Source organism: Sarcophilus harrisii, chromosome 4 (assembly GCF_902635505.1).
Source record: "Sarcophilus harrisii chromosome 4, mSarHar1.11, whole genome shotgun sequence".
Classification (NCBI taxonomy): Eukaryota; Metazoa; Chordata; class Mammalia; order Dasyuromorphia; family Dasyuridae; genus Sarcophilus; species Sarcophilus harrisii.
In genome coordinates this window covers 329447887-329519975 of record NC_045429.1, presented here as the reverse complement: position 1 = coordinate 329519975, position 72089 = coordinate 329447887, and the positions used below count along the sequence as shown (strand labels likewise).

Sequence of the window (72089 nt, the reverse complement as noted above, 5' to 3'; positions counted from 1 at the left end):
GAATTCTATCCCCTTTCAGAGGACCAAGATTTTAAAGTGAGATGAATCAAGTGGGTCCCAAAGGCTGGGAAATGTATGGGGCTTGGGATGAGCCGTGGGGGAGGGGAGGAGGGAAGAGGTTTAGGAGGACGGAGATCCTTACAAACTGCAGAATATAGATTGAATTAGAATGTTAGAGGAGGTTGGGGGTGGGGTGGGGAGTGAGATGCCACTTGAATTCTCCTCGGGCTTCTGAGGCTCCTGATGGACACTATTTACTATATAGGCTTCCCAGAATATCATAACAAGTGACAATGTCCTCCTCTCCCCCCCAAATCCCTGCACCCCACCATATACACATATACACGTGCACACACAACTTGTTCATTTCAAATAATTTCCATCCTTCCCTGGTCTTCCCCAAAGTTTTTTTTTGATACAAAATATAGCTTTCTGAAAACAGTACTAGAGAGAGAGTCCAGAGGTGTTTATCTAGCACCTTCAAACCATCCTTGGCAAAGCACATTTATTACCCAGGTCTCTGACTTTCTAATCTGTAAAATGGGGATGTTAGTATTTGTACCAACTTCTACACAAGATTGTTGTGGGGGAGATGCTTTATAAATCTTAAAATTCTAAAGAAATATGAATTGTTATTGTTTCCTTGGGGGCATCAGAGGCATGACTTACCAAGCACAAAGGATCTCCCTATTAGAAGACAAACTGAAATACCCTACTGAGGCATGGGATACTATGTGGCTGTGAATTATGGAACATCAGAATCCCCAAAAGACCAAAGTATTTGTGGGTGGTGAAGTGATGAGTGAAGAGTCTCAGTATGCTATATAAACTATGACATATCATATATACAAGTAAATTAATGAATGGGAGGAAAAACCATTTATTAAGCCCTTACTATGTGCCCATCACTGTTCCAAAGATTACGGATACTAATAGAAGAAACAAGACAGTTCCTGCTCTCAAGGAATTCATAGTCTAACTGGAGGGAGAGAACACACACAAAAAAAAGAAATTTCATTTCTTGTCACAGAACAGATGGCAAAATCCAAGAGTCCTGAAGTTAAACAGATAGCATAGATAACAGTGTTGGGGGGTTATAAGGAATACAAAGATGCTAAGGTCTCGAGGATTTCAGAAGGCAGCAATAGGGAATGTGGTAAATCTTGGCTGTCCTACCTCTTACCAAAAGGCATGGAATTTTGACTCCCATCTCATCCAAACCCTGTTAGCAGGCCAGCAGAGCAAAAGGAGCGTGGAAAGGTGGGGAAGGTACCCTCCCCCCAAGGCTAGTAGTGACTCTACCTGACCCTGGATGGGTGGGGAAAGGTGGTAGGGGAGAAAAGCAAAGGAAGAAAGAAACATACACTCCTTCCCTAGAGGCTATTTCTAGATAATTCAGATGGGTTCTGACTGTATGGCATGATAGATACCATTCAGGAAATGTGTATAGGAAAAGAAGGGTGACTCAGTCCTGTAAAGAGAACAAGAGATAACAGAGAGTAAGTGTCTTGTTAAAGGACTCAAAGAAGAGATCTATGAGGCACTGTGCAGGTTGCTTCCCATTTATGGGAGGACACAAACAAGAATCACACAGAATAAATAAATACTAAATGGCCATCTACACAGTGGGAGGAGAAGGTCACAGATTCCCTGAATCACTGATGTAGACTTTTTTCGAATTCATATTTTTTGAAATAAATTTTTATTGGTTGCTTTTGCTCTTATTTTGATTTCTTTCTGCACCCCTTATCCCTCCCTATTCCCAGAGAACTATCCCTTACAACAAATAATTTATAATTTACAACTAATACAATTTTTGCCCCCTACAAACCCAATTCTTTTATAAATCTATATGCTCCATTTAAAAAATCTAGCAGTAGTCATTACTTTTTAATGTATTCCATGCTTCAACTATACATTAAAATATTTCAAGATATTTATGAGGAAAAATATCACTTTCCATCAAAAGGGACATATAGTAATTTAAAAAACATATAATAAATACATATTTATTATGTAGTTATATATGTGTGATAGTTCTTGCTTTTTAAAAACATTTTAGTTGTAAATTATAAATTTGTGCTACATTACATGGTCTTTCATGTATGTTACTCAGTGATATACACAGCCAGACTGATTGATTGATAAATAGATAGAAAATGTTATGTCACAGTTCCCTTTTAATGTCCTGACCCAGTTTCTCCAATTGTCCTATTTAGTTACTCTGCCTCAGGTTATAACCTTACCCTCTTAATGTTTGATGAGATAAAGGTTTTATATCTTTAGGCTATAATCATTCCTTCTTAATGTTTGACAGGATAAAGATCTATCCATTTTAGATATCATTAGAATATCAGTAACTTCTCCAGTACCCCCCTTCATTGTGTCATCCTAGGTGCCTCCCCCTATTAGGTTACCCCCATTCAGGTACCTCTCCCATTATGTCATTGTTTTTATTATCCTATAAAAGAGTCTTGCTGTCTGATACTCAGGGCTGGATTCTTTGAGACGATAGTCTCATTCAGCCATCTTGCACTGGGCCGTACGCATATCCACAAGAGGTCTCCAAGGTGAACAGCCTCTGGCATGTTGGAACATGGAGAAGGGTTCCATGTGCATGTGAACAGCAGTTGAACATGGGTCAGTCGGTCCTGAGAGATAGACGAGCGCCATTCTGAAGGGACAGGCAATGGCCTCTATGGCTCTTAGCCAATGGAAAGGGAATCGGGTTCAGATCCCCGAATCCGGATTGGTGGAGACAGGCGCAGCCAGGCGTCCAGTGCGGTAACAGGACCAATCCCGGAGAAGCCGGCAGGAGCCCCAGGGAGAGTTCTCCTTTCTTTGTGAAGGGCAGAGCCGCCCTGGATTGGGTTTGCCCCGAGAGAGGAGCCTGTGCCTTGGAAGGCGTCGCAGTTCCAGGGGCATCCAGTGAGCTCTCACTGGCCCTTAAAAATCCAGGGGAGAGAGTGTCGATCTCGCTGGGGCCTCCAAAATGTAATGCCAGAGAAACTGAGCAAGACAGAGATTAGAGAGCAATTTAATAGTTTATTAAATGGAGAGATTTTCTGGGACCAAATGATCCATGTTTGGTCCCAGGGCTGAACGAGCCTATTGTTCAGGAAAGGGGTGCAATCCTGGAAGGAGGGAGTGGCACTTGGTTCAAAGACACATGGGGAGGAAGAGGAAAAGCAAGAGCAGAAAGAACATGATGGTCTAGCTAAATGGGAACCTGGGCAGAATGGAGTGAAAGAAGGAGAGAGGGGGAAAGAAGAAAGGAGACAGACATGTGGGGGTGGGACCCTGACAAAGACAATGAGCAAAACCAGTACCTAAGCTGGACAGACAGTACCCACTGGCAATGGGGGGAAGGGACAAAGGTCTCCTCTCTTGCCTCTGGAGGTCTCAAGCCAAGGTCCCATCCTCTAAAAGGTACAATCTTTCCACTGGTCCATTCTTCTGTTTTCATGAGGAGGGTTTTGTTGTTGTTGTTTTGGTTTGGTTTGGTTTGGTTTTTGAGGAGGTGGGGGGTCATTTTTTGGATTTTGGGAGAGAAGGAAGAGGGGAAAGACCTTGGAGTTCCTAGCCAAGATACAAGAGCAGAGAGGGAGTCATACTGTGCAGTAAAGTTAAAATAGGTGTTTTGAGGAATGTAAATTTATTTCAAAATTCTTTACATAAATTAAAATTTGCATAATATGAATTTACTTAAAGTGAGAACTGTTTTATACATGTATGTATACATACATGCATATATACATATATTTACATTCGTACATGTATATATTGTCTTGAGTAAGCATTAGTAATTGATTTTCATGTACTTTATGTATTTTGTATTTATTTTAAATGGTACTTCTCTAATATCTTCTCTGTATAGAAGAACATATATATACTTCTATATTGTTATATAGCAATATTATTGATTTTTGTAAGTTTATTTTGTATCCTTTTACTTGTTTAGGACTTTAAATTCTCATTTGTTTTATTGTATTGATACATTTTCTGTCACTATGTAAAGTAAGAGGGTGAAAGGAGAGTCTTCTACTGCTTTTAGGAAACAATTAAATTGAGATACTTTTATCAAACTATTAATTTTAAAAAACAAGTTACAGTATTCATTAAGCACCTACTATGTTCCAGGCACCGTGCTAAGTGTTGGAGATAAAAAGTAGTTCCTGTCCCAAAGCTAATGAGAGAGACAACATGAAAACAACTATGTACAAACAATCTATATAAAAAATTAATATGTGGGAAATAATCAACAGAGGGAAAGGACGAGAATTAAGAGATAAGGAAAAGCTTCCTGTAAAAGGTAGAAGCCAAGGGAAGCAAGGAGGTGGTGATGAGAAGAAAGTAAATTCTAGGCATGGGAGATCCTTAGGGTTGAAGTGCCTTGTTCAAGGAACAACAGGGAGATAAGGATCACTAGAACAAAGAATATATAAGGGAGTACAGGGTGTTAGTTGGTTGTTTTCCTCCTCCTCAAAGAGAACCAAAACAACAGCACTATGTTAGAGTTAAAGTACAGTGTGTCAGACTGTCGTTGATCAGACTAATACAAACTTGGAATGCTCTACCACAAATCAGGCAACAATAGTCCATATGAACATTTAAAATAGAGATGTTTCTAGATTTGCCATTTCCTTTGAACTACTGCAATTTTATTTTGCTCATCAAGCATGGCACATTTTTTGGTACAGACATACCATATTGAACAATTCTGTGCTAGTGTCCTATGTCTCATAATCAATTCCAGAATTCTTCAGAGAGACCTTGAGAGTGTCTTTGTATCACTGTTAGTGTGAGCACTTGACTTGTATGAGTTATCTGTTAAATAGTCTTTTAGTCAAACATAATTTTGGAATTTGGACAACATGGCCAACCCATTGGAATTTTACTCTTTGTGGTAGAATTTGAATGCCTGGCAGTTCAGCAGGAGAAAGCACCTCAGTGTTTGATCCCTTATCTTGCCAGGTGATCTGCAGAATTTTCTTAAAACAATTCAAATGGAAAATTCTGTTTCCTGGCATGGAACTGGTATATTACCCAAGTTTCACAGGCATAGATCAATAAGGTCAGATTCTGTAGACCTTTAGTTTTTTTTGTTGTTGTTGTTTTTTTTAGGGTTTTTTTTTTTTTTTTGGTAATAGCCTTTTACTTTTCAAAACACATGCAAAGATAGTCTTCAACATTCACCCCTGCAAACTTTGTGTTCCATATTTTTCTCTCTCCCTCTTCACCTTCCACCTCCCCTAGACAGCAAGTAATTCAATATAGGTTAAACATGTGCAATTCTTCTAAACATATTTCCATATTTATCATGGTACACAAGAATAATCAGATCAAGAGAAAGGCAAATTAAGATAACTCTGAGATACCACTACACACCTTTCAGATTGGATAAGATGATAGGAAAAGATAATGACAAATGTTGGAAGGGATGTCAGAAAACTGGAACATCAAACATTGTTGGTGAAATTGTGAACAGATCCAGCCATTGTGGAGAACAATTTGGAGCTATGCTCAAAAAGTTATCAAACTGCAAATACCCAAAGACACCATCAAGCAGAAAGCAGTGGTGGGATAACCCAAAAGGGATTCAACCCAAAGATGGGTTAGGCCATAAAAAGATTTGTGGGGGAAATTTAATCTTTGGGGGTTTGACATCAAAACTTGGCTTTTTATTGGATAAAATAATGTGGGATTACTCAAGACCTCCACAGCAGGTAAGACTATAAGGCTGAGCTGACCCCCATCAGTGCCTTTCCTTGCTTACCTCAGGAGTATTATAATTTTATCAATACTTCAAGCTTTCTCTGCCAACCTTACCTAGTTAACCAGGAGCTCATCGCTCCCATTCTGGAAGCTAAGCACATTGGGCATATTGATGCTCATGACATTAAAATAGCAGCCCATCACTACTAAACCCAGAAGGAAAAGGAAGGCTTTCCCTCTACTCTAAGGATATAGAGGAACAAGCTGGCACCCCAGGATTTCAGGTTCCACACCCCACAAACTAATCCATTTAGGAATCTGTAATGGGAGAGTTCTAAGTTCCTGGGACTCCTCTCCAAGTGCATTTGAAGCTTTCTTTATGTGGGGTGGAAAATTTTGTCCCTGTTAAGGATCTTTGAGACATTAGCTCATCAGGTTAGGGAAGGTATTGGGAAGGCAGGGTGATATGGCTGATATAGTATCAGAGGTTGTTATTGAGGCACCTAATGATGTAAAGCACCAAAAGTTGGGGTTTGGTCATGTGAAAAATTCATAATGGCCATTCTCCTTGGCAAAAGGCATTGAAGAAGTTGCAGGCAAAATAAGAGATACAACAGACATCAGGAATGTTAAATATGAAATAGAGTGGAAGAGCATTATAAAGACAAATTCCTCAGTGGAATTCACAATTTCCCAGTAGAACATCTCATAAGGTTTAAGCATATTCAAAGCTTGCAGGCAAATCCTGAAAGGGACTTAGCATCCTAAAAGAGAGAGCTATAAAGGAGAGAAGTAGGGTAGTAGAGTTAGAAGAGATACCATGTAGCCTAGGAGGAGGGGGTAAGAGGGAAAGAAACCAGGAGGCAGAATGCCAGTGGCAGACTGACCCAAAGGAGGGTAGTAGAGAAATTATGAACCATAAGTAGTTTTATAAGGAAAACTTAGCCTAAAGGACTTGACATAACTTGGATTTCTGACTGGTTTATCTTCAGAGGATGGAACCTCAAAGCTAAACTGATCTCGATTTTCAGAGCCTTCTTACTGCCTACCCCAGGGAACTATTTAATTTTTAGCAATACTTCAGTTTCTCTCTGCTAACCACATTCACAATTCAGGACCTTAACAGAGAGGATTATCTATCTGGTCAGTGGCAAGGGACTCTACTTACTCAGAAGCAACTCCAAACACCCAGATCCTATTTTTTTGTTCCTGTTGTTTGTCCTTAATTACTAAAAAAGACCGTGACATCAGGAGGTGAAGCCATAACTTGCAAGTGAATTGGATTTTAGTGAGGGAGGGCCATCCAAGGTCACTTGTCTCATTTTCCCCTCCAGAGCATCTGGGTCAAATAACCAAATATAAATTAGGATGAGTGGAGATGGCCCTGGATACAGTGGGAGACCTTGGCCTTTTTAAGTTAAGGTCTTCCACAGGTCTCAGTCTGACTAAGGCCATACTCATTCAGTATTTAAGGCTAGTTAGAAATTGAGGCAAAGAATGGCTCCTTTCACCTAGTCAAAAAATATCTAAATAAATAAATCTGGGAGGGAAAGACCCTTAGGGTTTCTGGCCAAAACAGAAATGACTGTTATTTGTATTCACTCTGAGTCTATCTGGACCCACATAATGATTACTTGGAGCTTGGCCTGGGACCTATTATTGGCCAATCAACCAGAATCAAAGTGGTTTTGGTTTGAGGCCTGGTCCTTAAGAAAGAAATCTATCTAATTAAATTCCAAGATATCTTGGGAGGGCTCAGTGATCTAAAAGGAAAAAAACAAAACAAGTTTTTAAGAAGTTCTGTAGGTAAGGATATGATGCTATATGATTACCCATAATGCCATTATGATGGACACTCCCAGTATTTGTGATCCTATGAGCTATGTTCTTGAGGGCACCATATTTTATATCAGATCAAGAGGATGTTCAGATTAGGGAAAAGAGAAGGGGTTGATGGAAATGGGATGGTGCCATTCTCTTTATTTTATTTTATTTTTATTTACAAGACATATGCCTGGATAATTTTTCAGCACTGACCCTTGCAAAACTTCTGTTCCAACTTTTCCCCTCCTTCACCCCACCCCCTCCCCAGATGGCAGGTTGACCAATACATGTTAAATATGTCAAAGTATATGTTAAATACAATATTTGTATACATATTTATACAGTTATCTTGCTGCACAAGAAAAATCAGATTTAGAAATAAGGTAAAAATCACCTGAGAAGGAAAACAAAAATACAAGCAGACAAAAACAGAGGGAGTGGAAATGCTCTTTTGTGGTTCACACTCATTTCCCAGTGTTCTTTCACTGGGTTTTGCTGGTTTTCTTCATTATTGAACAACTAGAGGTGATTTGGTTCAGGATGGTGCCATTCTCACAAGCTTAACAGTCTCAGAACATTTTAGAGACTCACCAAGCAAGGAAAGGAGTCCTGACAACCAAAAAATGTTACCTATCCAGCCCATCTCTCTTCAGAGTGGCAATTCTGTGGTTGATCTTTAGGACAATTCCCCCCAATGTGCCCATAGATATCTTAAACTCAATATGTTCAAAACAGATTTTATACTACTACTACTACTACTACTACTACTACTACTACTACTACTACTACTACTACTACTACTACACACACACACACACACACACACACACACACACACCTCCTCATTTCCCTCCATTCTCCTCTTTTTCCTTCTCTTTTTTATTTCTATAAAGGATATACCACTATCCTGCTAAATACTCAAGCTGGTGACCTCAAAAGTCACCCTCACTTGCTCATTCTTCCTCACCTCTCCTATCTGCTTGTTCCCAAAGCCTGTTCATTCTTCCTCTACATCTCTTGCATTCATCCCTTTCTCTTCACTCATGTAGTCACCACCTGTGTTCAGAGTCCCATTACCTCTCACCTGCCCTATTATGACAGCCTTCTAATTAGTCTATTTAACTTGAGGCAGCCTGATGGTACAATAAATAGAGCCTGGCCCTGGAGTCAAAAGGACCTGAATTCTGTCCTGGCCTCAGACACTTATCTACTGTATGACCCTGAACAAGTTGTTTAACTTCACTTTCCCCACTGTAAAATAGGAATAATAAGAGCACCTATCTCCCACGGTTGTTGTGAGGACTAAATGAGATAATAATTATTCTGTTTCTGGCACATAGTAGGAGTTATATATATATGTTAGATATTTGGTATTTTCCAATCCATCCTCTTCACAGTTGCAATTACCAAATTGATAGTGCTAAAGATATGTCTGACTATATAATCAAGAAGCTTTACTGGCTCCCTATTAACTTGGGGGAAGTGGGGGAAGGAAGAAATCCAAACGCCTCTGTTTGGCATTGAAAGACTTTAACAATTTGGTCCTAGCCCACCTTTCTAGACTAGCCAAATACTACTCTATTTTACATGCTCTATGTTCCAGCCAACTGGCCTGCTACCTTTTCCCTTCCATGATTTTCCATCTCCTGCTTCCAAATATTTATACCTGCTGCCCTTCGGTGACTGGAATGGTCTCTACTTGTTGAAAGGAAAATTCTTCCTTTGAGCTTTTATCCTGGTTAATGAAGCAAAACTCAGAACAAAGAGGATTGAAGTTTATTATAGTTTATTATAAGTACATCGAGATAGTTATATAGATTGAAGAGCTGATCATTGAATTAGCAAAGGCTTCAAGATGGAGCCAACTTTTACTGGAAACTTTCATAATGAGTTAAAGACAATTTAGATAGATCAACCTGGTGAAAGATCTTGGGCCCTTGTATCTCAGTTTCTCCCCAAAGTAGCAAAGTACAGGACAATTTTCAGGGAAGGATAACAACATAACAGAAAGGGAGGGGTACATTACAAGGAGCAGTTAATGGAAAAAAACTGCAGATTCAGCCTAGCCTTTCCCAATCTAGCCTCCTCCAACACTGACAAGCAACCATGAGTCACTGAGTCAACATAACTTTCAATAAACTCTCCTGCAAGTTATTTATATTTATTCTACATAATTTGTTTATATGTATCTATGCACACAATGTCCCCCCCCTCTCCCTTATAGACTGTAAGTTCTTCAAAGGTCAGAATAGTTTTATTTTTTCTTTTGATTCCCATTGCCTTGCACAATGCCTGACATATGATAATTCAACAAGAACCCCCTTTGTTGCAGGGGGTTGCAACAAAGGCCCCCTTAGATAATCTTGTCAATGTCTCTCTCTGCTTGCTTCAAAGAGTAACATGGTCTCCAAATCATATAGAATAACTGTGGGAATTCATCTGGAGCCCACTGCAACTAAGACCCACATAAATTCAACAAAGGCCTTCACCTGTCAGTGCCCCTGCTTATGGCCTTCCAAGATGAAGAGGAATCTGAATCACAGAGATCATTTAGACTAAAGATTTTTAACTTAAAGTCTGTGATTTTTTTTTTTTAAATAACTGTTCTTTTTGGCAGCGGGAAAGCAGATTCGATAGATAAGAATTACCTGGACACCAACTGATTTCTCGAAGAAAAAAGACTTTTGTATTTAAAGCAAGACAGGACCAATCTGCACCAGGGGTGCAGGTGGTCTAAGGGGGTACATTAGGATGGGTATTTTATAGGGAAAAGAATGGGGGGAAAATGTTTACTCTTTGCTCATTTGTTAGACCTCTCAAGTGAAATATTTTCTTTTTAACCATTGGCCAAATTTTGAGAAAAGCAAGAAATACTAACACATAACAGGACCCAAGCTTCCTGTCTGCTAGCACTCAAGCTTCTTGCACTTGAGTGTGCAAGTTAACCATGTCCTATTTATCACAAGCCAAGCCCCCTGCACCTGTCCTGGTGGGCAACCACAACTTGTTTTTCTTCCCTTGCTCCTAACTACAAACAGAGGCCCTGGTGGGCCCATTGAATTTTAGTCTTCTCTGATCCCATTTGGGGTTTTTTTGGACAAAGATACTGGTATAGTTTGAAATTTCCTTCTCCAACTTATCTTGCAGATGAGGAAATTGAGGCAACGGGAGTTAAATGATTTACTCAAGGTCACACAGCCAGTAAGTGTCTGAGATGGAATTTGAATTTCCTAATTCCAAGTCTAACACTTTTTCCACTGTCCCACGTCGCTGTATTTTTTTTTTTTAATACAGTGGTTCTATTTTAGCTGTTATTTATTTAAGCTATTGAAGCTTAAAACTGCAATTAGACTTTTGGGGCACTGTATTATGATAACTATTTCACAAAATTTTGATGAGTCTATATATTTTGCTTTGTGCATTTGAAGTAGGGATCACAGCTTTCATCAGACTTTCAGATGTGACCAGGATACAAAAAAGCTTAAGAACCCTTGACCTAGCCCAAAACCCTGCCTTCATTTTATAATGGAGGAAACTGTGATCTAGAGAAGGTAATTGATTTGTTTGAGGTCATGCAATTAATAAGTGTCTGAAGTAGGATTTGAACTCAGATCTTCCAGACTCTGACTCTCTATCTGTTATTTCCCAGTTTCCTTTTAAAACTAGTGACACAGTCAGGATTTACGTCCAGGTTTCTGACTCGTTTTATGTTTTTACTTTTTTTAATGTACAAACCAACAAACCTGTTTTGGATAGCTAGGTGGCACAGGGTATAGGATGCCAGACCTGAAGTCAGAAAAACTTATTTCCCTGATTTCAAAGCCAACAACAACAGATACTTACTAGTTAGTTATGTGACCCTGGGCAAGTCATTTAATCCCATTTGTCTCAGTTTCCTCATTTGTCAGGAAGGAAATAGTAAACTGCTCCAGTATCTTTATCAAGAAAACTCCAAATGGGTAGAATCAGGCAACTAGGAATCCTCCCTAATTCCTCCCTAACTCCTCCCTAACTCTCTAGACTCCAGCCTTACTTTCCCTTTTCCTCTTCACCTCTCACTTTTAATTAGTCCCCTTCACTCACAGCCAGAATGTAGATCACTGCTCAATCTGCTGTGCTTTTTTGCAAAATAAAGGGTTCCTGGCATCCACAATGACACCTTGGGGAGTTTTTAACATTCTGGGTCACTTTTTCAGCACTTTTAACATTCTGGAGCACTTCATCATAGTCACCTCCTTACATACAGTGATTCACGTTAGAGACACACACAGTACATACAAAATGCCAAACAAGAAAACGTTGGATAAAAAACCCACCATAATCATACATATAGGATCTTACAATCCCAGATAACATAAACAAAAAATAAAAAACAAAATAAATAATATAAAGTAAAAATTTTTAAATAATAAATTTTTTAAAAAATTTAAAAGATAGTTAAAATAGATAGAAAAATTATATATATATATATATATATATATATATATATATATATATATATATATATATATAATGGTATGCATTGTGAGTGGCTTTAGGAGATATACAATACCCCAAATAGAGAACCACACATACATTCTTCTCTATCCATTCTTCTATGATATCCTCAGACCTTGGAGGGATTGGGGGGGTTCTTAGGCGACTTTCAAATTTTCAGATAAAAAACAATGCAAGTTTTAGGAATGAAGGATACTGCCTATTACCATCAGCAAATAAGCTTCATTACATAGTAAAATGTTAGCCAAGGTCCCATGTGAGTTTATGTTCTGAGCTCAGAGTTACTGGAGTCAATAGTATTTTGGTCACTGCTTTTTCCATTCCAGAGTGTCTGGGAATGACATCATTTTGGGATTAGGCAGCTGCTGCCCATATTCTCTGTGGCCAGAGATCTCCATCATTCCATTTTGAGTAACTTCAGAGGTCATAGATCCAGATGTTTGGATCCACCTAGTAGCTGCACTGAGGTAATTCAATGCACTGGTTTGGGGAAGATGTGGAGAGGGGGAGGTGATTGGAGATTGATTTCTTTCCCTACCCTGATCTTTCTAGAACAAAGTTTCTTAAATTGTGGATCATAAGCCCCTATAAGATCATGTAACTGAATGTGGGGGTTGCAAAATTTATGACTTATTATCAGTGTTTGATTTGTATACGTATTTTATATATCTAATGTACCTGAGATCCTATAAAAATTTCTTGAGTAAAACGAGATTGTGAGTGGAAAAAGTTTAAGAAGCCCTGATCTAGAGTACTTTGCCTGCCATATAGTAAATGCTTAATAATGTTTGTTACCTGGTGCCTGCATCTAAACCCTGAGAACCAATGAGTTTTGGTGCATAGGAGATAGAAACAGTCTGTTCCTTCTCCTACCAACTCCTAAGAACATTCTCTTACCCCTTTGCTCTTACTTCTTTTGGCATCTCTGGCCCTAATTGGAGGGAAAAGTAATACAAAGAGCACCCTATCTCTTCATCCATTCCTTCCTTCAAAGGAAGGAAATGAGGAAAAAAAGGGGAGAATTAACTAGACCAGGTCTAACTTGCATTCAAATTATTTCTACTCAGCAATTGCATGATGGGAACACAGAAAGAGGGACATGCTAATATAGGTTAATGAGAGTGCTTTCATCAAAAAAAAAAAAAAAAGTAACCTCTTCACAAAGGTTACTTTTAGGGCAATATTATCTACAGTGCATGTGCTCAGGGGAAGGAAGGGTACCTTATCTAATAGGTCTTTATTGATTTGGGGATTGGGCAACACTTAGTCATGCTGACAAGATAACACATCTCAGGAATGTGGTCTCCCTTTGTATGGGATAAGGTTGACTATGGGAACAGGGTGGACTCAGTTAGAGTTCCCATCAACTAGGCATATATTTGAGCCATGAAATGGGAACAAGTAACTTAAGCCCCTCTAACCTTCAATTTCCTGATCAGTAAAGTAAAAGAGTTGGACAAAATGAACCCTTAAGGTTCCTTTCACCTCAATATATATGATCTCATCATTCTATCATAAAATTGTCAACCCTGACTGCTGTAACATCATTAAAATGAATACCTGATTGTAAGATTTTATAACTGTTTTTCTATGAAATTTCTTCTTCCCCTTTTCCCTTCCCCCATATTGTTTCAACCAATGTGGTACTTTTTTTAAAAAAATTAAATAAATTCCACAGGGGTGCATGCTCCAATGTCCCTGTGCTGTTTGTCTGTATGTCCTCCCTTCTCTTTCCAGTTTTCTGTCCCATGCTAGACTTTTTCTGACTCTGCTTCACTGCTGTCTATAGGGAGCTGGGCAGCTGAACTAAAAATGCCCATACCTCCTGGCCCTGAGATTACTGACCAAGAGCTATTCAACAAGAACTGAATCAATACTGTAAGAAGCTTAGTCAAAGCATGTGTGGATAAGCAAGAACATTTATTAAATTACCTGTTGTATACAGCACTCCATGCTTGGTGTTACGAAACTGTTAAGCTCTCATAGAGTTTATAATCTAGTAGTCAGGTCAGCACAAAGACAAATAACCATAATGTGTAATATTTTATCATAGACACACTAAAGCAGTGGTCTCTAAACATTTTTAATCATGTACCCTATTAGTAAAACAAAAAAATTTGAGCAACTGCCAGTATTTTTACTTTGTATAAATGATGTACTTATATGTAAAAATGCACATGCTATTGTATTGATAATTGTGTACATCATAAGATATACAAAATAGACAATTTTAAAAAATAACAGACAAAAAGAAATTATATTTAATCTTGAATCAATAGAGAAATACACTAGTATTTATTGAGTTTGGGAATGACATGATCAGACAGACACCATTTTAGGAAAATCACTTTCGCAGTTCTGTGGGAGATGGATTGGAGCAGGGAGAGCAATTAAAGAAACTAATGAAGTAGTTCTGGTGAAGGGTGATGAGAGACTGAGCTAAGGTTGTGGATATATGAGCAGAGAGAAAGGGATAAATGTGAGAAGGGTGATGAGAGACTGAGCTAAGGTTGTGGCTATATGAGCAGAGAGAAAGGGATAAATGTGAGAAATTTAAGGAGGTAAAAAAACAACATTTGACCATTGTTTGGATATGTGAAATGAGGAAGAATGAGAAATTCAAGATGTCACTGAAGTTCTAGTGACAGAACGAATGACAATGTCCTCAATAGAAATAGGGACTGAAGACAGATGGATTTGGTAAGGAAAGATAATACTATAAAATCTACTGCAACCATGGCATGTCTCCCTGTGGATTCACTTTGTTCCATCCAAAATAAATGAGGAAGTTGGAAATTTACTCTGTGGAAGGAGGGAGTTGAGTAGGGAAGTTTGGGAGCGGACATTGGACGGGAAACTAAGAATAAATATAGCTTTGTTGGAAACAAGTCAGATGATTGTTGAGATTTGACCCATCTTTTTCCCCTCCAATCATTGGGGTCAAATCTTTAAAGAGCAACACTTCCTCCATGAAGTTTTTCCTGATATTCTAGCCATAATGACCTTTCCCCCATCCAGAGATCTCAGTTAATCTCTTGTTTTGTTTGTCTAGTTTAATTGTCTTCAAAGTGACTCTGTGACTTGACCCCACGGGATGGTGAAGGTGATTGGAGGATGAAGAAGGAGGAAGGGAAGATATAGTCATAAAAAACCACGTGGAGTTAGAGGAAAGTGAATTCCATTTTTTGCTGGAGTGGAGTATATGAAAGGACTGACTAGAAAGTCAATGAAACTCAGGAAAAACCAAGCCAAGCATTGGGCTTAGAGGAAGAGGTAAGGAAGATATATGCCTAGAGACTGAGAGACCCTCCTGTGCCTTCATTGGTGTTTATTGGGAGTTCCTGTGAAGAAAGCTTGAGTTGTAGGTAAGAATCCTTGTGCCTATTGGGGGGCAATGATAGGATACCTTCCCTACCTTTCCCTAGAACCTTCATAAATACCAAGAGGTCTACAGATGTCTAGGTTCTCTCTGATGCTTAGTTTAGGGGTCTTCAAACTATAGCCCGCGGGCCAGATGTGGCAGTTGAGGACGTTTATCCCCCTCACCCAGGGCTATGAAGTTTCTTTATTTAAAGGCCCACAAAACAAAGTTTTTGTTTCTACTATAGTTAGGCCCTCCAACAGTCTGAGGGACAGTGAACTGGCCCCCTATTTAAAAAGTTTGAGGACCCCTGCATGCAATGATTGCAGGAGAAGGGAACCAAAGGAACGAGCTGGAAGAAGGAGGCCATTCACTGCACCCCAATCAATCAGCAAGGATTTATTAGGCACTTACCATGAGCCAGATCTGATGTTTGGTGCTAGGAATACAAGTACAAAGACAGAAATCATTCTTACTTGTGATGAGCTAACATTCTAATGGAAGGATCAGCTCTAGAAGGCCCTCTCTCCTTACTGATGGTGGGATAGGTAGGTCTGTCTGGGAGGCAGAGACAAGAGAGTGGTCATACCCCATATGGCAGGAGGAAGGCAGGAATTTCAGGTGAGCAGGTCCATTGGAAAGAACTTTTCACAACTGGGGCGCTTTGCCTTCCCCCACTCTTTTTTCTTTCTCCTGTGTCTCAAAGGGATCCTGGAAAACTACTCCTACAATTGTCACCATTCTGTGATGTCCTGACAGTCCTGACCAAGGTGAGAGAATGCCCCTCTGCCCTCACCCAACTCCTTTCCAGCCTAGGGATGAAAAGTCTCTCCCAGGTCTAAAATTCCAATAGAGTAGAAATAAAATCTTATTTGCATTATTTTTACATTGGTGAATTTGTGTGTGTGTGTGTGTGTGTGTGTGTGTATGTGTGTATGTGTGTGTGTATGTGTGTCTTCCTCCTAGAAAAGAACAGAACTATAGGGAAAGAGTACAGAGAGTATGTACAAACTCAGCCTCCTGAAATTTGTATGACCTTCAGCAAGACACTGCAACTCTCTGGGCTTTTGGTTAGTAAACAAACATTTATTAACCTTCTACTGTGCGCCAGTTGTTGTACCAAGCAGCAGGGATACCAAGTCCTTGATCTCTAGTAGCTCACAGTCTGATGGAGGAGAGCACATGAAAACAGCTACCTATAAACAAAATATATCCAAGATAAATGTAAGAGATTCAATAGGAGAAAGCAATTAACATTTTGCTTCCTTATAATTCTAGAGGGAGTGTGGGAAAAATTGAGACACTAATGTTCTGTTAATGGAGTTGTGAACTGAGCCAACCATTCTGGAAATAATTGGAATTATTTGGAAATAAAATTGCATATCTTTTAACCCAGCAGTACCACTTCTACGAGGTCATAAAAGAGGAAAAAGGACTTACAAAAATATTGATAGCAGTTCTTTTTGTGGTGTCAAAGAATTGGAAATTGAGGGGATGCCTATCCATTGGGGAATGGCTGAACCAGTTGTGGTATATGATTCTGATGGAATACTATTGGACTGTAAGAAATTATGAGCAGGATGGTTTCAGAAAAATCTGGAAACACTTAAATGAACTGAAAAAAAGTGAAATGTTTATAAAATAGCAGTAATCAAAACCATTCGGTTCTGGTTAAGAAATAGAGCAGTAGATCAGTGGAACAGGTTAGGTAAACAAGACATAATAGTCAGTGAACATAGAAATCTATTATTTGATAACCCAAAGACTCCAGCTTTGGAATGAGAACTTACTATTTGATGAGAACTGCTAGTAAATTAGAAAATAGTATAGCAGTCCAACATCTCATAACCCTTGCCAATATACAGTTAAAATGGGTTCATGATTTAGATATAAAGGGTATATTTACTATAAGCAAATTAGGAGAGCAATAGATAATTTACCTGTCAGATCTTTGGAAAAAGGAAGAATTTGTGATGAAATAAGAACTAGAAGACACTATAAGAAGCAAAATGGATAATTTTGATTACATTAAACTTAGAAACTTTTGCACAAACAAAACCAGTGTAGTCAAGATGAGAAAGGAAGCAGAAAGCTGGGAAACAATTTTTACAACCAGTGTTTCTGATTAAGGCCTCATTTCTCAAATATATAAAGAACTGAGTGAAATTTATAAGAATACAAGGCATTCCCCAATTGATAAATGGTCAAAAGATATAAACAATTTTCAGATGAAGAAATTAAAGCCAGATATGATTGTGTGAAAAAATACTCTAAATTATTGTTGATTAGACAAATATATCAATCAATCAACATTTATTATTTATTATTTTCCAATGATAATCACTAAGGATACAAATGAAAAATAAAACCAAATTAAAAGGTCCCTGCATTCAAGGAGCTTACATGTCAATTAATTAATTTTATTAATCTTTTTCAGCTCTGGACTTTTAGTCCTGTGTAATTATAGCAAAAGCAAAACCAAAATCCTCCTAAATCAGAGAATTGATGAACAAGTATAGATTTAATGTGGCAATTTAGCCACAAAAGTAACATAGTAATAGAGACATGGTTTCAGAAAGTGATGTGGTAGCTCTGATGGGGCTGCAGAAGCACTGTACCCCCCAAAATTTATTGAAGTTTCAAGATTCTCCCCATACAGTCCACCAAATATTGGGTAGTGGGGGTTGAACCCCAAAAGAATATTGGGATTTAGGGCTGGTGTCATGTGGTATGTCAAAAGAATTTGTAGGTTTAAACCACCTCCAAATCAAGAGGTAATGGTTTTATTGTTATACTGTAGACTTATGGGCTAAATTCCAAGAGGAATTTTTAACAATTTACAAGGAGAAATATGCAAGCTAAGTTCCCTAGAGGAACCTACCATTAACAAGCAAGAAATCCTTTTGCAGAGGTCTTATTTGGCCCACTGGTCAGATCACACTGGAAGCTTGGTGTTCAGTTCTAGGCACCACATTTTAGAAATATAAATAACAAGTTGGGGAGTGCCTAGAGGACAATGGCCAGGAAAATATCAGAATTGACATTCTTGAAAGCATGCCATATGAGGATCATTTGAAAGAAATGGGCATGTTTAGCCTGGGGAAAAGAAGGCCATAAGTACATAGGTATGAATCTCTAAGTACTGCCTTTGGCACATACTGGCTATTTGACTGGACAAGTCACTTAATTTCTTGCTATTTTAACCTCTTGTCAGCTTGCTAAGACTATAAATTGTCGAAGATGCCAACTAGAAGTTTTTTTTTAATATAGTTTTTTATTTTCAAAATACATGCAAAGATAGTTTTCAACATTCATCCTTACAAAACTTTGTGTTTCAGATTTTTATGCAATTCTCCTATACACATTTCCACATTTATCATGCCGCACAAGAAAAATCAGATCAAAAAGGAAAAAAAAAAAAAAGTGAGAAAGAAAAGAAAAACAAGCAAACAACAACAACAAAAGTGAAAATACTATATTGTGATCCACATTCAGGTCCCATAGTCTTCTCTCTGGATGCAGATGGGATCTCTCCATCACAAGTCTATTGGAATTGGCCTGAATCACTTCATTGTTGAAAAAAGCCAAATCTATCAAAGTTGATGATCACATAATCCTGTTGTTGCTGTGTTCTATTCACTTCATTTAGCATCAGTTCATGTAAGACTCTCCAGGTCTTTCTGAAATCATCCTGCTGATTGTTTCTTATATTCAATAGTAATATTTTATAACATTCATTTAACACAACTTAGTTAGCCATTCTTCAACTGATGGGCATTCACTCAGTTTCCTTGTCACTACAAAAAGGGCTACTATCAACACTTTTGCACATGTCAACCAGAATTTTGTTATACCTTTTCATTGACAGAACATATGCATGGGTAATTTTTCAACATTGTCCCTTGCAATCACTTCTGTTCCAACTTTATCCTTCTTTCCCTATATCCCCTCCCGATGGCAAGCAGTCTTATACCTGTTAAACATGTTAAAATATATCTTAAATACAATATATATGGACATATTTATACAGTTCTTTTGTTGCACAAGAAAAATTGGATTTAGAAAGGTTAAAAATAACCTGGGAAGAAAAACAAAAATGCAACCAGTCCACACTCATTTCCCAGAGTTCTTTTGTTGGGTGTAACTGGTTCTGTTCATCATTGATCAATTGGAACTGATTTGGATCCTCTCATTGCCGAAGATAGCCACTTCCATCAGAATTGATCCTCATATAGTATTGTTGTTAAGCGTATAATGATCTCCTGGTTCTGCTCATTTCACTCAGCATCAGTTCACGTAAGTCTCTCCAAGCCTCTCTGTATTTATCTTGCTGGTCATTTCTTACAAAACAATAATATTCCATAACATTCATATACCACAATTTATTCAACCATTCTCCAATTGATGGGCATCCTTTCATTTTCCAGTTTCTGGCCACTACAAAGAGGGCTGCCACAAACATTTTGGCACATACAGCTCCCTTTCCCTTCTTTAGTATCTCTTTGGGATATAAGCCCAGTAGTAGCACTGCTGAGTCAAAGGTCAACCAGAATTTTTAAAGCAAATTTTCCCTGCTGGAAATTCCCTAGACCAATACAATCATAGATCCAGATTCTATTCTCAATCTAATCTACTTTATGTTTTCTCCAATAACTCCAGATCATAGAGAAAAAGAATTTAGGGTGGTCAGTAGAGGGAGAAATAACAGATATCTTTAAATTGCTAGTACTATATTGTGATGGGAAAAAAGCACAAGTCTGAGAGTCAGAAGACATTAAACATGTAGTAAGCAATTACTATGGACAGAACACTGAATTTGGGGGTAAATAGGTTCAAAAAAGTTAAGCTAATACACAATCCCTCCCTCATGGAGCTTACAGTAGTGGGGATAAGACAAAAACATAAATGCTATGTTCATTATAATCTATAGCATTTATTATATAATCTCTGGGTTTGCTTCTAGCTCTAAATCTATGAATAGGTGATATAATCAATAGATGAATTTATAGTTAGAAGATTGGAATTTGCAACCCAACAAGTACTTATTATCTGTGTCACTGTTAAGGAAATCCAAGTCAAGAGCCATTATAGTTTCCCATGCCAGCATGCATTACCTTAGGAATATGCCTAGTATTTGACCCCAACATAGAAAAAATACTCTGTGAAGGTAAAAACCAACTGGGCCAGATTGGGCTTGAATCAAGTTTCTTTTCCCACATGATCCTTTGCTGAAAGAAACTATTTAAACTGCAAACTCTGTCAAGAGAACAGGTCCCTCATTTCTAACAACAGAGGGGAGACAATACATTAGTCTTGTCCTAGATTTTAGTCCAGCCTTTAACAGTGACTGATTTAAACAAATTATTTGCTCTCTATGATTCTCCCTGTTAGCCTCTGTGTAAGGAGAAAGCTGGGTTGGATGTTTTCTAAGGTTCTTTCTGGTGCTAATATTTTGTAGTTTTATGGTGCAGTGTGTAAGGGTTTAAACGAAGCGACAAGGACCAGAGGGATCCATATTGTAGCGATTTAATTAGATAGATATGATCTTGAATGCCTCCAAGAAAGACTTCTATTTTTGCTTTTAGGGAGTAGGAAGATGGCCATAACTAGGTAATTACTCCTTTTTTTCTTCAATATTCATATTCGGGGAGTAGAATTTGGCTAGAATTATGTGTCATACACCAAATATTTGCAATCTAAAAATATGATTTCTTTTGTGATTCAAGATAAAAGTCATTTTAGGAAACAAATAACCCTTCCCTACACACACACACACATACCTCAAATCAGGAATGTAACAGTTTTATATAGGCCATTTTAGCTTCTCACCCACCAAAGGTTTATTACAAAAAGGCAGTAACAGATAAGTCAGCAAACCCAGTGATGTCATAAAACATAATTAAGGAAGTTATATGGAGTACTTTCGATAATGGAATGCATGAGACTCAAGATGCTTTATGACTCAGGAGCAAGATAAAATCTCAGCAGGATCAGGACAGAATGATCTTATCTGATAAATCCCCTCTTAATCTATGGAGGAACACATACTTGGAACCAAAGGACATTTTAAAGGATAAGCTTTCTTTGGGGCCTCTCTTTAGGCATTTAAATTCCTTGCTTTGCCCATTATCCTCACCATATCTTTAAAGTCTCTCCAACAATCCAAGAAATATTTTCCTATGCATAATGTGTCACAGTCTTGGTGATCTCACAGCCAATCAGGAGTAATATCTCCCTACACAAATGCAGCAACGGCAAAGGGGAAAGGGCCCTACAAAAAAGGGGGCACTATTGTCATTCCTTTGGTTCTTGGGGGCATTTTATCTTCCTAAAATTCTGTGAATATATCTTTGGAAATAGAACTTGGGTACATCCTCACACATTCACTTTAATTATAAGTTCATTAATAACTTTACCAACCTTATGGTGTTATAATAAAGCTTTCCCCCTTCACCTGGAGGTGGTTTGAGTCTGAATTTATTTCAGATGATTCCCCACCTTTGTGACTTGTACCTCATCAAAAGGAGGTGGATGGGACTGGATTGTCATTTAACTTTTAAATTCTGAGAGTCTTCCATTTTTGGCCTCTGTCAGTCTTGGCTCTGGGAGCAATTAATTTCAACATTAATACACATCTTTCCTCCCCCATTCCTTTCATGCTATGGAGACTAGGGTTGGGTGACTCAGAACATTCTGCCCCTACTATTTGGCCACCCAGGGCCCCTACATACAAGATCCTACCTGTACCTTTTAGCTCAAGTGAATTTTCCAGCTCAGTGAATTTCCCTGCTGAAAGGGAAGCTGTTGCATTGGGGGAAAAGCGGGGGAGGGGGGAGGGAAGGAGATGGGATGTTGCACAGAAGGAGAAGAGAAGGAAAGGAATATGTAGAGGAAAAACCTGGGGTAAAGGGAGGAAAAAAGAAATCTATTTCTTTGTCTTTCCTGAGGATTAGCTAATAGCTTAAGCCCCTAGACTTTTTGACCAACAAGAGCCTGATATTCTAGGCATTTAACCAAAAAAATAGTATTTATTTTTTGTTCATTTTTCCCCTTTAAAATCTTTTGTAATAATAGCTTTTTATTTTTCAAAATACATGAAAAGATAGTATTTAACATTTACTCTTGCAAAACCTTGTATTCCAATTTTTTCTCCCTGCCTCTACCCATCCATCCTCACCTAGAACACAGCAAGTAATCTAATGTAGGTTAAACATGTGTAATTCTTCTAAACATATTTCCATATTTATCATGCTGCACAAGAAAAATCATATCGAAAAGGGAAAAAACAAAAGTTAAAAAAAAAAAAAACAAAATGAAAATACTATGTTGTGTCCACATTCAGCCCCTATAGTCCTCTCTCTAGATGGCTATCTCAACACAAGTCTATTGAAATTGGCCTAAATCACCTCATTTCTTTTTTGGGGGGAGGGGGAAGGTGTTAATTTATTAATTTAATTATAGCTTTTTATATACACAACATATGCATGGGTAATTTTTCAACATTGACCCTTGCAAAAAACTTCTGTTTCAACTTTTCCCCTCCTTCCCTTCATCCCCTCCCCTAGATGGCAGATAGTCCCATATATGTTAAATATGTTAAAAGTATATGTTAAATACAATATATTTGTATTTATGTGTTTATGTATGTATTATGTATGTATTGTATACATATTTATACAGTTATCTTGTTGCACAAGAAAGATCAGATTTAGAAAGAAGGTAAAAATAACCTGAGAAGAGAAAACAAAAATGCAAGCAAACAATAAAAGAAAGAGTAGAAATGTTATGTTGTGGTCCATACTCATTTCCCAGTGTTCTATAGCTGGTTCTGTTCATTACAGATCAATTGGAACTGTAAATCACCTCATTTCAACTAGCATTTAATAAGTGCCCAGTTGGGAAGATGAACCTACTCTCAGAGAAAGCAATACTCTTAAATGAACACATATTTCCACTCCACCCTCAAAGACTCGTAAGACATCTCAAATATAGTAGGGAAAAGGAAAAATAATCCAATATTGTTGATTCCATACCCAGCTTCTTGTATCTGGATTGGTTGAGAAAGGGCACTAAATGGGATTGGCAGTGAGAAATGGGGACAAACACCCAGACAGATTAGATCTAAAGTATGTGGGCTTGGGGCACCTAGATAGAGCACTTGAATTCAAATCTAACTTAATCCTTATTAGCTGGGTGAACCTGGCAAGTGACTTAACCCCAACTGCCTCAGCAAAAAAAACCCAACCAAATAAATAAATAATAAAATACGGGGGCTCTAGTAAAATAGTTTGTTCTTATTTTCTGTCTGAATGAATTGCATAATCTCTCTGGGTTTCAATTCCAGTACTAGTAAAATGAGGAAATTGGATTAGATTATTGTTGCTGAGTCTTTTCAGTCATGTCTAACCCCATTTGGGGTTTTCTTGGCAGAGACACTTAGAGTGGTTTCTTATTCCCTTCTACAGATAATTTTACAGATGAGGAACTTGAGACAAATGTGTTAAGTGACTTGTCCAGGATCACATAGCTAGGATGCATCTGAGAGCAGATTTGAACTCAGAAAGATGAGTCTTCTTGTAAGTCCAGTGCTCTTTGTACCATGGCACCACCTAATGGCGTTGGATTAGATTATTTCTAAGGAAAAAGGGGCAGAAACTGTAGGACTGAAAGGGAAGAGGTGCAGGGGTAGGAGATGGAATCCTGAGATGGAAGTCACAGATAACAGGTCAGTGGGCTAGAAATTGGAGTGTATCAAAAAAACAAAAAAAACAAACAAACAAACAAAAAAAAAACAGTGGAATAAGTCTGGAAAGATAAGTTTGGAACTGCTGGAATACAAGAAATCATGAAAGTGGGGAGTCATCCAAGGGAGAATTCACAGGCTCAAACCATCTTTGAGAAAAGGGGCAAAAAGCTTTGTGATGATGCCATAAAGTGGGCAAAGTTTCCTGGTGGAACAAGACTATGGGGAGGGGGACTTTTATAGGAAAGAATAAAAGCAAAATATACTTGCCTCCGAAAGTTAACTGGTGATTGAGGAATATTTATACAATATTACTTGGGGATCAACATCTATAGCTTAGTCTCCTGATTGTTTATAGGAACTATGGGCATCAGTTCAAAATCTTGTCAATGCAAGAAATTACACAAGGATCCACTTAGGGACAAGATAATCCTGTCAGCATCACTCCTACTTAGACACTAAGCTTGCCTGGTAAGGCACGTGGCAGTTTTTTTTTTTTTTTTTTTTTTTTATATAACTTTGTTTTGTATTGGGTTTTAAAATTCTATTTTATTTTTTAATTTATGGAACAAAACAAGCATTTCCATAACAGTATAATAACAATAAAAATGATTTCACAAGAAACTACAAATATCTCATGTACATTCCTTTTACTATTCCTTTTAAATATATAATAAAATTATCATGCAAATTTATTTTTTTTCTTCACCACTTCCTCCCACCCCCAACCAGAGATGGCTATCATTAGATGTTGTTGTTTATTATTAATACTCAAAAAGGACCGAGACAGCAGGGAGATGGTGCCTTGACATGTAAATGAATTAAATTTCAGTGAGAGAGGGCAATGCAAAGTCATCAGCCTAACTTTCTCCTCTGGAGCCATCTGGGCTCCAGTGGCAAGATATATCACCATTAGACACAATGCAAATTTGAATATTTATGACAATTCAGAGAATTCATTATTCAGACAAATCCAAAACTAATTCTATATTTTGTCTCAATAGATTTTGTATATTTTTTCCGCCATTACTGATCTTTTTGAAAGCAGAGACCATTTCCCCCTGCCTTTCTTTGTATCTCTATCACTTAGCATTCAGTCAAACATTTATTAAATACCTGTTAGTGCCAAACACTGTGTTAAGTTTTGGGAATTAAAAAAAAAGAGGCAACAGACAATCTCTGACCTCATGGAGGAACCAATATCCAAAGCTTAGCATAAAATAGGTGTTTAATTAAAGTTAGTTCTTGGATTGTTTCATTTGATCCTCACAACAACCCTGGTTTCACTGTTATATATGTTTACCAATATTATCCAAATTACAGGGGTCCTCAAACTACGGTCCATGGACCAGATGTAGCAGCTGAGGACGATTATCCCCCTCACCCAGGACTATGAAGTTTCTTTATTTAAAGGCCCACAAAACAAAGTTTTTGTTTTTACTATAGTCTGGCCCTCCAACAGTCTGAGGGACAGTGAACTGGCCCCCTATTTAAAAAGTTTGAGGACCCCTGGCTTAGCACATAATCGGTGCTTAATTAAATTTAGTTCATGGATTATTTCATTTGGGAGACAATAACTCTGAGTGGTTGAGTTGTTTCAGTCTTAATCAACACTATTTTGGGATTTTCTTGGCAGAGTTCCTTGTCTGACTCATTTTACAAATGAGGAAATTAAGACAGGGTTAAGTGACTTGCCCAGAGTGAGACGCTGAGGTGTCTGCAGCCAGAGATGCAACGAGGTCCTCCTGACTCCAGAACCAAAGCTTTATCCATTGCGCCACCTAGCTGCCGCATCATCCCGTGAGGGAGGGCTGATTCTCAGCTAGCTCCACTTTACAGTGAAGGAAACTGAGGGAGGCATTTAAGTGAGAGCCGTGGGAGCACACGGCTAGGAAGGGTCTGAGGTCAGATTTGCACTTCGTTTCCCCTAACTCCAGCCCACGCACGTGTGCATCTAGCAGCCTGGGAGCTGTATGAGTGGAGAGGAGACAGGTGTGAAAGGTGTCAGGCCCCCACAGACTGAAGCTCCGGCCTGGTACCTGCCTGTAGTTATCTCCAGGCTGCCCCTGCCGCTGACTCCACAGTGGATGCACCTGCTTCCTGGAGTTCTCCTGGGTGGGGCCCAACCTAATCCTTTCTACCAGGAGCTCCAAATCAAAGTCCCGTTTTTCAAAAAGGGCTTACTGGGAGACAAAGGGAATAATAAAAAATCCAGCCAAATACAAAGGTGGAGTATTGAGGAGCTCAAAAATCTAGAAATATGATCCTGACGGAATCTGGGCCCAGCCACAGCCAGATCTGGCCACATTTACACACCCTGGTATGGAGTACCTAAGAAGCATCCGTTCCTTTCACAGGAAACGTCTTACTCCCTCTCCCCACTCCTCCAAATGACTATAGAGATTAACTCTATATGAGGATTGCTGCCCTCATCTCCTCGATCTGTTGGTATCACCAGCCCTTCCAACAGGGAAAGGGAAAGCTGCCATTCTTCCTGTAGTATCCAGAAGGCAACGACCACCCTGAGGCCTTAGTCAAACATGGAGAAAATCTGTAGGGGTATGTTTACAAGTCATCCCTCTCCCAATGCTGTGTCATGTAACAGGAAGAGCTGGATTCCAGAGTCAGAAGAATTGGGCTCAAATCCTAAATTTGTGCTGTGATTAATACCCACTGTAGAGGGCCAGAAGTCTGGAGAAGTATACTTGAAACAAGGTGTTAACTCAGTGGAATTGCTGAGGTAATGGTCTCTAGTTCACATATATCTAGTATGGTATAATGACATAATCACTCTAGTTTGATATAATGATACAATCACTCTACATTGGCTTATACTCAGTATGCTGTAATGATGTAATTGTAATAGGGTATTTAAGGGCTGAGAAAACTGGGGATAAAGTCAGACTCTGAAGGAGACTGGTTGAGACTGGTGGGCTGTCCGACTGCTGGAGGAGACTGGGTCAGACTATGACAGACACAGACCATGAAGGAGACAAAAAAGACTTTGGGCTCTATTCTTGTCCATTCTTGTGGTGTCTATCCTGCTGAGACCCAGGCCCTTCCGGAGGACCTCCAGAAAGCTAGCCCGGACATTACAACCCACCCACCAAGTGACACAACTAGGTGACACGGTGGATAGAATGCCAGATCTGAAGATAAGAAGACCTGAGTTCAAATCTGACCTCAGATGTTTAGTAGCTGTGTGACTCTGGGTAAGTAAGTCACCTAACCTCAATTGCCTCAGTTTCCTCATCTGTAAAATGAGCTGGAGAAGGAAATGGCAAACCACTTCAGTATCTCTGCCAAGAAAACTCTAAATGGGGTTTGACAAAGAGTCTAACAATTGAAAAATGACTAAACAACATCAAAAAGTGACAGAGTAGATTAAGAGCTGGGAGTGGAATCTGAACTTCTTGGAGTTCAAGTCCTGTTTCAGACACTAGTGATGAGGTTCTCAGTAGCTGGATGCAGTTGGCAGAGAAACTGGAGCATTAATGGATTTGTTCCATAGAGCAAGCAGTGAAAAGAGTGATATAAAATCTGTTTAGTCCTTTGGTAGTCCCTGTGGAGGTTATGGGCAGTCCAGCTATGTCCTATAAAAATCCCAGTCATATCCCTGAGGTTACATTTCCCCTATGAAATCTATCTATGGCCCATGCCATATTTGTTGAACCCCCTTTAGGTCAGTCTGCCACGACATTCTGCTTCATGTTGCTTTGCCCCTTGTGGTGTTTTTCTCCTTCTTACAGTTAACTAATTCTTTTAGGGTGCTCGATCCCTTTTAGGATTTAGCCTGCCAGCTAAGGGCATGCCCTAATCTCATGGGTGTTTCCTTTTTCCTGGCTAATTGTAAATTCCATTAGGGAACCTGTTCTGCCCTTTCCATCATTAATTGTTAAAACCCCTTTCTTGCAAATACTCTCTCACTCTATTTCATATTTACCATTTCTGGTGTCTATTGTGCTCCTTCATTTTGTCTGCAACCTCTTCTGTTAAATAAACCTATCTTTTGCCAAAGAGAATAGCCATTGAGACCAAACCTTAACATTTGATGCTATCCTTTGATGCCCAAGATTACAAACCATATCATTTGCTACATCAACCACATCACTAGCAATGTGACTCTAGATAAACATTTAACTTCAATTCCCCTCTCTGTAAAATAATGGGGAGTGAGAGAAGAGTTAGTGGGAAGGAAGAATGTTGAGAACTAAGATTACCTTCCAGCTCAAAATCCGTAACCCCAAGTCAATTCTTAGGCCTCCAATGACCTTCTTTCCGATTGTATAAATGCCAGACTTTTCTTATATATCTATATACATATGCAAAGGATATACAACCCTTAGAATTAGTCTATAAGCATTTAATAAGCATCTACAATAGGCTAGGCTAAATAGCTACAAAGAAAGGCAAAAATTGCTTATCTGTAAAATGCAAAGATTGAATTAGGCCAGATAAAGTCTGAGGTTCTTTCTTATACTAAATTAAGGGCTCTGAGTTCTAATAATAGATTCTCCTACCCAGGTGAGTGAATAATGGCCAAGCCCCTAAAAGTTACCTGGCTGACCAGGTTGTTGTTATTCATTTTTCATTTTCTTTTTTTTAATAATAGCTTTTTATTTCAAAATATATGCAAAGATAGTTTTCAACATTTACCCTTGCAAAACCTTGTGTTGCAAATTTTTCTTCCTCCCTTCCCTAATATCCTCCCTTAGACAGTAAATAATCTAATATATGTTAAACTTGTGCAATTCTTCTATATATTTCCACATTTATCATGCTGCACAAGAAAAATCAGATCGAAAAGGAAAAAAATGAGAAAAAAAAACAATAACAAAAAAGATGAAAATACTATGTTGTGATCCACATTCAGCCCTCACCCTCTTCTTTCTATATGTAGATGACTCTCTCCATCACAAGTCTATTGGAATGGACCTGGATCACTTCATTGTTGAAAAGAGCCAAATCCATCCCTATTGATCATCACATAATCTTGTTGTTGCTGTGTACAGTGTTCTCTTGGTTCTACTCACTTCCTTCAGCATCAGTTCATAGAAGTCTCTTCAGGTCTTTCTGAAATCACATCCTGCTGGTCATTTCTTAGAGAACAATAGTATTCTATAACATTCATATAAATTATTCAGCTATTCTCCAATTGATGGGCATCCACTCAGTTTCTAGGTTCTTGCCACTACAAAAAGGGCTGCCACAAACATTTTTGCACATGTGGGTCCTTTTACCTTTTTCATGATCTTTTTGGAATACAAGCCTAGTAGAAACACTGCTGGATGCGAGGATGTGCACAGTTGGATAGCCCTTTGGGTTTAGTCATCCTTCATTTTCAAAGAGGACCAATGACTTCCTGGGGTCATGTTTTGACCTGCACATAGGAATTAGATTTTAGTGAGGCAGAACTATTCAAACTCATCAGCCTCAATTTGAAATTATGTCCAAAGGGCTATCAAATTGTGCATACCCTTTGATCCAGCAGTGTCTCTACTAGGCCTGTATCCCAAAGAAATGATTAAAAAAAAAAAAAAAGGAAAAGGACCCACATGTGCAAAAATGTTTGTGGCAGCCCTCTTTGTAGTGGCAAGAAACTGTAAACTGAGTAGATGCCCATCAGTTGGAGAATGGCTGAAGAAATTGTGGTATATGAATGTTAAGGAATATTATTGTTCTGTAAGAAATGACCAGCAGGATAAATACAGAGAGGCTTGGAGAGACTTACATGAACTGATGTTGAGTAAAGTGAGCAGAACCAAGAACATTGTACACACTGTAACAACATGATTATGTGATGATCAACTGTGATGAACTTGGCTCTTCTCAAAAATGAGGTGATTCAAGGCAATTCCAAGATTTGGATAGAAAATGCCATCAGCATTCAAAGAGAGATGTATGGAGACTGAATGTGGATCAAGCATAGTATTTTCATCTTTGTTGTTGTTGTTTTTTGTTTGTTCACTTGTTTTTTATTACTTTCTTGTAATTTTTTTTCCTTTTTGATCCGTTTCTTGTTTTGCAGCATTATGAATATGGAAATAGGTTTAGTAGAATTGCACATTTTACCTATTATCGGATTATTTGCTATCTTGGGGGGAATGGGAAGAAGGGAGAGAGAAAAATTTGGAACACAAGGTTTTGCAAAGGTGAATATTGAAAACTATTTTTGCATGTTTTAGGGGAAAATAAAATAGTATATACAAAGTCATCAGTCTCACTCTCTTCCTGAGTCATTGACATCCAGTGGCAGAACCAAGGTCAGAACAACTGGAAATGTCCCGGGATACAGTGGGCGTCCTTGGAATTGTTGATATCTGACTAAGTTTAAAGCCTCCACACTGTCTGCTTCAGCCACCTTCATGGGAACAAATTACTCTCATCTGCTTATTCAACCAGGGAATTTTACCAGGTATTGACTACTAAATTAACAAAGGGGAAGTGCCTCAGAAGACAACGATTACAAAGAGAAAAGAGTAGCAAATTAAAAAAGAAACGGAGGAATAAGAACTAAGGATGTTTGGGAAATTTTCCGGGTAGGAGAAAGACAATCAGTGATACAAAGTCTGGAGTTCACACAAAGCTAGAAGGGAATAGCCAAGTGGATTAAAAAGATCAGAGGCTAGAATATTGTTTATGTATACAGCTCTACATTTTTTTGTTCTTCCTGATTTATTCTTCTGCTCAGAAATTATACTTCCCTGAAGTTTTCTGCCTTTTTTCCATGTTCCAGTTTTTGATTTGATGCACAATGTGTTTTATTAAATACTCTTTCCTGCAGTGATTTTCTTTCTAATTTTATAAATTCCAAACCTTCCTTATACACATACGAGGAATATGTTCCCTTAGAATTAGTCTATAAATATTTAGTAAGCATCCGCTATATGCCAAACTACACAGCTACAAAGAAAAGCAAAAAGCCCCTGCTCTCTAGGAGTTGGTATAAAGAAGACTGAGGCAGACTAAATTGGAAATCATCAATAAAGGGAAGCATTAAGGGGGATCAGGAAAGGGTTTGTTTGTTTTGGGGTGGGGGTTTATTTTGTTTTGCTTTTTTTTTTTTAATAGAAGGTGGGATTTTAGCTGGACTGAAAGAAGCCAGGAGGGCTTGATGAAAAGGGAAAGTGAAAAATGCAGAGTCAGAAGGTGATTGTCTTGTTTATGGATTAGCAAAGGGGCCAGAATCACTGGATCACAGATCAAGTTGAGGGAAGTAACATATAAGAAGTCTGGAAAGTTGGGATGAGTCAGGCCATGAAGGATTTTAAAAGTATAATAGGATTTAATAGTTAATTTTATTTATTTAATAGGGTTTTCTCCTCACTTTCATGCATCCATATTTATTTATTTCATTAGGATCTCTTTGTTCATTCCTTTTACCCCCATCTAAAAACTAGTTTTCCTTTATTAGAGATGATAGGGAGGTAGTGAAGATTTTTGCATGGGGAAGAGGAGGTGACATGTTCAGACATGCACTTTAAAAGGATTCATTGATAGCAGAATGGAAGATGGAATGGAGTAGGGAGAGATCAGGCAAAGCAGACTACTGCAATATTCTAGGCTTAAAGTAATAAGGGCTGCACTAAAGTGGTGTCAGTAACAGAGTAGAAAAGGGGAAGTATATGAAAGAATGCTAAGATAGAATTACCAGGAGGGCAGGGAGGTGGTACAATGGATAGAGCACCACGATTAGAATCAGGAAGACCTGAATTCATATATTTACTACCTGTGTGACAATGGGCAAGAGACTCAACCCTGCTTGCCTCAATTTTTTCCTCATCTGTAAGATGAGTCAGAGAAGGAAAATGGCAAACCACTCCAGTGTCTCTGCCAAAAAAAAAACCCCAAAAAGTGATCAACAGGAATCAGAAGCGACTATATAACAACAGAATTGACAGGACTTGTCAATAGATTGGATAAGGGAAGATGAGAGAGTTAGGAGTCAGGGATGACACTCAGATTATAAGCCTGGGTTACTGGAAGGATGGCGATACCCTTGAAGACAGGAGATTTAGAAGGTAGAGAAGGAGGGAAAAATAAAGAATTCAGTTTTGAATCTGCTGAGTTTAGGATGTTTACTGGATATCCAGTTGGAGATGTCCAATAAGCAGAGGCAGGACTCAGGAACTGGAGATCAGAACAGAGCCCAAGGCTTTAGGAGCAAAAGTGGGAATCAGCACCATAGAGAAAATGAGATTCTAAATCAAACTGGAGATTGTTGTAGGATGTCCAGAAATCTAACTCATATTATTGAAGACTTATTCTTTTTAGTTTAGGGTTTTCTCCTCACTTTCATGCATCCATATTTATTCATTTCACTAGGATCTCTTTGTTCATTCCTTTTACCCCTATTTAAAAAATTTGTTTTCTTTTAAAAGTTTCTTTCCTAGTGTTTCTCTTATTTGTTATTGCTTTTTTTTTTTTTTTTTTTTTTTTTAAATTAGGCACATTTGTTTGTTTTGAAGTGGTTCAGGGAAGTAAGGTTCATTCACTTGACAGAACCGATCAAGAAACACAAAATTCAGAAATGACAGGGCAACTCTCATGGAATTTCAAGTCTTTGAAGCAGCTGGGTGGGGCAGTGGATAGAGCCAGCCCTGACATCAGGAAGACCTGAGTTCAAATCTAATCTCAGACACTTAATACTTCCTGGTTGTGTGACCCCAGACAAGTCACTTAAGCCCAATTGCCTCAGCAAAAAAGAAAAAGAAAAGAAAAAGAAAAAAGAAAAATGGGATTCATGAGGGGTTCCTTAAGCAATTGCAAAATGGTTCCCATCCCTAAGTGGGAGAAAGGGAAGGGAACAAGAATTTATTGAGCAATGTATGCCCAGAATTTACCTTTAAAAATAGTATTTCATTTGATTCTGGAGGAACTGAGGCTTTGAGAAGTGAGTGACTGTCCCATTGTCAGAGTATCCAACCTGGGTTGTGAAGTCAGGCTTCTTGCCTCCAAGTCCCACACTCTATCTATTACCTAGATGACTCGAAAGAACGAGTCTAAACCAGAATGGTGCTATGAGTAAGGGTTCCTAGGACCTTGGAACAAAGCAGACCTCATTAGAGAAGATGGAGAATGATATCTTTTCCAAGCTGTTCTGAGTCTTTCTTATTGTTTTTATATTTTCTATATGGTGGAATAAAGTCTTTCCTATATTCATTATATGTGTGTAACCTTGAATGTTTATATGAGAACTGAGATTCCTCTTAGTCACATTAGTAGAGACCTAGACATGAGCTATATTGGAGCTTTCATCTGAATTTCCCAGTGGCAATCAGAACAAGTGGGTTATATCAGCCAGAGATAATTATTCAGGGGGTAGTCCCAAACTTGGGGTATTTGAGTATGTCTATTGATGAGGTCCTGAATGGTGGGTGTGTTGAGCAGAGAGAAACTGAAGAATTGATCCCTGAAGCAGGCAGGGAAAAAGCACCAATAGAAATTACTTTCGCTCCTTGGTCCCACACTCTAGGGAGGTTTCCAGTCAGAAATCCAAGTTATATTAAACCCCTGAAACCCACTCTCTCTGAGTCTTGTCAGTCTCACCTTGCCACGTCCTATTAGAAATCCTAATCATGTGCTTGAGGTTAAATTTTCCCTATAAATTCTATTTACAAACTATACTAACTTCCTTTGGGTCAATCTGCCACAGCGCTCTGATTCATGGAGTCTTCCTTCTTCCCCTTCTCCTATGCCTTGTGGTGTCTTTCCAGACCCTATTTTTCCTTCCTATACCTAGCTAACTTTCGGGGGTGCAAAGTCTCTTTCAGGATTTAGCCTGCCAGCTAAGGGCATGCCCCAAGCTCATGGGATGTTTCCTTCTCCTGATAAATAGCAAATTTCCACTAAGGAACTTGACTTTTCTAGCTTTAATTATTAAAACCCCTTTCTATGCTCTCCCACCTCTATTTCATATTTACCATTCTGGTGTCTGTTGTACCTTTATTTTGTCTGTAATTTAGTCCCCTAAATAAATCTGCCTTTTGCCAAAGAGAATGATCATTGGGAATTCTTCACCTGACCAAACCCTAACTTTTGGTGCAGACCATTATCTGACGTCTACAGTAGCCATATCACTGTTTCTCGGTCACTCTTTCATTATCTATCTGAGCTGAGATTTTCCCAAACTGCTGCTTTTGCAAAACCAAATCTTTCCTCTTCTGAACTAAAATTCTTTTCTGTTTATTTCTGTTCCCAAACACTTGGTTTCTCTTTGATCTCACTGCTCTCAAACCCTAAGGTCATTTAGTCTCTTTAGAAGTTACTGAAAGTTCCTCAAATCATTCATCCGCAGAGAATTTAGTCATTAACAAAGAAACACAGTCAACAATCCTCCCCCCTTCCTGCATCCCTGCAGAAGAACACAGAGGGAGGGGGAAGGGAGTCAAGTTCTACCTCCCACCAAGGGACCTCTTGGAGCAAAGTGCTCTCTCTGTCCCTATTACCCACAGCTATCTTGGTGTGGGTGTGGAAGGGGTACCTGGGAAGGACAGTTAGAGGTGGAGTGTGTCCTTAGAGATAGACGCATTGACCAAGCTACCACTGAGTCCCACCTACCACTACCAGCATATCCTCAGCCTTCCATAAAGCAAAACCCAAGATTAATCTAAGTCAGGAAGAAAAGCCTGGGAGGCAGACACCTGGGTCACCAGAGCAAACTTCCTTACTCTTCTTTGCAGTGCATACACTGCTGCTGAAATTAGACATCCTCCCTGGGAATTAGTTTTTCCCTTTTATAAAGAAAAGAGAGTCAACACTATGTCCTGCTCATCTTCCATACCGGGGGTTGTTGTTCATCCTTAATTTTTTTTTTCCTTTCTTTTGTCCCCATCCTTCATTTTCAAATGATATTATGAAATCATAATAATTGGGCTTAAGTGAGGCAGAGTTGTACAAAGTCATCAGCCTTATTCTTACAGAGGTATCAGTCCAGTGAAAGGACAAATGTAATGGCCCAGATGCATTGGATGACCTTGAAGTCTTCGAAGTCTGACCAAACTTCTAAGCACTTTATAATGCTTGCCTCATGATCGTTGGAACAAATTGTTCTCATCCATTTATTCAACGCAGAATATTACCAAGTGTATTAGGGAGAGAAAACTCAGTTTTCCCCCTTTTCCTTGTTCCTTAGGCCATGCACAATGCTCATAGTCAGAGGCGATCTCTCTCCAATTCTCCCACACTCTCCTACCCCACTGTCCACCTACTAAAGCCACAGATTGGTTCCAGTGCCAAAGATAGACTCAAAAAATATCCAGCAAGGGAACATTCCTGCAATTTGTCCCATGATCAGAATTAGGCTTATTTTAATAGATCCACCCACATCCACAGGGAAGGAGAAGAACCCCTAACCCAATCGGTTTTCAAGAACAATAATGAGAGGAGAGAAAAAACGGAGGTGGTCCAAGACCCAGAGAGTTTTAGATCTGCACAGGTACTGAGAGTTTGAGAGAATCAATCCAGATCAGATCAGAATTCCTTCAGACTTCTCCCAATTCCCATGTCAAATTAGACCTATTTACATAGATCTCCCACATCCACATGTGTTTAACGACTAAGAACGCCCTACCTAATTCGTCTTCAGAACAATAATAGTGATAGAATCAAAATGGTCAAGCCAGTTAGCATCTGTACGTACTGGGTTTGGAGAGAATCTAAGCATTCAATCAGGAGTTAAGTTCTCAAATTCAGCTAATAGACCCTACCATTCATATCTCCTATGACAACAAACCTGTGTTCTAACGATTAAAACAGCATTTATCTTTCTCTTCCCAATCTTGTGTATAGAATTTAACATTTGAATACTAGCTAGATGTATGTACCTCTGTCACAAATTAAGTCATTTATAGAGTTAAGAGTTTGGAAGATGACCTTTCAGGAATATGTCTTGATCAAAACCCTCTCATTTATAAATTTCCTAGCATTTTTTTGTCACATCTTTTTGTATATTCTACAATTGTAAGAAACAAGCTGGATTCAATTTGCAACTCAAAGTCACACAACTCAAAGTCTATTCTTCATCAGTTAAGCTCTAGTGAAGAGACCTTAGGAAATGTCTTGTCACCTCTCAGTTTGATTACAGATTCCCCTCAGTTTAATTGTTGTTTGTTTCTCAAATATGTATGAAACAAACTGGATTCATCCAACTCAGTGTCCAATCTCAAATCCGCTTCTTTCAGGCACCTCCCAAGAATCTGTGCCTGGGAAATCTCTAGTTGAATTACAGGTGCCCAGTGAAATGGTGGTGCTCTGAGACAACTGGGCATCCATTCTTCCTGTCTCCAGACCTCCACAAAACGTCTAATTTAGTAAATGAAATTAAAGCTGGAAAGTGATGCTCGAAGAATCAACTGAAATCTCACTTCTTGGAAAGTAGAGGCATCTACTAATTATAGAATTAAGCTGCCTTCGCTTCACTAATCTTCCCTCCCTTCCTCCCTTCCTCTCTCCTTCCTTTCCTCCCTTCCTCCCTCCCTCCCTCCCTCTCTCCCTTCCTTCCTTCCTTCCTTCCTTCTTTGCTTTCTTCCTCTCTCCCTCCTTCCCTCTCTCCCTTCCTTCTTTCCTTCCTTCCTTCCTTCCTTCCTTCCTTCCTTCTTTCCTTCCTTCCTTCCTTCCTTCCTTCCTTCCTTCCTTCCTTCCTTCCTTCCTTCTTTCCTTTCTTCCTCTCTCCCTCCCTCCCTCTCTTACTTTCTTTTTTCCTTTCTTCCTTCCCCACTCTTTCTCTCTCCTTCTTCTCTCCCTCCCTTCTTCCCTCCTTCCCTTCCTACTTTCCTCTCTCTCTCCCCCTCTCTTCCCTCCTTCCCTTCCCTCCCTCCTTACATCCTTCCCTTTCTCTCTCCCTCTCTTCCTCCCTCTCTCTTCTCTCCCTTCATCCCTCCCTTTCTTTCTCCCTCCCTCACTTCCTTCCTCCCTCTCTCTCTCTCCCTTCCTTCTTTCCTTCCTTCTTCCTTCCCGTCTACTTCCTGCCTTGTCTTCTTTCTATCCCTTCATCCTCTCCCCCTTTCTCTTCTCCCTCTGTTCACATAGCATATCATACCATCTGTGAATGTTCTATCCAAAATAATGTAAACTTTGATCTCTGATGAAGATATCTTGGGATTTAAGTGCTACATTTCTTTTTTATGAATCATGCCTCAAACCCAAATCACTCTGGCTCTCAAAGATTGGCCAATAATAATGAGCCCAAGCCTCACTCAGTCATTGTTTGAATTCTAATAGCTAAAGTGAGTATAAATATCAATTATTTCTATTTTGGCCAGAAATCTTCCCTGACAGACAGATTTTTTTTTTTTTAAAAAACTAGGTAAAAGAGGTCATTCTCTGCCTCATTTCTTACTTATCTTAAATCATTGAATAGACATTGTCTTGGTTAAACTGAGACCTGGAAAAGACCTTAACTTAAGAAGGTTAATTGGCCACTGAATCAGGGCCATGGAAGACTGGAGAGTCATTCTGATCCACTGAACTTAGATAACTCTAGATAAGATAGTGAGGCTGATGACTTTGCACAGGCCTCTCTCACTTAAATCCAATTCACTTGCAAGTCATGTATCACCTTTCTGATGTCATGGTCTTCTCGGAGAACAAAGAAAAAAACAACATCTAGACTAAAATATCCATCCATGCCTAAAGATGTGGGTGGAGGAAGGGAAAATCAGCAATGGGCAGCCTCTCACCCAAGGTAGTCCATTCAAATTTTTGACTATGGTCTGAAATTTGCCTCTTTTACAACATCCACCAAGGATCCTGAACAAAGATGATGATGACCCTCAGACCAGGAATTTGAGGGAAGGAGGGGACAAAAGAAAGAGAGGGAATTCCAGAGAATCACAAAGGCTGCTGGAAGGGAAGGAGTCTGGTTAAGGAACAAGAACTGGAGCTCTGAGGGTATCTGGAGTATAGCATGAGGTCAATAGGGTAATGGAGGGCACCTCCTTCCTATATTTACCCAGTTCTCAGACCCAAGAACACAATCTCTATTTGAGCACTCTCTCACATCTTCAGTAAGCCCATCTGAGCCACTCTGGCTCATCCTGGCCCAAGCTCTGGATGAGACTAGTGTTCACCTAAGACCCCCTCCCCCATATCCCTAACTAATCTTGACATCTCTGGAGTTTCATCTCCCACCCTTTCCTCACCCTATATCCTGATTCAAGACTTGCCATAGAATATCAGAATTGGCAAGTGCCCTAAAGGTTCTAATCTCCTCATTTTACTGATGAGGAAACTGAGACACAGAGAAGAAACAAGTCCAGAGTTACTTAGTGCCAGAGAGAAAATTAGAATCTAAGTCTTTGGACTTTAAAATCAGTCTTCCTTCCCTTACATTGAACTCTGTAAAGAGTCAAAAGGTAAAGATGAGTCTTTCAGCTTTCTTTCCTATGCATCCTCCAAAAGATCCCCTAGTACCTATGACTCTCAGCCCCTAGGGAGACAGGTTCCTTCCCCTATGACAGCCCCCTGAAAAGCCCAGAAACTCTGCCAGAGATTCCATTTTATTGTCTATGTCCCAGACAAAGAATCTGGCCATTCACCAGAGAGAAGTTCTGACCGTGTAGGGAGAGAGGGAGACAATCCAGAGATCCACTTGCTTCCATGATTGAACTTTTTATCAGGGGAAAGAATGGACATCAGAGGTTTGATGGGGTGAGGTCTTTCTGGAATCCATAAATTAGGGAGTAAAGGAGAGGTCAGGTCTTTGGAGTGCTGGATCACCAATCTCTTTGGCCTTCTCCTTCTATACTTATAGGATGGGTAGAGGGAGGAAGAGGAAGGAGAAGGATGGGTTAGAGGCTGTTCGTTTCAAAGGCACACTGAAATAAACACAAATATATACAAAAACACACAAACTCACAAGAACCTCTCTTGGTAATCCAAAAAGCGCCTCATGGACCTCCAGTAATTCCTGAGAGTCACAGGGCTGGCTTTCTTGCCTGGCCACTTGGGTCTGATAGGTGTTTTTTCCTTGAAGTCAGCTGAAACCGGCTGGTCCTGTAAGCAGGCCAGGAGGAGAAGAAAAATCCAGCTGAACCAGGGGTCAGTGAGAGTCATCTGAAAAGAACAGATATGGAGTAGGGAATAAACTCAATCTCTCTCTCTCTCTCTCTCTCTCTCTCTCTCTCTCTCTCTCTCTCTCTCTCTGTCTCTCTCTGTCTCTCTCTCTCTGTCTCTCTCTCTGTGTCTCTGTCTCTCTCTGTCTCTTTCTCTCTTCATCTCTACTTCCCTCTCTCCTCCCTCTCACCTTTCACTCACTTTCTCTTTCATTCACGGTCTCTCTGTGTCACTTTCTCTAACTTTCTCTTTCCCTCTTTCACTTTCTCTCTCTTAGTGTCTCTCTTTCTGTCTCTTTCTCCCTCCTTCCTTCCCTCCCTCCCTTCCTTTCTCTCCTCTCTCTCTCTCTGTCACACACACACACACACAGAGCTCATCAATCATTGTCCCACCCTGAAATTTTCTCTTACCCTGAACAAGTAAGGAAAAGGGAGGCTCTAACCAAACTGCTTGAGTCGTGTAATCTTTCCTCCAACCCAACCTACATAATGATTTCTCTTCTCCTCCCCTTCTGACTTAGCCAATGAGAACCCTGTCCTACTTGAGAGCCCTTTTACTTTTTAAAGGTAACTAGGGTGGCTCAAAAGTTTCCTGGTCTTTTTTGTATCATGGATCCCTCTGGGAATCTGGGGAAGCCTTCTTCTCAAAAGAATATTTTTCAATGCATCAAATTAAATGCAAAAGATTGCAAAGGAAACCTATCATTGAAATATGATTATCAAAATATTGCAATACAAACATGTTCATGGACCCCAGGGTAACGATCCTGGACTAAGTTAATCTATAAGATCATAGCATATGGGAGAGAGCTTGACTTGCCCATCAGAAAGGCATGAGTTCAAATTTGACCTCAGACGCTGGCAAACTGTGACTTTGGGTCAGGAATAATCATCTTTCTGAGTTCAAATCTGACCTCTGACACTTCCTAGCAAGACACTTAACCCTGTTTACCTCAGTTTTCTCATCTATAAAATTAACTGGAGAAGGAAATGGCAAACCATTCCCATATCTTTGCCAAGAAAACCCTAAAGGAGGTGTTGAACAGTCAGACATGATTGAACAACAAATTATAAAGCACTTTATAAATACTCACAGTCTGTATCGGAGTTGGGAGAGTAATAACAGCTGACATTTAAAAAAGCACTTGAAGGTTTACTTAAGAGAAGGTGATAAAGGCGGTCAGTCCATAGCAGAAAGAAGGCTTGGATTCCAACTGTAATGAAATTGTTGTACGGCCCAGACCTTTCTGAGCCTCAGCCTCTCTTTTGGAGAATGAAGGACTTGAACCAATTTTAATTCCTTTTGAATTTGAGGAGTCCATCAATCTAATGAGATTCCCGGGCATAGACTTTTGTTTTTGGCGAAATCTGAATGGGATTTCTCCCTCTCCTCCTCTCCCTGTTTCCATCTCTGTCTCTCCCAACCCTCAGAAGACAAACCAGGATGCAACAGAGCAAACATTCATGGGAACCTGACCTATACCCAGTTGAATAAATAAATAAGACATTTATTAAGTATTTTCAATATGTAAATCAATGTATTAAGCCCTGGAAATGCAAAAAGGAAAGTAAAAGAGTCCCTGCTCACCTTCTAACGGGGAAGAAAATACAAAGAGAAGATTTTATCTCCAACTCATGAAAAAGAACTCATGTTCTTTAGGCTTCAGAGGCAAGTCAGATAGTAATGCCTCTTATTTAATATCCTTTTCACTGATAAAACGGTAACAGTTTCTGATGTAAGATCATTTGATAATGGGGAGGTTCTTGGAGGCAAGAATTTTCTTTGTTTTTTTTTTTTGTTTGTTTGTTTTTTTTTTTTTTTTGTTTTTGTTTTTTTATTGTCAAGCTTCATCTCTACAGAGACTGCCTCCCAGGATGATGGCTGGGGACCAAGCTGAAAGCTATGCTATTCCCAAAACTCTTAGAATCTCCATCCTGGTTTGTCTCCATTAGGATTTGAGGAGAGTGGCCAAGGTAGTAGAAATGGTCACACTTGCCTAGTATGTGCTGCCTCTACACTTTCCTGTGCCAGGAGCAATTGATGGTGATGAGGTCCTGGGTAACTAAGTGGGGTTGGCAGAGAAAGACTGAAGTACTAATAAGCTTATTCCCTGCTTGGAGATAAGTTCTACCTTACAGTCCCACCCTCTGTGGGGGTTGTGGGTAGTCCCACCTTGCTGTGTCTAGTCAGAAATCCAAGTTATGTCAAAGCCCCATGGTTAAATTTTCCCTATAAATCTGCCCATTGCCCATGACATCTTTGCTGACTCCCTTTTGGGTTAGCCCTCCATAGCATTCTGCCTCATGGTGCTTTTCTCCTTACTTCTCCCCCATGCCTTAAGGTGTCTTTCTCCTTATAACTAACTCACTCTTTTAGGGTGCTAACTCCTTTGATGGATTTAGCTTGCCAGTCAATGGAGTACTTCCACCTCATGGCATATTCCTTTAATAAATTCGTCCAAACACCTTTCCTTGGTAAACCTATAGCTCTCCCAAATCTATTTCATATTTACCAATCATAGTGTCTATTATATCTCTTCATTTTGTTTGTAACCTCTTTTCCTAAATAAATCTACTTTTTGCCAAAGAGAATGGCACCTTCCCTCTAAAACTGCCTACTTATATTTTTACACCCCTTATCATTTGGGGAATGGCTCTTATTCTTTTTTTTTAATTAAAACTTTTTATTTACAAAGCATATGCATGAGTAATTTTTCCAATATTGACCCGTGCAAAACCTTTTGTTTCAAATTTCCTCCCTCCTATGGCTCTTCTTATAAATTTGAATGAGTTGCTTATACATCTTAGAAATGAAAGCTTTGTCAGAAAAATTGTCTGTGAATAAGTTTTTCTTTTTATCTTAGCTTTATTGGATTCATTTATGCAAACGCTTTTTAAATTTTATGCAATCAAAATGATCAACTTTAATCTTCTAGGATCCTCTCTTTTCTTTATTTGGTAATGAACCTTTCTCCTATCCATAGATCTCTTTGTAATATTTTTTTGTCACGTTACCAAAATTTATTTATGATGTGACTTTTTATTTCTAGATCACATAGTTATTTGAAGTTTCTTTCTATATAAGGTAAGGGATGTTAGTCTAAATTTAATATGGCTGCCTACACTTTCCAGTTGTTGTTGCTGTTATTCATGTGTGTCTGATTTGATGATCCCATTTGGGGTTTTCTTAGCAAAGGTACTGGAGTGCTTTACCATCTTCTTTTCTAATTCATTTGACAGGTGAGGAATTGCAGCAAGCAGGGCTAAGTGACTTGTCCAGGATAACACAGCTACTAAATATATGAGATCAAATTGGAACTCAGGAAGAAGAGTCTCCCTTATTCCAAGGTCACTGCTCTATCTTCTGTGCCAGCTAACTTCCCTTGATTAGCTTCCATATCTATTTGATTTCAAAATAAGAGAAAAAAAAAACCCAGAAAAACAAACATAGAGAAAAGATGTCATATAGTAGCAAGAACAACTACTACCGTTATGGAGAGTAAGGCTGAAGTTTCTAATTTTGCTTAAGTTTATATCAACAGAAAAATATTTATTTTAATGTTCATTTCATACTTATGCGATTGATTTTTTAATTTTAATTTTCCCCAGTAACACATAAGAAACTTTTTTGCTATACATGTACATTCATTCTTTAATATATTTCCTTGTGAATCATGTTGGAGGAGAAAAATCATAACAAAAAGGAAAAATCATGAAAGAAAATAAACAAAAGAAAAAGGTTTGTTAAAAAAGTGAAACATAGCATGTGTTGATTCACAGTCTCCATAGTTCTCTCTCTGAATGTGGATAGCATTTTCCATCCAAAGTTTATTAGGATTGCCTTGGATCACAAAACCACTGAAAAGAACCAAGCCTGTCATAGTTAATCATCTATGCAATTTACTTTTGTAATACTAACAACACACAGAATACTACAAGATTGACCATTTCCACTCAGATATCCTTACATGAATTATCTTTGCAAATTAAGAGAATAGTTTTTTCCCCCTTATATACTGAAGAAATACCATAGCTTTGGAGTCAGGAAAACCTGAATATATGCTTCTGTAGTGTCCCTCTCTCTGAGATTTTAAGTTATAGAACTGCCGCTATCTACCCAAGGTTTTTTACTGAGAGGATCTATAAAGGAAGATGCTATCTATCTTTAGAGAAAGAATTGATAATAGAAGTGTGTGTGATATGGTTGTATGTGTGTAAAATGGTGGTTTTCTTTAGTGAAGGGTGGGGAAGAAAGAAGGAAGTTACATTTTCTTCTGCATCACTACTTTCCCCATTGTGGTTTTAACATATCTCAGGGCAGCATAAAAAAGAAATTTTGGGGGAATTTTGTGGGAGCTACAGAGGACACAAAGGCAAGCATATTACACAGAGACTATGATGAAATACCTAAGCCAAACTCTACAACAAGGTACTGCAAAGATGCATAAAAGAAAAAAGACAAAATTTAAACTTCTTTGGTATGAAGCAAGGGCCAAAAAATTTTTATTTGGGTTTTCCATATCATGAGTACTCTGTACCCCTAACTCTTGAGATGTGAAACTAATAACTGTAATTTGAAACAAATACAAATAAATAAATCAAATTAAATTTTAAAAAAAGTTTCCTTACTGGAAGTTCCCTACATAAATGAAATTACATGCTCAGACAAAAAAAGAAAAAAGAAGAAATGTAACATGTAATTACATGTTAAGACAAAAAAAAAAAAAAAGAAAAGAAAAGAAAGGAAAAAAAATGAAGAAACAAGCAGAAGCAACATATTGAAATGCAAATACCAATAGATTGAATTGGGAAACTTGGGTAGTAATCCTGACTTTACAACCTGGATATTTTGTCTCTACAATTCAGATCATTTACCTAAAAACATCAAAAATCGGAATATAGTGATAAGATAATGAGGAAAATGGCAATAACTTGTTTTTTATATTTGAATGACAGGTTTCTCACCAGTTTCCTGAGGTCATACACATCATTATTCCTAACTTTAAAAAAAAATATTTATTTTAAATATACATTGCTTTATGAATCATATTGGGAGAGGAAAATCAGAGCAAAAGGAAAAAACCACGGGAGAGGTTAAAAAAAAAACAGAAAAAAGAAGTGAACATAGCATGTTTTGATTTACATTCAGTCTCCTTAGTTCTTTTTCTGGATGGAGATGGCATTTTCTGTCCAAAGTCTATTGGATTGCTTTGGATCATTGAGCCACTGAGAAGAACCAAGTCTTTCATAGTTGATCATCCCACATTCTTGCTGTTATATGTACAATGCATTCCTGGTTCTCCTTGTTTCATTCAGCATCAGTTCGTGTAAATCTTTCCAAGCCTTTCTAGAATCAGTTTTTTTTTGTCATTTTTTTATATAACAATGGTATTCCATTATCTTCATATACCACAACTTGTTCAGCCTTTCCCCAGTTGATGGGCATCTATTCATTTTCCAATTCTTTGCTACCATAAAAACAGCCATCATTCCTAACTCAACAAAAATCATTGGTACCACAGGAAGGAGAGTGTAACCCAGGGAATGCTAGTGAACAGTGGGAGAACCTAGGAAAACATCACTTACAGACTAGAAATATGTTTGATAATTTCTACTGCAAAAAGTACTATATAAATGTGATGTATTCCTTTCTATAAGAATGGTCTCTTAATGTTATTCTTGATTATGAAAAGCTTTCCCAGATATGGAGAGCTTCCCAAAAAATATGAAAGCATAAAAATGGGGAATTATATTACCAGTTCCTTTTATTGCTACAAGCTATTTAGGGATAGCACTGATGGTAGGAGCTAAAAAAAATCTATTAGAGCATGAGAAAAACCAGCTTTATTTTACAATAATTATTCATCTTCCTTGCATAGTGAAATACTCAGATCAATTTCATCGATGCAGCTATTCCCTACAACAAAGTTACTCATTCTGAATAACTCTTACTTATATTCTCCTTTAAATTCACGACAAAAAATCCCAACCTATAGGCTGAGAGCATTCCGGATTTTTAAAGAGAACACTCAGGAGACAGAATGGTACAATGGGCAGCTTCAGACACATGATACTTAGTACTAGAGAACCTTGACCAGAATGTAAGCTCTGCTTATTCCTGGTTATTTCTCTATTTTTTTTTATCATAGCTTTTTATTGACAAAACATATACATGGGTAATTTTTCAACACTGACCCTTGCGAAAACTTCTGTTACAACTTTTCCTTTCCTTCCCTCCACCCCCTTCCCTGGATGGCAGGCAGTCTCATACATGTTAAATGTGCTAAAGTATATGTTAAATACAATATATGTGTACATATTTATACAGTTGTCTTGCTGCACAAGAAAAATCAGATTTAGAAAGAAGGTAAAAATAAAAAAAAAATGCAAGCAAACAATAACAGAAAGAGTGTAAATGCTATGTTGTGGTCCACACTCATTTCCCAGTGTTCTTTCTCTGGATGTAGCTGATTCTGTCCATCATTGATCAACTGGAACTGATTTGGATCCTCTCATTGCCAAAAATATGTACTTCTATCAGAATTAATCCTCATATAGTATTGTTGTTAAGGGTATAATGATCTCCCGGGTCGGCTCATTTCACTCAGCATCAGTTCATGTAAGTTTCTCCAAGCCTCCCTCTATTCATCCTGCTGGTCATTTCTTACAGAACAATAATATTCCATAAGATTCATATACTACAAATGACTCAGCCATGCTCCAATTGATGGGCATCCATTCAATTTCCAGCTTCTGGCCACTATAAAAAGGGCTGCCACAAACATTTTTGCACATACAGGTCCCTTTCCCTTCTTTAGTATCTCTTTGGGATATGAGCCCAGTAGAAACACTGCTGGATCAAAGGGTATGCACAGTTTGATAACTTTTTGAGCATAGTTCCAAAGTGCTCTCCAGAATGGCTGGATGCATTCACAATTCCACCAACAATGCATCAATGTCCCAGTTTTCCCGCATCCCCTACAATATTCATCATTATTTTTTCCTGTCATCTTAGCCAGTCTGACAGGTGTGTAGTGGTATCTCAGAGTTGTCTTAATTTGCATTTCTTTGATCAATAGTGATTTGGAACACTTTCATATGAATGGAAATACTTTCAATTTCATCATCTGAAAATTGTCTGTTCTTATCCTTTGATCATTTATCAATTGGAGAATAGCTTGATTTCTTATAAATTAGAGTCAATTCTCTATATATTTTGGAAATGAGGCTTTTATCAGAACCTTTAACTGTAAAAATGTTTTCCCAGTTTATTGCTTCCCTTATAATCTTGTTTGCATTAGTTTTGTTGTACAAAGGCTTTTTAATTTGATGTAATGAAAATTTTCTATTTTGTAATCAATAATGATCTCTAGTTCTTCTTTGGTCACAAATTCCTTCCTCCTCCACAAGTCTGAGACGTAAACTATCCTATGTTCCTCTGATTTATTTATGATCTCATTTTTTATGCCTAAATCATGGACCCATTTTGATCTTATCTTGGTATATGGTGTTAAGTGTGGGTCCATAGCTAATTTCTGCCATGCTAATTTCCAGTTTTCCCAGCAGTTTTTGTCAAATAATTGTTTGGAAATTCTTATCCCAAAAGTTGGAATCTTTGGGTTTGTCAAACGCTAGATTGCTATAGTTATTGACTATTTTGTCCTGTGAACCTAACCTATTCCATTGATCAATTAATCTATTTCTTAGCTATACCAAATGGTTTTGGTGACTGCTGCTTTATAATATAGTTTTAGATCAGGTACAGCTAGGTCACCTTCATTTGATTTTTTAAAAATTAATTCCCTTGAAATTCTCAATTTTTTGTTCTTCCATATGAATTTTGTTTAGAAAATTTAGGAAAAAAATAACAATTTTTTCTAGGTCATTAAAATAGTTTCTTGGGAGTCTGATTAGTATAGCACTAAATAAATAGATTAGTTTAGGGAGTATTGTCATTTTTATTATATTCGCTTGGCCTATCTAAGAGCACTTAATGTTTTTCCAATTATTTAAATCTGACTTTATTTGTCTGGCAAGTGTTTTGTAATTTTGCTCATATAATTCCTGACTTTCCTTTGGTAGACAGATTCCCAAATATTTTATGTTATTGACAGTTATTTTGAATGGAATTTCTCTTTGTCTCTTGCTGTTGGATTTTGTTGGTGATGTATAAAAATGATGAGAATTTATGTGGATTTATTTTGTATTTTGCAACTTTCCTAAAGTTGTGAATTATTTCTAATAGTTTTTTTAGTAGAATCTCTGGGGATCTCTAAGTATGCCATCATATCATCTGCAAAGAGTGTTAATTTAGTTTCCTCATTACCTACTCTAATTCCTTTAATCTCTTTCTTGACTCTTATTGCCAAGGCTAGCATTTCTAATACGATATTGAATAATAATTGTGATAGTGGGCAACCTTGTTTCACTCCTGATCTTACTGGGAAAGTTTCCAGTTAATTCCCATTACATATGATGCTTAGTGACAGTTTTAAATATATGCTCCTAACTAATTTTTTAAAATTATAACTTTTTATTGACAGAGCCCATGCCTGGGTAATTTTTTTACATTATTCCTTGCACTCACTTCTGTTCTGACTTTTCCCCTCCCTCCCTTCACCCCCTCCTCCAGATGGCAAGCAGTCCTTTACAAGTTAAATATGTCACACTGTATCCTAGATACAATATACATGTGCAGAACCGAACCGTTCTCTCGTTGCACAGGAAGAATTGGATTCAGAAGGTAAAAATAACCTGGGAAGAAAAACAAAAATGCAAGGAGTTAAATTCATTTCCCAGTGTTCTTTCTTTGGGTGTAGCCGCTTCTGTCCATCCTTGATCAATTGAAACTGAGTTAGATCTCTTTGTCGAAGAAATCCACTTCCATCAGAATACATCCTCATACAGTATTATTGTTGAGGTATATAATGATCTCCTGGTTCTGCTCATTTCACTTAGCATCAGTTCATGTAAGTCTCACCTATCCTCTCTGTATTCATCCTGCTGGTCATTTGTTACAAAACAATAATATTCCATAGCATTCATATATCACAGTTTACTCAACCATTCTCCAATTGATGGGCATCCATTCATTTTCCAGTTTCTAGCCACTACAAACAGGGCTGCCACAAACATTTTGGCACATACAGGTCCCTCTCCCTTCTTTAGTATCTCTTTGGGGTATGAGCCCAGTAGAACACTGCTGGATCAAAGGGTATGCACAGTTTGATAACTTTTTGATCATAGTGCTCCTGACTATTTTAAGGACTATTTTAAGTCCATTTATTCCTATACTGTCAAGTGTTCTTATTAGAAATGGATGTTGGATTTTATCAAATGCTTTTTCTGCATCTATTGAGATGATCATATGGTTTTTGTTACTTTGGTTATTGATATAGTCAATTATGCTAACAGTTTTCCTAATATTGAACCAGCCCTGCATTCCTGGTATAAATCTTACTTGGTCATAGTGTATTATCCTGGGGATGATTTTCTGTAATCTTTTTGTTAATATTTTATTTAAGATTTTAACATCAATATTAATTAGGGAGATTGGTCTGTAATTTTCTTTCTCTGTTTTCAACCTACCTAGTTTAGATATCAGTACCATGTCTGTGTCATAAAAGGAATTTGGTAGGACTACTTCAATCCCAATTTTTTCAAATAGTTTATATAGCATTGGAGTTGATTGTTCTTTAAATGTTTGGTAGAATTCACATGTAAATCCATCTGGTCCTGGGGATTTTTACTTAGGGAGTTGATTAATAGCTTGTTCTATTTCTTTTTCTAAGGTGGGACTATTTAACCAATTTACTTCTTTCTCTGTTAATCTGGGCAAGCTATATTTTTGAAGGTATTCTTCCATTTCATTTAAGTTATCAAATTTATCTGATGGACATGGCCTTCTTCAACAATGAGACGAACCAAATTAATTCCAATAGAGCAGTAATGAATTGAACCAGCTACACCCAGCAAAAGAACTCTGGGAGATGACTATGAACCACTACATAGCATTCCTAATCCCTCTATTTTTATCCACCTGCATTTTTGATTTCCCTCACAGGTTAATTGTACACTATTTCAAAGTCCGATTGTTTTTGTATAGCAAAATAACGGTATGGACATGTATACATATATTGTATTTAATTTATACTTTAACATATTTAACATGTATTGGTCAACCTGCCATCTGGGGAAGGGAGTGAGGGGAAGGAGGGGGAAAATTGGAACAAAAGCTTTTGCAATTGTCAATGCTGAAAAATTACCCATGCATATATCTTGTAAATAAAAAGCTATAATTAAAAAAAAAATAAGTTATTGAATTTATTGGCATAAAGTTGGGCAAAGTAACTCCTAATTATTGCTCTAATTCCTCTTCATTAGGGGCAAGTTCTCTCTTTTCATTTTTAAGACTAACAATTTGATTTTCCTCTTTTTAATCAGATTTACTAAGGGTTTGTCTATTTTGTTGGTTTTTTCATAGAACCAACTCTTAGTTTTATTAATTAATTCAATAGTTTTTTTTTACTTTCAATTTTATTTTCTCCTTTTATTTTTAGAATTTCAAGTTTAGTGTTTGACTGGGGTTTTTTGATTTGTTCCTTTTTCTAGCATATGTAGTTGCAAGCCCAATTCATTGACCTTCTTTTTCTCTATTTTATGCAAATAGGCCTCTAGAGATATAACATTTCCCCTTATTACTGCTTTGGCTTCATGCCCCACATTTTGGTATGATGTCTCATTATTGTCATTTTATTGGGTGAAGTTATTAATTATGTCTATGATTTGCTGTTTCACCCAGTCATTCTTTAGTAGGAAATTATTTAGTTTCCAATTATTTTTTGGCCTAGTTTCCCCTGGCTTTTTATTGAATGTAATTTTCATTGCATAGTGGTCTGAAAAGGATATATTTACTATTTCTGCTTTACTGCATTTGAGTTTGAGGTTTTTATGTCCTAATATATGGTCTATTTTTGTATAGGTTCCATGAAATGCTGAGAAGAAAGTGTACTCCTTTCTGTCTCCATTTAGTTTTCTCCAGAGAGCTATCATATCTAACTTTTCTAGTATTCTATTTACCTCTTTGACTTCTTTCTTATTTATTTTGTGGTTTGATTTATCTAATTCTGAGAGTGCAAGGTTGAGATCTCCCACTATTATAGTTTCGCTATCTATTTCTTCTTGCAGCTCTCTTAATTTCTCTTTTAAGAATTTAGATGCTATACCACTTGGTGCATATATGTATACTATTGATATTGCTTCATTATCCATGCTACCCTTTAGCAAGATATAGTGCCCTTCCTTATCTCTTTTAATTAGATCAATTTTTGCTTTTGCTTGATCTGAGATCAGGATGGCTATCCTTGCTTTTTTGACTTCACCTAAAGCATAGTAGATTCTGCTCCAACCTTTTACCTTTACTCTGCATGTATCTCCCTGCTTCAGGTGTATTTCCCGTAAACAGCATATTGTAGGATTCTGGTTTTTAATCCAGTCTGCTAACCCCCTCTTTATGGGGGAGTTTGTCCCATTCACATTTATGGTTAAAATTACCAATTCTGTATTATTTGCCATCTTGTTAACCCCTGCTTATGCTTTTCTCCTTTCCTTCCCACTTACCCCCTTCCCCAGTATTAGACTTGTGAGCAGACCTTCCTTTTTAGTTTCCCTCCCCTCACCTTAGAGTTCCTCCCTCTATCTTACCCTTTTTCCTCACGATTTCTGTATTCCCTTCCATTTAGTTTACTCCTTCCCTTTTCACTTTTCCCTTCCCACTTTTCAATGAGGTGGAAGAAGTCTCACCATAAATCAAATATGTCTAATATTTTTCTCTTTAAGCCAATTCTAACGAGAGTATGATACACACTATGTTCATCTCCCTCCATTCTTTCTCTAAGATATAATAGGTTTCCTTTGCTTCTTTGTGAGATGTAGTACCCCCACTTTACCTTTTTTCTGGTACAATTTCCTTTCCACCTCTAATTTCTAGAACAAATTATACATGTGTTCTTCATATATCTTTATAGCAGAAATATAGTTCCCAAGATTTCTTTTTACCTTTTTAGGTTTCTCTTGAGTTCTATGTTTGGAGATCAAACTTTTTGTTTAGTTCCATTTTTTTTTTCATCAGAAATAGATAAAATTCACTTATTTTGTTGAATGTCCATCTTCTTCCCTGGGAAAAAATGCTCATTTTGGCTGGGTAAGTTATTTTTGGCTGCATACCAAGTTCCTTAGCTTTTCGGGATATCAGATTCCAGGCCCTTTGATCCTTTAATGTGGATGCTGCTAGATCCTGGGTAATCCTTATTATGGCTCCTCTATATTTGAACTGATTTTTTCTAGCAGCTTGTAATGTTTTTTCCTTGGTTTGATAGTTCTGGAATTTAGTCACTATATTTCTTGGAGTTTGATTTTAGGGTCCCTTTCAGTAGGTGATCAATGAATTCTTTCAATGTCTATTTTACCCTCTGTTTCTATAACTTTGGGTAGTTCTCTTTGATAATTTCCTGGAAAATAGTGTCCAGGCTCTTTTTTTCATCATACTTTTCAGGGAGTCCAATAATTCTCAGATTGTCTCTCCTAGATCTATTTTCCAGGTCTGTTGTTTTCCCAAGAAGTTATTTGACATTTTTTTCCATTGTTTCATTTTTTTGGTTTTGCTTGACTGATTCTTGGTGTCTCCTCAAGTCATTCAATTCCATTTTTTTGATTCTGATGTTCAATGAATTATTTTCTTCACTCACTTTTTCAATATCTTTTTCTAATTGTTCAATTGAGTTTTTAAGTGAGTTGTTTTGTTCTATGGAATTTTTTTTTCCATTTTGCCTATTTTATTTTCTTTTTCCAATTCACTAATTCTGTTTTTCAAGGATTTTATTTCTTTATCCATTCTATCTTTAAATAAGTGGGATGACTTATCCAGACTCTCTTGCCAAGCTTCCTTTTCCTTTTCCCATTTTTCTTCTAGCTCTCTTGTGAGAGCCTTTTTAATTTCTTCTATGAGTGTCTTGTGTATTGAAGACCAGATCATATCCCCTTTTAGGGGTTCATCTGGAGACATTCTGTTTTTAGTCTTCTCAGGGTTTAAAGGCAGGCTGCTCTCTATCCATATAGAAGCTATCAATAGAGTCTGTTTAAATGTTTTGCTCATTTTGTTAAAGAAGAATTAAAGAAAACAAACTAGCAAAAAAAAAAATGCAGTCTGCTCTTGTGGAGGGGGGGAGGGGGGCCGCTGGATGTTATTACTGAGCTTCCTCTGCAGACTGCAGGGGGCAGCAGTGAAGCACTAGCAGGACAGCAATGGTTGCTCTGTGTCTGCACTTTGAGACTCTTAGAGTGTGCTGAGACCCTTTGGGTGGGTGTGGCCAGGTCCTGAGAGACCCTAGCTTTTCGGGGTTATAGTCTTTACCTCCTATGTTTACAACTCCTCTGCTGGTCTACTGGCTTGCTGCCAGGGCAATGTATCCACCCTGGTAAAATTCTCCCCATAGAGATGGCTGAGATCACATCCCATCCTCCTCAATCAGCTCCATACTCTCACTGTCTGCTATGCTGCCACTGCCTGCCTGCCTTCAGTCTGCACTCAATCTAACCGTCCCCACCCATGAGCAAAAATAGACATTTTCTGCCGAATTTCAGGGATATCTTCTATTGGTAATTATTTGTGGTTGTTTTTTTTTTTTTTTTTAGTCAAGCATAATTCTGAGGCCTTGTCATGAAATAAATTCTGAGAGCAAAGATGGAGATTAACTAGATGTGTGTGTCATCCCTACCATCTTGGCTGGAAGTCTTGATAACTTTTTGAGTATAGTTCCAAATTGCTCTCCAAAATGGTTGGATCCATTCACACCTCCACCAACAATGCATCAGTGCCCCAGTTTTCCCACATCCCCTCCAACATTTATTATTATCTTTTCCTGTCACCAGAGCCAATCTGAGAGGTATATTGTGGTACCTCAGAGTTGTGTTAATTTGCATTTCTCTGATCAATAATAATTTGGAACACCTTTTCATATGACTAGAAATAGTTTCAATTTCTTCATCTGAAAATTGTCTGTTCATATCCTTTGACGATTTATCAATTGGAAAATTATTTCTCTATTTTTTAAACCAGTATAAATTCATTTTTGAGGATTGCTGCTTTGTCATATAGCTAGAAATCTGGTACTGACAGGTCCCCTTTTCCATTTTATTTTTATTACTTTTTTCTTGAAAATCTTGATGTTTTGTGCATGTGTGTGTTTTCCTTTCATTGGAATGACACTACATAAGTAAATTAGTTTAGAAAATATTATGCTTAATGTTTTATTTCTAATTAATTAATATTTTCAAATTACTTAAGTCCACCTTTATTTCTCTAATCAATAGTCTGCAGTTGAATTTATATATGTGTGTGTGTGTGTGTGTATGTGTGTGTGATGACTGTGTATTTTAAAATCAGCCGGAGTCAGGAATTCAGGTTAAGGGAAAATCTTTGATCTTTATTCTTTGTGGAGGTGAAGGGGGAATGTGAGTGGCCAAGACACAAACCTGGCCAGCAGTTTCTCTCTGCCTCTCTTCCCACGCACCAAAATCATCCCTATATCATTTCCTACACAATACACCAGAACTTGCAAAAAGAGTGGGCAGGGCCATTCTTTCTCCAAGCATATATTAATAGAGTATGGTTCAATTACTATTTAGCCTTATGTGCTTGGGACCTCAGGGCATCAACTCGAGCTTCAGCCCTATATATATATATATATATATATATATATATATATATATATATATATATATATATATAGTATCTTGGAAGATAAATTCTAGAGTATTTTATATATTCTATAGTAGGTTTAAATGGAATTTCTTTATCTCTTGTCAACTTTTACTATTATTATATAGAAATTCCCAGAATGTCTATAAATTTATTTTGTATCCTGTAAATTTATTGGTTTTCACCATTTCAATAAAACTTTAGCTGGACTTTTAAAGTTTTTCTACCATCATATCACCTGCCAAAAGTGATTATTATCCTTCTTTTTCCTCTTATGGTTATTCCCCCATTTTTTTCTTGTCTTATTCCCAGTATTACTACAATGTCAAATAGAAGTGAACATCTTGGTTTCACCCCTCATTTTGTTAGAAAAATTCTAGTTTACCTCCATTGAATATTATGGTAGCTCTTGGTTTTAAATAGATCTTATTTATTATTTTAAAGATGGGTTATTTATCCCTAATTTTTTAGTGTTTTTAGCAGAAATATTTTTCAAGATTTTTTTCTGTGTCTATTGACATAAACATGTGTTGTTGTTAATATCATTGTTCTTTTTTCCCCCTGAGGCTACTGGGGTGTCTGAGGCCAGATTTGAACTCAGGTCCTCCTGACTCCAGGGCTTCTGACTCCAGTGCCACCTAGTTACCCCATTGTTAATATCATTAAATTTATAGTTTTCCTAATACTAAATGAACCCTATGTTACTGGCATATATCCAACGTGTTCATATTGTATGATACTTGTGATATATTTGTTAATACAGCATTTAAAATATTTGCATCTGGGTTTATTTTCTTTTTCTATTTTGACATACCTATTTTATGTAGCAAGACCATATTTGTATCATGGAAGAAAATTGGTAATTTGCTAGCATTTTAAACAGTTTATTTAAAATTGGAATTAATTTCTCTATAATTGTTAATAATAAATCATGTGGTCCTGGATTGTTTTTAATATTTTTTATTCACTTTTTGCCGGAGTTACAGAGCTAGAGCCAGGACTCTCTGCAGGTCTCTGGAAACAGGGAAGGGATAATGAAACAGAAGCAGTGAAAATTTAGCTGATGGGATGTCCTATAAAGACAAGAGAAGGGATAGTAGGGTGGCAAATCAGAGACAGAGGTTCTTCCAATTATTATGACACCTTCCTCCCATTCCTGGGACTCTACCCATATTTTTTCCCCAAGGGAAAGTGATCCTATCATTGAAGGCACTGTTACCCATCTACCACTATTTTCCTCCTTTTTCCATTCCCTCTACTTTCCTAGTTGTGGAGGGCACACACACACACACACACACACACACACGCACATAAAGTTCTTCATTATACTCTCCTCCCTCAATGTAGGAAAATTCAGAGATTTGGAGATTCTTTGTACCTGGGATTGCTGCAGCAGAACCACCTACTCCAAGAAATCTACCCCATCTTGATAGAATCTCTCGTCCTCTGCTCTCTTCCCATACCTATGGAAAAATACGTGTGGAAGCAGAGCTATCATACTCCCCAATAGTTGAACAAGACTAAGCTCACACACAAAGTAATGTCTCAAAAACTCACATACAGTCTTCGGACACACCCCCTTCTTTCTAGCTGAGAAAGACATTCAGAAGCCCTACCTAGGATTCATTGAACTGTATGTCTGGGAGAGAAGAATGTGGCTGGTGATGTGGTTAGTCCCCAGGATCAGAGCTAGTGGAAATTTGTGGGATTTTTCCCCCACTATATATGGATACTTCTGGTCACATTGACATGAAGATCTCACTGCTAAGTAGTCCAGACTCATGCCCAACTCACAATCCTGCATTAGCTCACATATGTACATAAGTATGCTATACATACATGCCCAGAATTGCAAAATTGGAAAGGAACTCAACACATACCTTTACAATGTCCCAATTAAACCCCACTACTTATTCTCTTCACCATCTCACATTGCTATTTTATAGACCCCTTGATCCCAGCTTTGCCCCCACCCAACATAGGAACTCTCATTTACCTTTGACGGGTTATGTAGTTGAAATATGCTTGCAGGTCTTTCCCAAACTGTTCCAACTCTTCTGGGGTAGCATTCTTTCCAGGATAAACTGGTTTCTTTGTAATCTCAGCATTCACTGCCATCAATAAAGCCACACAGCAGGAAACGACCAGAAAAGAAAACCAGTGTTGAAGGACAGCCATTTGAAGAACTAGAGATGAGAAGGAAGGTTCAGAAGAGAAGGCCTGAGAAAAAAAGCAAAAGAGAAATGTAGAGAAAAGAGAAAAGGAGAGATGAGGAGAAGGAAGAGGGGGAAAGAGATGTCAGGATAAAGGAAGAAATTAACAGAGCAAGAGAACAGAGAAAAATTAAAGGAGAGAAACAGGAAGAATTCAGGGAGAAGGAAGTGTTGTGATACAGGAACCACTTGCCAGTGGCTGCTGGAGGTCTAACTCAGACTTGTAGAATGGATCTCTTTATGTGAGAGGATGATGATGATGATGATATTACAAGGAGACTGAGAGGCCGTTGCATTCTCTGACCTTTCTCCTCTTCCCTCTTGCCTCCAATTTATTTCATTCCCAATCCACAAGAAACACCTGCAAAGGCTGCTTTGCAACTCCTTCAACTATTAGGGAGGGCAAACAGCACTATAGCAGGTGTTGAAGCTTGTGAGATGTCATAGAGGCAAACTTTCAAATGGAGAAGATGACTATAGTCAAAACAAGCATTTATGTCTCTCATGGGTCTCCTGGCTCAGCCCTTTGGTGTGCTGGCCCCGACTCAAATTACCCCGACTCAAATTAATCAAATTAATTACCCCGACTCAAAAAGTCTTACCAGGTCTCTTTTCCCTTTCCTTCCCTGCTGGTTACAGAAAGAACTCTGGGAGAATCCTACTCATGAACAGCTCTCAAGTGCTGCTGCTTCTTTATTTCTTGTGTGATACAGGAGCCACCTGCCAGCAGCTGCTGGAGGTCTAACTCAGACCTGTAGAATGGATCTTCTTCATCTAAGAGGATGATGATGATGATACAAAGAGACAGAGGCAGTTGCGTTCTCTGACCTCCCAACTGAGAGGCAATTGCATTGTCTGACCTTCTCTCCTCTTCCCTCTTGCCTCCAATTTATTTCATTCCCAATCTACAAGGAACATCTTAGAAGGTTGCTTTGCAATGACTTCAAGTTTATGATCCACAACTATAGAGGCTCTCAAAGAATTGACCTGCCCCTTCACCTAGGAATGGTCCTTTACAGAAGGGAATGAAAAGGGAGAGAGACAGAGAAGGAGAGAGAGAGAAAAGCAAAAAAAAGAGGGGGGGGGGAAGACAGAGAAAAAGTGGAAGGGAGAGAGTCAAAGAGACAGAGAAACTGAAGCTTTTAGAATTCTAAGCTGGAATGTTACCAACTGCTACCCAACTTCTAACTTAGATGGATAATAAGGATCTTCCAATATCTATGAGTATTTAATAAGCTCTGTGACATATTTCCTACTCACAAGTTAAGACTCAGATTCAGGGGCTCTCAAAGTATCATCTAGATTCTCCATCCCCAAAATACCCTATTCTCTCTCTCTCTTTTTTTTTTTGTATACATGACCAAAACGTTATTTTGCTGTACAAAAAGAATCAGACTCTGAAATATTGTACAATTAGCTTGTGAAGGAAATCAAAAATGCAGGTATGCAAAATTGGGATTGGGAATTCAATGTAATGGTTTTAGTCTCTCCCAAGTTCTTTTTCTGGGCATAGCTAGTTCAGTTCATTACTGCTCCATTAGAAATGATTTGGTTGATCTCATTGCTGAGGATGGCCTGGTCCATCAGAACTGGTCATCATATAGTATTGTTGGGTATATAATGATCTCCTGGTCCTGCTCATTTCCTCAGCATCAGTTCGTGTAAGTCTCCCGGCCTTTCAAATCATCCTGTTGGTCATTTCTTACAGAACGTAATATTCCATAATATTCATATCTACAATTTATTCAGCCATTCTCCAACTGATGGACATCCATTCAGTTTCAGTTTTGCCCTACAAAAGGGCTGCCCAAAACATTCGTGCACCAACTTGAATCCACTACACCCTGTCAGATTGGCTAAAATGACAGGAAAAATAATTGATTGTTGGAGGGGATGCGGGAAACTGGGAATTGATGCATTATTGTTGGGTTGTGAACGAATCCAACCATTCTGGAGAGTAGTTTGGAACTATGCTCAAAAAGTTATCAAACTGTGCATACCCTTTGATCCAGCAGTGTTACTACTGGGATTATATCCCAAAGAGATTATAAAGAATACCCTATTCTCAAAGATTCCCTCCTTTTGCCTCTGTGTGGCTAATGGGGGAGTCTCAAACCCAGTTCCTTCCTCAGTCTCAGTTACTCCCATGGCTCTCCTAGTCTAGTGCCCTCTTTAAGATTCCTACCATCCCACTTTTGGTTTTTCTGTTTTCCTCACTACTTTGGAAATGGTAGTCTCCTTCCCCACCCTCAAACTCTCTTTTTCTTATATCTTGTTAAAATACTCACTGTAGAAGTTTGGGAGGGTGGCAGCAAGAGGCAGATGGTATACGGGTTTGAGCTGTATGTCAGATCCCAGCTGACTCTTTCCTGGGTTCTTGCCTCCTGGGGCTTGCTTATATCATGACTAGAAAGAAGAAGTGGGGGGGGGGGAAAGAGAGGGAGATTAGGAGAGGAGGAGGGCAAAACAAGGACAAGATCTTATCTAACAAGATCACCTGACTACACCAACATTGAGAAAGGTGCTGCTGCTACCTCCTTAGAAACCTAGAAACTGAGAAAGACAATGATAACGGCCCCTCTGCAGAGGAGCCCACTATCCCACCCTTCTCTTCCCTTTAGCTGAAAAGAACCAGGTATGGTGAGGTATTAGAATCTATAGGGTGAGTGCACTACTTTGAATCCATGCCAGATCTCTCATCCCCATAGTGGTCCCAGGGGTCCTATAACTACAGCCCGTGGGCCAGATGTGGCAACTGAGGGCATTTATCCCCCTCACCCAGGGCTATGAAATTTCTTTATTTAAAGGCCCACAAAACAAAGTCTTTGTTTTTACTATAGTCCTGCCCTCCAACAGTCTAAGGGACAGTGAACTGGCCCCCTATTTAAAAAGTCTGAGGACCCCTGATATAGACTTTTCTTTGAAAAGTAATAAATCCCTTCCAAAAAGTCTCAAACCATCAGAGTAGGAGAAGAGAGAAGACTAGATGGCTTCTAAGGTCCCATTCCAACACTTATTCATTACACCTGGATGGGGAAATGAGAGAGAACAGAGACTTTTGGGGAGGGAGCAGCAGTAAAAGGTATCAGAGAAAGGAAGGTCTTTTGGAATTGTGGTTGGGGATTGGACTAAAAAGCCTAAAGTGTTAAGCTATCAGATATGGGTCTTGATGTTGTTTCTGAAAGAATTCAGGCTTATCCTCCAACTCAAATAAAGGTATTTAATGACATTTAAACACTCAGTGGGTGGGCCAAGCTTCCTGAAGAAGTCAGCACCCTAGAAAAGCAAGACAAGGATTTTAGTAGAATAAATAGTGCTGATTACATAGAAGATATGTCAATTCTGAGGTTATAGGAGGAGTTTGCTACCATGGAGAGATCCTAAAACCTTGATGGAACTGTGAATGGGGTTATCCAGAATGTACACAGAAAAGTTCAATCAATATATTATAATGATATTATAACTATCATAGGATAATGATATTATGACTATCATAGGTTCACTCACTGATAGGAAAGCAGGGGAACTGAGCAGGGACTATTGCAGGCAAAAGATTTTTTTGAGGTTTGCAGTCCAGGGCCTGTTCTGAAGTCCATCTTGGTTTTGAAATTGATTTTGAGATTGCCCTGTGGAGTTTGTCCTTGATACCAAATTTCCTAGTTTTAGCCTAATTTTAGGCCTCTGACTGACCAAATTCCAATACTTGGTTAAACCAAGAACTGAGTGAAAATGGGAAACCTAAGGCTAAGAGTTCCTGCAAAGGAAAGTGGATTCACATGTCAACCAGAGAGTGGAAAAGTAGAATGGAAGGAGAACATACCCCCATAGTGACTCATTCCAGGGAGGCCTTCCTAAAGAAGGAGAAATTGTAAAATATAATTTTTGAAATTTAGAAATTTAAAATGAAAGGATGCTAGGAATACCTGACCTTGATACTGGCATAGAATCCCTTGTGAAATACAGCTAAAGGCACACATTTGAATGATGGTTCTAAATTGGAGGGATGTTGAGGCACTAGAGGCTGGTCAAAACAGTGTCCAGTCAGTTCTGAATCTCAGGATTATGATGCCTGGAGCTGGTCAATGCAGCCTCTAGTGCTGATCATCATTTAATGGTGATTTGACCAAAACTCAGAAGAAACAACTCTAACAAACAATGGACAGTATCATAAGTATTGGATAGAGAGAATGACTGGTTGAGAGAGTTTCCAATTGGAGATATTTCTCTTCATAGGATATTCAGAAATACTTAGAGAAGGCTCATATTGCAGTCTTTAATTGACCAAAGAATTATTTCCCACTTGTGGTAGCTTATAAGATGGGACAAGAACTGCTAAAGAGAGAGCCTGAAAAGAAGAGCTATCATTCTTGGATGTATGGTTAAAGGGCAGAGAAGATCATTCAAAAAGTGTGAGAGAGATAGCATAAGCACACTAGGAGAGCAAAGATAGTTTACCTATCAAATCTTTGGAGAAGGAAAGAATTCACTGCCAAAGAAGAACTGGAGAACATTATGAAATGCAATATGAAAAACCTTGATTACACTAAATTAAAAAGGGTTTGCACACACACACAGAAAAAAAAAAAAGATTAAAAGGAAAACGCAAAGCTGAGAGGAAAATTTTACAGTGTTTCTGATAAAGGCCTCATTTCTAAAATATATAAAGAACTGTGTCAGATTTCTAAAAATACAAATCATTTCCCAACTGAGAAATAGTAGAAGGCTATGAACAAACAATTTTCAGATGAAGAAACTAAAACTATCTATAGTCATGTGAAAAAATGATCTAAATTACTATTGATTAGAGAAATGCAAATTAAAATAACTCTGGGGTACCAGCTCATATTTCTCAGATTGGCTAAGGTGACAGGAAAAGATAATAATAAATGTTGGAGGGGATGTGGGAAAACTGGTGGTGGAATGGTGGAATTGTGAAATGATCCAACCATTCTGGAGAACAATTTGGAACTATGGCAAAAGAGCTATAAGACTGTACATATCCTTTGATTCTGTAATGCTACTACTGGGTCTGTATCCCAAGGAAATCATAAAAAAGGAAAAAAGATCTACATCTGCAAGAATGTTTGTAGCAGTTCTTTTTCTTTTGGCAAAGAACTGGAAAAGGAGTAGATGCCCATCAATTGGGAAGTGGCTAAATAACATAATATATGAAAGTAATTTCATATTGTATTTCATACAAACATTTATCTCTAGTAAGATATATATCTAGTTGGTTGTTATCCTTTGTACTTGAAGAGGATCAAAATGACATTATGATGTTAGAGTCGAGTTACAGTGTGTCCAACTATGGCTGATCAAACCAACATGAGCTCAGAATGCTCTGCCATAGATTGGACACAAATAATGCATATGAACATTTGGGGTAGCTTCTCTAATTTTGCACATCTCATGTTTCTTTAGTCTAATTCAATTCCGTTTTGCTCATAAAGCACAGTACTTTTTTGATGAGAGTATGCCATGCTGGACAGTCCTGTTCCAGTGTTTCCCATGTCATATAATTGATTTTAAAATTCTTGAGAGACCTTGAGAGTGTCCTTGTATCACTTTTTCTGACTACCTTGTGAGTGCTTGCCCTGTGTGAGTTCTCTATAATGTGTTCAGCCCAATGGAGTTGTGCTCTCTGCAGTAGAGTTGGAATGCTTGAGGGGGCAGCTAAGTGGTGCAGTGGATAGAACACCAGCCCTGAAATCAGGGGGACCTGAGTTCAAATCTGACCTCAGACACTTAACATTTCCTGGCTGGGTGACCCTGAGCAAGTCACTTACCCCCAATTGACTCAGAAAAAAATTAAATAAATAAATAAACAAACAAGCAAATGAACAAACAAACAAATAAATTAAAAGCTATTAGAATTGGAATGCTTGACAGTTTAATTTGAGAAAGGACCTCAGTGTCTAGCATTTTAACCTGCCAGGTGATTTTCAGAGTGTTCCTAAGACAATTCAAATGGAAGCAATTTGGTTTTCTGGCATGGCTTTGATATACCTGTCCAGATTGCACAGGCACACAAACCATAAGATCAGCACAACGGCTCTGGACACTTTCAGTTTGGTAGCTAGTCTGTATATCTAGTAAAGGCAGATGAGTAGACCAAATATTCATTTACCCAAGGACTACATATTTCAGATGGAAAGCTAGTCATTTACCTCTGGCTACACATTTTCAGATAGAAAATGGCCAGATGTTACATACTTGATTTGTGCTCATGGCTTCTATACTGATCACATGCTCTGAATATAGAAATTTGCTATAAGAGGAAAAAGAAGCAACATTATTATAGCAGGACAAAGCATCCATGGTTCTGTTTGACTTCAGGTATGAAGTCAATATTTGTAGCACAAATAATGACTAAACATGTAGTAAAAATAGCCATACTATACTCCATATCCAGACTCAGGAATAATTAGGTGGGAAACATTCCTGTATAAAGGAACACAATTAGAAAATTGGGTCAGAAAGATCACACATAAAGGAAAGCTTAATGTTGAGCTTTTTGCTCAGATACAGACCTCCACTCATCCTTCTGAATAGACTGTGACATTTCTCTGAAATGGTGAGTTATTGACTTAATGGTCCTTCATTTCCACCTGAATTCAAAACTCAAAAAACAATATTAGTTACAGTCTCAAGAAATGTATCTCAAATACCAAGTCCCACAACAAAGCTTCAAGTTCAGTTCAGTTCAGTAACAATAAGAGATTCATCACAGGAGATTCAAAACTTATCTTGATATCGAGGGAGACGACCTTAAGATCAAAATAACACAAATAATTTTGCTTTAAGATGCTCAATAGCAAATAAACAAAGACTTATGATGTAGAAATATGAAAATTCTAAATTCTAAATGAAAATTCTAAGGGCATAAACATGGGCTATCCCTTCAAACAATGGAAACAACTTTAAGGTGAAAACATTTCATTAAATGATTTCATCCATAACTTTTTAAACTCATTCCTTACTTGGGGATTTCATCACCTATTACAGGCTCTTTTCCCATGGCAAAAATGGTTTAAAGAAACCTAGCTAGTTTACCAAAAAATGTATGAGAATATGGTAGGTTTTATTCCTTTCACCCACCTCCAGTGATGGGGAGGGCTGCAGCATGCCTTCAAATCCCAAAGAGAACTGAGCTAAAAGAAAAAATAATCTAAATAAGAAATTATGTTTCAATCACCAATTTCAGATAACTCTTCCCAAACTAATCAATCTTAGAATTTTCATAATTGATAGACAAACTGTTTTAATTTTCCTAAATTCTCAATTCTCAGCAAGATTTGGAAGGAAGAGTTTTCTCTTCCTTCCCTTTAAATAAATTTCTTTCTTTGTTTTAGGGAGGAAACAAGACAATTCTTTTTTTTTTTTTAATTTAATTTAATTTTTTTTTAGAGTTGTAGAGATTTTTTTTTATTAAATAACTTTTTATTGACAGAACCCATGCCAGAGTAATTTTTTACAACATTATCCCTTGCTTCTGTTCCGATTTCTCCCCTCCCTCCCTCCACCCTCTCCCCAAGATGGCAAGCAGTCCTATACATGTAAGACAATTCTTAAAATTAAAAACAAAGGGGCAGCTAGATGGAGCAGTAGATACAGTGCGGGCCCTAAAGTCAGGAGGACCTAAGTTCAAATCTGACCTCAGACACTTAATACTTCCTAGCTGTGTGACCAGGGAAAGTCACTTAACTCCAACTGCCTCAGCAAAAAAATAAATCACAAGAATAGTTAATCTCTCATTATTTTTATAAGTGATAGATAATTTTGGGTGAAACTTCACAAAATTTCCTATTATGTAGTATGTGGTTCTAATTGATGGAGTCAGGGTAGCAATTCCTAGTTTGAAATAAACATGTGACAAATTCACAATGATCATTCTCTTTGGCAAAACATAGATTTATTTAGAGTAAGAGGTTGCAGATAAAAGGAAGGGATACAATAGACACCAGGAATAGTAAGTATGAAATAGAATTGGGAGAGTTATAGTTAACAAGGAAAAGGCAAGTTCCCCAGGAAAACTCATAATTAACCAGGAGAAAATAAATACAACAGGAGGTGGGAGTAAGATATTAATTGTCAGATTAGATCCATAGAGGAGTTTAGCAAACTAACCAGAGTAACTAGTGTAAGGAGAAAAGCACCACTAAAGGGAAAGCAATATGAGGTAGAAAAAGAGAGTACCTTATAGTGTATTTTGTTCTGAAATAAACTTAACTAAGATCTTCATCATAACCAGAAGGAAAATAAAACTTTCTTGGGGCATAAGGCTAATAAATTTCTTATTTCCAAATAATAAATAACTAATTTCTTAAGGATGAGGTCCTGAACAGTGGTGTGTTTGATAGAGAGAAACTGAAAAATTGATCCCTGAGGCAGGCAGAGAAAAGGCACTGAGAGAGATCAATTTTACTCCACAGTCTCACCCTCTTGGGGGGCAGGGGGAGGGAAGGGATATCCAGATAGAAATTCAATTTATATCAAATCCCTGAGGCTCATCCTCTTTAGGGGTCTTGGGCAGTCTCATCTTGCCATGTCCTTTTAGAAATCCCATTTGTGTTACTGAGGTTAAATTTTCCCTATAAAGTGTACTTATGGCCATGCATAATGCCATACTCACTGCTCTCTTTTGGGTCAATCTGTCACAACACTATGCCTCATGGTATCTTTCTCCTTATCTCTCCTTCATATCGCATCATATCTCCTAACCTCACTATGCCTTGTGGTGTCTCTCCTAATCCTATTTCTCCTTCTAACTACTAATTCTTTTGAGGTGCTAAGTTTCTTTCAGGATTTAGCCTGCCAGCTAAAGGCATGCCCTAACCTCATGGGGTGTTTCCTTTCCTTTCTCCAAATAAATGGCAAGTTCCAGTAGGGAACTTGTCCTTTCTATCGTTAATTATTAAAAACCCTTTCTGTGCTTTTTCAACTCTATTTTATATTTACCATTCCTGGTGTCTAATGTACCTTTCGTTTTGTTTGTAACCTAGTCCCCTAAATAAATCTATCTTTTGCCAAAGAAAATGCTATTGTGAATTCTTCACATCATCAAAGCACAACTTTTAATACTGACCATCAGTGTCCACATCAACTACATTATTAATACCAAATAACAAATTATCTTTTATTTTTAGGTTATCACAGAGAACTTTAATTAAAGTCCAGATTTTGGCTTAAAAATCAAGTCAAATCCAGATTTATAGTTGCTAGTAGTAATACCAATATTCTTAGCACTTTTAAATATTATCATACATTAATGTATACACATTTCTAAAATCTGATACACACCAATTTGAAGTTGCATTTGGGGGGAAACTTTTTCTCTTCCTATGAACCAGGATTAAATGCCAGTTTCATTTCAAAGTGTAGGTCCAGTCAGCACCCTCTAATTCTCATCCTGATTTTGGACAGCAGTATCCAAAATCCCTGTTTTGGGCACCAAGCCCCTTGTTAGGGTCCCCGAACATCAATCAAAACAAGATGTCTCTAAATGAGAGTTTCTTCTCCTTCTACATGTCTTAGGAGAGATCCAAAACAAAAAAATAACCTGACATGTTTTTTTATCCCATGGATAGAATCCATGTGGAATTTATTTTTCTCTTCCTTATTTTTCCTTTTTAAAAAAATTTTTCAATTATACATGTACATTCATTTTTTACATATTTCCACATGAGTCGTATTGGGAGAGAAAAATCAAAACAAAGGGGAAAAACCATGAGAAAAAAAAAAGGAAAAAAATGGTGAAAAATAGTATGCCTTGATCCACATTCAGTTCTTGAGCTACATAGTTTTCTCTCTAGGTGAAGATTGTGTTTTCTATCCAAAGTTTATTGTAATTGCCTTGGATCACTGAATTGATGACAAAAACCAAGTCTATCATAGTGGATCATTACACGATCTTGTTGTTGCTATGTACAATGTTTTCCTTGTTCTGCTTGTTTCACTCAACATTAGTTCATGTAAATCTTTCCAAGCTTTTTCTAAACTCAGTCTGTTCCTCATTTTTTATAGAACAATAATATTCCATTACTTTCATATACTAAAACTTATTCAGTCATTTCCCAGCTGATGGGGATCCACTTTTCCAGTTCTTTGCCACCACAAAAAGAGCTGCTACAAATATTTTTGCACATGTGAATCCTTTCCCCTCTTTTATGATTTCTTTAAGATACAGATCCAGTAGTGTAAACTGCTAGATCAAAGGATGTATACAGTTTTATAGCCCTTTGGGTATAGTTCCAAATTGCTCTACAGAATGGCTAGATCATTTCACAACCTCGCATTAGTGTCCAAGTTTCCCCATATCCCCCCCTCCAACATTTATCATGATCTTTTCCTGAGATCTTAACCAATCAGGATAGGTATGAAGTGATACTTCAAGAGTTATTTTAATTTGCATATCTCTAATCAAGTTATTTTTGAGCATTTTTTTCACATGACTATAGATACCTTAAGTTTCTTCATCTGAAAATTATTCATATCCTTTGACCATTTATCATTTGGGGAGTTGATGACGTCTTCAATGTTAGCAGAGGAATTGATAAAAATTAATCTCTTAGACAAGCAGAAAGAAGGCACCGATAATGGAGATCAGTTTAGTTTCTTGGTCCCACCCTCTAAAGATAATCCAGTTAGAAATCCAAATTTTATGTCAAGATTCTGAGACTAAATTCTCCCTATAAAACAATTTATGCCCATGGTTTTGCTGCTACTTTCCTTTGGGTTAGCCTGCCACTGCACTCTGCCTTGTGGTGTCTTTCCTCTTCTCTTTCCCCCATGCCCCATAGTATCTCCCCTAACTCCACAACACTTCTCAACCCCACTTCATCCTTATAGTTAACTCTTTTAGGGTGTTAAGTCCATTCCAGGATTTAGCCTGCCAGCTAAGGGGACGCCCCAAACTAATAGGCTGCTCTCTTTCTACTGGGTAATTGGGAGTTCCACTGAGGAACTTGTCTTTCATATGCTCTCCCAAATCTATTTCATATTTACCATTCCTGATATCTATCGTATCCCTTCACTTTGTCTGTAACCTCTTACCCCAAATAAATCTACTTTTTGCCAAAGGAAATGGCCATTGTGAATTCTTCACATGACCAAACCCCAACTTTTGGTGCCTGTCATCATTTGGTGACAAACTCCATATCACAGATCACATCAGAATGACTTCTAATCTTATAAATTTGACTGAGATCTCTATATATTTTGGAAATTAGATCTTTATCTCATTCTTATCACTGGCTTATCATATCTTATCACTGGTTATAAAAATTGTTTCCCAGATTTCGGCTTCCCTTCTAATCTTGGCTGCCTTGGTTTGGTTTGTACAAAAAATTAAAAAAAAATAATGTGATGTAATTAAAATCATCCATTTTAGATTTTATCATGTCCTCTATTTCTTCTTTGGTCACAAAATTCTCCCTTCTCCAAGTTTATCTGACAGGTAAATTTCCTCTCCTGTCTTCCTCTCCTAATTTACTTATAATATTACCATTATGCTTAAATGGCCATGCAGAGGTTTTGGTACTAAATAAATTGGATTCGATGAGGGGTGAACCCTGAAACTATTCCCCTTGACTTTTGGGGGGAAGCAATGGGGATGAACTCTGAAACTCTCCTGTGCCAGAGACTCACCCTTCAGGGCAGTTACATGGTTTCATTCTGAAGGAAATCTTGGTGGGGACTACCACCTCAATTGAGTTGTAGATTAGCCCAGGACCACTCCCAGTATCTTGGATTTAAGTGGTCTCATTCCGTTGGAGATCTGGGCCTGATATTTCTATTGGGTGGCTTGAAATGCCAAACTAAGTCTTCTCTTTTCAACTGGAAATTTAGGCCTGAGGACATTGACTAGAAGCCCCAGCCTCAGACTTCTTATAAAAAGACAATTTTGAACTCCAAATCTCTGCAGAAGTCCAAAGTAGAATTATGCTTTGCCAATGAAGCTCTTTTGGCAAATCTGCCTACCAGGACTCTTGCCCACTGTGAAGACATTCTCTTCTCAGTGTTAACCTTTATTTCTCTGACAGGACCTCTTGCCACTAAGGAGAATATCTTCCTAGCAAAGCTGGCTTCTCAGTGCCAATAAAAATCCCTTTTGCCATTCAGACCTTTTGGGTTTGCAAATTCTTTCATGTTGGACCTGTGCACCAACCAGAGGAGATTCTCACCTCAATTCTCTACTACTAGAACCACATCAGATTGAAGTAGATTGGAAGAGCAAAATTTTATTAGTATAAAGAATTGTGGTTCAAGAGACATGAAATCACATGGGATATTTATTACATGATAAAGATTTGCCATATTTTCATGCAATAGCTCATGAGCTCAACCAAACATGATTAAGCAAGGCAGAATCACAAATGATTAAGCAGCATTTTTTCAGTTCAATAACTTTCAAAGTTTCACGGGAGAGGGGGAGCAAGGGCAGAGTCTGAGCAATAAGTGAAGGAATATGCCAGAAGTTGGGGAAGAATTAGGGAGAGTCTAGGGAGGAACCAAGAAGGATCCAAATGGAATCTACCTGTCTGAAGTTGTACTTAACAAGACAGTCTCAGAAATTGGTCTGTCTCTATGTAACAATGGAGATAGGAGATAAGATGGATGGATTAATGTTAATGACAGTGAAGGTTTAGATGAGATGGTTAGAATTCTGGCTTTCACATCAAATAGTACTGGGAGGATCCCACTACTGATTCATCCTAAAAGTATAAGCTAGCTTATGGCTGCCAATAGGAGCCACTGTACTATTTGATTCCCTTCACCTTTAAGGGAGAAGAAATATCATATTAGGGGAAGGGGAAGGAGAGAGAATAATAGTTAAGGCAATGAAAAAAAAATGAGGAGGAAGAAGAGAATTTGGAAGAGAAATAAAAGGAAGACACTCCTAGATAGATGTCTTGAGGGAACCCCTGGTGACTAACACTATATATATATACTTAACATATGCTTAGGGAACTGAATTGAATGAAAATTTCTTTTTTCCTCCTCAAAAGTATTTTACTTTTCCAAATACATGGAGAGATGATTTTCAACATTAATTCTGAAAGACTTTGCATTACATATTTTTCTTCCCCCACACTCCTCCAAGACAGCAAGCAATCTGATATAGGTTAAACATATACAATCCTTTTAAACATATTTCCATATTTGTTATATTATGCAAGAAAAAGTCCAAAAGGGGAAAAAACACAAAAAAGGAAAACTAAATGAAAAAAGGGAGGAGATGAGATACTATGCTTTGATCCATATTGAATAAAAATTTCTGAATTCCAAGCCTTCCCTGGTAAACTCAAAGTCCTACTTTATTCAAAGTACACCACAAGGTGGAGTCCTAACCCAGTGCTAATTACCCAAGCAAAGTCAACTTCACAAGTGAGTCAGGGAAGGGGACATTGAGCTGACCTGAATAGAACAAGGAGGGGCCACAACTGAAGGGAGGGGGAGAAGGAGGGAGAGGAGAGCCCCTGGAAGGATAAGAAATAACTGAGGTTTAATCAAAACTTAGAAAATGCCTGACATTCAGTACAAAAGGGAGGATGTTATCTAATGGGAAGAACCTGGTTTGATGCAGTTTGAAGCTGTTTGTTTTGGGTTGCTTTTAAAATAATATTTTATTTTACCAATAAAATGTAAAGATCATTTTCACCATTCACCATTGCAAAACCTTGTGTTCCAAATTTTTCTCCCTATTTCCCTCTTTTCCCCTTTCCAAGATAGCAAAAAATCTGTAATTCTTCTAAACATATTTCCATATTCATAATGCTGCACACACACACACATACACAAAAACCAGATTTAAAAGGAAAAAAAACCCATAAGAATAAAAAGAAAACAAGAAAATAAGCAAACAAACAACAACCCTCAAAAGGCCAAAATCCTATACTTCTACTCTCATTCAGTGTCCATAGTTCTCTCTCTGTATGCAGATGACTCTCTATCACAAGTCAATGGGAATTGCCTTGAATCACCACATTGTTGAAAAGAGCCAAATCTATCACGTTTTATCATCACATAATCTTGTTGTTGCTACGTGCAATTTTCCTTTTGGCTCTTCTCATTTCACTTAGGAACTCATTCACTTATCCTGTAAGTCTTTCCAGGCTTTTCTGAAAACAACTTGTTTATCATTTCTTATATAACAATAATATTTCATTACATTCATGAATCATAACTTATTCAGCCATTCCCTAACTAATGGGCATCTACTCAATTTCCAATCCCTTATAAAAAGAACTGCTATAAATATTTTTGCACATTTAGGTCTTTTTATAATCTTTTTTAAAAAATAATCTTTTGGGTATACAGATTCAACAGAGATTGCTGAATCAAAGGATATGCATAGTTTGATAGCCCTTTGGTATAGTTCCAGATTGCTCTCCAGAATGGTTGAAGGAGTTCACAATTCCACCAACAATGCATTAGTGTTATAGTTTTCCCATATCCCTTCCAACATTTATCATTATCTTTTGTTGTCATCTTAACCAATCTGAGAGGTGTGATGATGTATCTCAGAGTTGTTTGTATTTGCATCTTTCTACTCAATAGTGATTTGGAGCATTTTTCCTTATGACTAGAAATAGTTTTAATTTCCTCATCTAAAAATTGTCTGTTCATATCTTTTTAACCATTTATCAATTGGATAATATCTTGTATTCTTGGAAATTTGAATCAATTTTCTATATGTTTTGTAATTGAGGCCTTTATCAGAAATTTTTTCTCAGCTTTCTGCTTCCCTTCTAATCTTAGCTACATTGGTTTTGTTTGTACAATTGAAGCTCATTTTTAGGAAAATGACCCTGTGTCTTGGGCCCAGTGGGGTGGCAAAGTGGGGAAGGGGAAAGGAATAAGCATTTATTAAAAACTTATTATGTGCAAGGAACTGTGCTAAACTCTTTACAGATATTATCCAATTTTATCCTCATAACAATCTCATACCAGGGAAGGAAATGCTATTATTATTATCCCCCATTTTATAGTTAAGGAAACCAAGGCAAACAAAGATTGATTGACTCGTCCTGGGACGCATAAGTGGTCTGAGACTATATTTGAACTTAGACTTTCCTACTTTAGGCCAAGAGTTCTACCTATCCAGTATTAGCAAAAAAACAAACAACAACAACATTGAGAATTGACTAAGAAATCAAAAAATGCCATGAAATATCAAGAAACAAATAAAGTCAAAGAATGAAAAAACAAATAGAAGAAAATGTGAAATATCTCACCAGAAAAACAAATAAATTGGAAAATAGATTGAGGAAAGATGATTTCAAGAATTATTAAACTACCACAAAGCCATGATTTAAAAAAAAAAATCATAGGCATCATATTTAAAGAAACGTTTAAGGAAAATTATCCTGATATCTTAGATCCAGAAGAGAAAATAGAAATTGAAAGAATGTACAAATGAGCTCCCAAAAGAGATCATAAAATTAAAAATATAAGGATATTATAGTCCAGGACTCCAAGTTCAAAGAGAAAATAATACAAGCAGACAGAAACAGAGAACAGAATGGATTAGAAACCAGAATCCAAAAGTATGCTGTTATAAGAGATACACTTGACACAGAAAAGTAGATTCTGCAATAGTAGAATCTATTACATTTCAACAGAAATTTTAAAAAAAAGCAGGAGTAAACAAAGCAAAAACAAAAATAGACTTAATTGAAAGGGCTAATCAAGGAAGCTACAAGTTGGTAAATGGTACCATAGACAATGAAGTATAAAAAAAAAAAAAAAAAAACTTTTACAGCAAGTTTCACTGTTTAAAAACTTCATTTCTCAAAGATATTGAGAACTGAATCAAAATAAGAGCCAGTCCCCAAATGATAAATGGCCAAAGGATATAAACAGGGAGTTTTCAGAAGTCAAAACTATCTATAATCATATGAAAAAATGCTCTAAATTACTATTA

General features: G+C 37.8%; 3 long non-coding RNA genes across 3 annotated transcripts in view; 1 reads left to right on the top strand and 2 right to left on the bottom strand.

Moving 5' to 3' along the window:
- LOC116423706 overlaps positions 1-609 on the top strand; it is a 2724-nt gene extending 2115 nt beyond the window's left edge. Inside the window, exon 3 of the long non-coding RNA XR_004234212.1 lies at positions 1-609. This exon is cut by the window's left edge and continues 56 nt beyond it. This is a non-coding gene — a long non-coding RNA (uncharacterized LOC116423706).
- A 15870-nt stretch (positions 610-16479) lies between these two features.
- LOC111720533 lies at positions 16480-39670 on the bottom strand. Its single transcript, XR_002770180.2, has 4 exons — positions 39605-39670; positions 38998-39194; positions 38695-38880; positions 16480-16593 (listed from the first exon to the last, which is right to left on the bottom strand). It is a non-coding gene; the product is annotated as an uncharacterized LOC111720533 (long non-coding RNA).
- A 15252-nt stretch (positions 39671-54922) lies between these two features.
- Positions 54923-62938, bottom strand: LOC116423705. The gene is made up of 5 exons (XR_004234211.1): positions 62695-62938; positions 58453-58570; positions 55948-56137; positions 55330-55414; positions 54923-55024 (listed from the first exon to the last, which is right to left on the bottom strand). It is a non-coding gene; the product is annotated as an uncharacterized LOC116423705 (long non-coding RNA).
- Positions 62939-72089: the final 9151 nt, after the last annotated feature.